Genomic DNA, 65893 nt, shown 5'->3' on the forward strand with positions numbered 1-65893 from the left:
TTATTCAACCAAGGTATCAGAAGATAACCGCTTCGAATATGTACCTGTGCTGGGGAAAATTTGCCGCATGGTGGCCATGTACGAGTAATATCACTAGTGTAACCATGGAGCTCACATCCTACATCCATCAGAACCAGGTCCCCATCTTGGATCTGTTAAAAGGTTACAATATTAATATAGAATTTACTTATGCATAAACATGCCAGGAAGCAAACTCACTCTCTGGTCATTCCGAGCATAATGTATGATGCTGCCATTTGAACCCCCACCAACCACAGGATTAAAGCTGTAAAAGATAAAATTATAAAGTTATACCAGAACACAATAAGTATGTAAAAAAAGAGCTTAAAGATATTCCAGAAAATTTGAAAGAATATGTGCAAACATCATTTTCCAGATGCAATATCTTCTATTGTGTCTCTAGTAATGGTCTGCCAATAGGCATCTTCAACAGGTAGTTCAAGAATATAGAACACTTACGCCATTCTTTGGGCACCTCTCATTCTGCACTCGTATTCAAACTTAGCTGAGAGCATTCCCTCATTAGGAAATATTTTGGAGTGCAGCATTGTCTGCAGGAGTGCCTATCCAATACATAACACGATATTAGAAAGAAAAAAAAAACACCTTAAAAAAGAGTTCAGGGGTTGGGGTGTGACAGACATGGTTTTGCACCCACTTTTAGGATGATTTGCATATCATTTCCTAGCTTATTCCGTGTTATAAGCAAGTTTGTCTATTAATGTTATTGTTTTTTGATGAATCACACTTGCATGGTAGTTTTCGTGAAATTTTATTAAGCCAAACTGCAAGGAACGAATACGATGACATCAAAGTTAGCTCAACGCAAATATCACGGGAGAAACAGATCGAGAATTGGAGCTAAAACAGCATTGAAGTAGCTTAAAAGATAGAGCCGCCCAGCCAAAGCAGCAGGCCTGCTACCGCAGACCACATGAAGAAGCCACGCTCAAGCCCACAGTTCTGCGGTTGGGGACAAGACTGCGGATCTATGAAAATGTGATCGCGGACATCCTGAAACTAGCAGGATTTTCCTATTTAATTTTTTTCTCTCGCATATTGACTTGTTTTATTTCATTCCAAGCCCATAACCCACCAAAAGTATAAATACCCTTGCAATGCTTTCATTTCGGAGCGTTTCATATGCCTCCACAATTTTTTCCCTCGTTACACTTTGGCAGACTTGGAGGATTTTGGAATGATTTTGAAGAGAAGCCATCATAATTCAATATTAGAGCTCAAGATTCAAAGATTTCTACTTTGGTTTATTGTCTTTTAGTTATGGGTTTGTAAGTTTTCCTATATTTTGTATTCATGAACATGAGTAACTAGTTTATTCTAGGGTTTGGAATTTGGATTAAGTGCCTTGTCATGGATGATTCTTTTTTGTTAATTAATTATGGCCTCTTTACTCTTCTTGTGCTCTTGGATCTGTTCGAAATATGAGACCAACAAAGGAAACAAATAATTACAGGAAAAGCTTAACGCATACTTAAAATACCAAGCAAGCTCTACTTGTGGAATATAATTTCAGTATCGCATCACATGCAATTGAATCAATTATCATCTTTTTCAAATTGCTATGAAATATTAATAATTTTATTTGCAGTAGTAACAACTTTTTTGGTAATTTCCAACAAGAAATATTTACTAAACACTACTAATTTTATTTCAGAGTTTTCATATACGATTAAGCATCGATATTAATCTCTTCAAGTTTGACTTTTCTTTTTCCACCCTCTCAAAACATAATGGTTGCTTGTGTTGGTTTGAATATATCACCGGGAGGGGAACACAGCCTGCTTCACCTAGTTAAAGACACTCCCACTATCCCATAGCTTACATATCCCATTCCAATGCACCTTAATCTTCTGCATGCAGATTTCTCTATTGTCTTGTTAGTGCACGAAGCAGAACTGGGCAAATTAAAGATTACTTGACGGTACAACCATATTTTAGGAGGGAAGATTGATGATGGTATCCAGATAAATGGAATATAGCATGTTTGTTGGTTGGCCCCATAAGCCATATCATACTTAAGCCTTAAGGTGCTACAACCTAGACTACTAAATAAAAATTGCGTAATTGCATTCCGTAAAAGTAGGCTACTTCACCACACACTCTTAAACGAAAATTTAATTACATACCTGAGAAGCTATAGATGCAGAATTTCTCATCAATTTAAGCTCAGCTTCTGATTTTATCCATCTTGCTTCATGAGTATGAACTGCGAAATCTTTCACTTTCCCATTGGAAACGGCTTTTTGGAAGCTTTCCAAGTTCACATAAGTAGAGTTAGCCGTATTCACATTATGGAACAATTGGAATGAGCACTCTATCCAACTTGATAGGATCTGCAACATAATTAAAAAAACTAAACATAAATACTTAAGCCAAAACCAAGTTTTCTTTGGCAAGTAATTTAACACAGTCTGAGGAACCCTATCAAGTATATCTAACCTTTATAACAACACACAGGAAAACAGCAAAAAGAGTTCAGTCCTTTTTTATATGTTAGACAGGCCTTCTTAATTCTTATGTTTCACAGGCACTCCCTGCTATTACAACAATGCAGTAGTACCAATAACGAATTAAAATTTTGTGCGAAGTCGTCAGTTTTTAATGAATCGATCCGATTGCAACTTCAAATATGGAATTCAAGGGATCAAATAGGAAAGGATACTTCTGAATCATAGAACTATTTTGAAAAAATACCTATGATAACATAAATTTTCGTTTACTTGAAAAATCAAAGCTCTTAAAAAAGATGGCCATAACATGTGCTCCAATTTAAATTGACAATTTAGAAAATTGCAAGTTCTCGATAATATCAAAAGACCCAACCAAAGAGGGGATTACACATCCACACAATTGGAGACATTTAAAGAAAATATAATATTACCACCTAAGCTTGAAAAACATGCTCTGATCCTAGTAAACATATCACGCATTATCCCATCAAGCCTAGCAAACAAGCACTAGACATATATAAAATAAACTTCATTCCAGAAATAAATATAAAAGTACATTTTCATAAGATATATAGTTCTCAGTTCTCAAATTAAGTTATGGAGGTTGGTAACTTGATGGTGGTGAACACATTAACTATTGGTTTATATTCAAGAGTATTAAGAGGCTAAGAATTATCTACTACAAGTTAAGACATAATATAGTGACCTTGGCAATCTTGAGACTTGAGAAGTTCAATAGCAAACAATTAAGTATATCATTTTTAACATTAAATGATACTCCTTTTTCTATAATACTAAGAAGCCAGTGCTGAAAGGTTTAACGAGATGAAGCAGCAACTACGCATATGAAACGAAACAGTAGCATCTATAATATAAAAAAAAAAGGCAACAGATAATTATAGCCTCATTCAAAGGTCTATTCAAGAGCACATTAGCAGAATATAAAACTATAAAGATAACAAGCGGAACTCAATACACCTTAACAAACATCAGAACAAGTTTAATTCACCTTATTCAATGCACTTATAGGGTATGCTTCATCAGCCTTGAATGCGCTTAGAGCTGCATCAACTCCAGCTGTTTCACCTTGCCATGTGACATCCTGAAACAGATTTCATGAACTACTAGTTAAGATTTGCTGTTGTTGCACAAAGCATATGACTACATGATAGTCTAGGAAGTCTAGAGTCAGAATTGGAGGATATTCCCAATAGTCAAAATAACTAGTAATTACAATTTACAACAAGAGAAGACATTTCTCAAGGCAGAAGAGCAGAGTGCTTGTTTCTAAAAATTTGCACATCCCTAAGCGTATGTGGGTTTTGATGTAAAGGAGAGGGCTAGGAGAAGAAAGAAGTATTCGATATACTAAGTTTAAGATAAAATATAATGAGTTAGTCACAAAATTAAAAACAAATAAAAAATTAGCAATGAGTAATGACTGAAAATCTGTTTAGAAATGTAAAGGAAAGTGGCTAATATATTATTATGTTTTGTTGACAGCACTGAAGAACCAACAACTTACTGAAGTTTTCTTCAGATTCCTAAGAATAGATCGGTTCTTAATGACAATATAAAACAATCCATTTGGAATGGGAGTTTCTCCAACGCAGGGACGGAGCCAGAAATTCTCTATAGTGATTTGAGAAGGGGCATTTATAAAGGTATTTCAAAAAAAAAAATTAAAATAGTGATCAAAATAGCACAAATAATTTTTTTTGAGGTGGGGCATTTGCCCCTTGTAGAGTGTATATAGATCCGTCCCTGTCTCCAAGCATTTAGTTTAAAAAGATACCAATTTTAAGAAGTTTTGGACATGGATATATAAATATTCTGATTTAGTTGTTATTAGTTGTCCTGCAAAAAAAGGTTCACAAATAAAAGGCTTATCTTGAACGAATAGATGATTGGTTAATTAATATTTGATGTTCATAGTTGCAAAGAATATTTTATATTACTCCAACCTATAGTTTGAAAGGGTGCTGTTTAGCGTGACTTTCCACATGAAGTAATTTCCATGTATCAGAGATTCAGAAAAAATATCCTCTCAATTGAAATTTTTCACACAATCTGTTAGATTCTTGAAATCCAGTATTCCATATGATATGAAACTACATTAACTTAGTTAGTCCGCAGGAAGGTAAAAATGATATTATAATATAGGGAACGGTTATGTGCAGATTTGGCTTACTTGTGGTGTTGTTTCTGGCATAAACATGCACAAACCACAGTTATGACCCAAAACTGCAATGCCGCCTGGCTGTTGGCATCCAGTAATATAGAGATAATCAGCATCTTGTCTAAAAGTATATGGCACGACATCGGTCATCATCTTAACCGGGGCTGATGCAAAAATTGCCAAAGCATTCTCTGGAAGTAGTTGCAACAACTTCTTCCTCCTCCATATGTATTCATCACTGCTTATTCCGGGAGTAATCTCCCCTTCCGTCAATATCTAGAAAATAGATGATAATGGGAAAGGTCAAGTTTCTTAATCCAAACAATTAATGATGGATGATAAAGAGAACACAAGACACGCATAGGACCTGCGGATGAGTGTTGGCTGTTGGCTGTCCCACATCGTGTACTATCCTACCAGAAAATCCCCTCGCTATCACCTATTCAATCAAAGGCACTTCAACATATGTTAAAGAAAGTACTTGAAAAAAACTAGAGAGGATCCGTGAATCAAATATGCGTAATACAAATGTAATAAAGGCTCAAAAGCTTATAAATATAATAATAATGTGTCGAAAAAGGATCTTCGGCAGGTAAAAAATGCCAATTAGGTTCATCAAATTGCAGTGTACACAATACCGAAGGCGATCAAAACTCTATTAATTACGCACACATAATCGCAGTATAACATTCAAATTGGAAATTGAACAACGAGTTCAATTTTCATCAAAAACAACAATTTATCCATAGTAATAGCAGAAAAATAGTTTAGATTTTCCAATCATATGTAGCGAATTAAGCAAGTGATATCAACCAATTCAAAACAAGAGTAGAAACAACCCTTAACAACTAAAAGTTTGCAATCGCAGGAGAAAGCTTAGAAAAATACGAACCTGGTTGTATAATTTGGGGGAGAATTTGCGCACTAGATTTCTACTGAGAACCTGCATACTGAGTGGCATTCAGTTCTACCGTCTACGGTCATATGCTTTTATTAGGGCTAATTATGGTTTATGTCCTAACTCTAACTCACATAAATATTTCCAATTGTAGTACTCACAACAGTTCTACAGTGTACGTCGTAGATTTTTTTTTTACAAAAATTACTGCTCCTCCCTTAAATATTGTTACATTTTGTTTAATAATAATGGAAAGTGATTTGAAAAAATTGATAGGGAATTCTACTTTTAAAGCATTAATTTTATAATAAAATGTGAGTCCGAATAAGTCAATAGAAAGTGGGGCCCACTATCAAAAATGGTAAAAATTAAAATGTGACAAATTTTATGGGACGGACGAAAATAGAAAAATGTAATAAAATTTCAGGGACGAATAGAAAAATATAACAAAATTTCAGGGACGGAGGGAGTAGATTTTAGTACTACGTTTTTCCCTAGTTTAAGCCCGGGCTATCTTGGTAATTCAATGAAATATTTGAAATTCTTTATAAAAACAATTTTAATTTAAATTAAATGTTGTTTTCATTGGTTTAAAAAAATTGAGAATAAAATAAGTGATCACACCTGATAGTAATAAGTTAGGTTTTGGATTCAAATTTCAATCAAGATTCATGCATTGCATTACTGTTTTAAATTTAAATTTTTAATCATTCAAAAATTCTCAAAGTCGCCTACATGATCTAATTAACTTTTGAATTATGACGACGAGCTCATGTGAAGAGTGATTGTTGCAAGTGTGAATCAGAAATTTAGGAAAAAGAGTAGGGTTGGTTGGTACGATATACCGTATTGAAAATGTTATATTGTATACCGTACTGAAAATATCGGTATGAAAAATTTTCATATTATTATCATATCGAAAGTTTCAGTATACTGAACATTCGGTATGGGTATTATCACTACCATTACCGTACCGATATTTCAGTATGCCGTACCAAACTTTGATATACCGTACAAGGTATACTGAACTTCAGTACACTATACTGTTATACCGTACCGTTTCGTATAACTTTATGCCAAATAATATATAAATAAATTTGTAATTAATTTATAAATTAATGGATATATTTATGGTTTTAATCCAAAATATTAAATTATACGTTTTATTATTTTAATCGGTATATATGGCATATCATCAATTCGATACGTATTGAGTTCAATATATATTTCAGACTTTTGGCATACTGATAGCGTTACTGTATTGAGAACTTACGGTATGCACCGTATCAAAAATTGCGGTATAATGAAAATTCGATATTTTTTTATACGTTAGGACCGATATTCCGTCTTTTCGGTATTTTAGCCTACTGCTAACTACTTGTATGCATTCAACTAAGCATGGGCCAACATTTCGAAGAACAAGATTGTGGGCGGAACTAGGAAGGCCCGTTTGGACAATTTAAAGAGGCTACTTCTTGTGTATTGTTTATAAGCTCAAACTTTGGTCCAACAATTAAATAGGAGCCACACTAACTAATTTAAATAGCAAAATAAATTAAAGAAATAGTGTATAAAACATGACAAGCGAAGAAATAATAACCCATGCACGAGCTAACCATCTCCATCATGATTTGCCACCCTACCTAAAAGAAAAGAAAAAAAAAAAAAACTCGCCCAAGGCTTGATGGCTTGACCTTCATTTTCTCTCACCCACAGTCCACATCCAGGAGACAACATCTCTCATTCTAACTACTAATAAACCTCACAATGTGGCTCATGCAAAATAATTTTAGAGTATGACCCAAAGCTATAGCAAGCGATAAGCACATGGTTGGATGGTGTCAGTCTTGCGTGGATATTCAATATGTTAGAATGGTCAATTAAACTTTCTCAACCAATATTTGTAAGTGGAGTTGCATAAATGTCTTTGTTGATGAGCTTAGTTACAAAATGGCCCACCCTTCAAAATTATTTGACTATTCGACATTAGAAAGATGAGGTCGACCACCAGAGTATAATTACATGAATATTCAGAACAAAATTAATGAAATTTTGTGAAAACTATCTTAATTTACATCTCTGTCTCTTTTTATTAATGCGTTTGCAATTGAAAGTTCAAAGTTGGTTCATGTTGATTTGTCTATAGGCCAAGGTGGTCGGTTCCAAAGCACGAGTCAATTATCAAGTAAATTGTACTTTCTTCGTCTGCCATTAGTTGTCACTAGTTGATCTAGCTCAAGTTTTAAAAAATATATATAAAGAAAATTGAATGGAAAAAAGTTTGTACAATGTATGTCCTACTTTTTTTATATATAGTTTTAATTAACATGAGTGAAATGAGCTAGTAGGATGTGAGGTCCATTACTAAAAATAGTAAATAATAAATGTGAGATATATATTGGTGGATGAATCAGAAAGGAAACTACTAACAAGCAATAGCGGACGGAGGAATATTACTCGATAATGTGTCACCCCATTTGAGTCGATGACTGCTCGAACAAATAGTGAGAAATCAATTAGCGGCTAATGTCGGCTACGTGCTCAGTAAAAGTGTAACACCAAGTAATATGCTTAACCAACCAACAACTTTTCTCTATTCAGCACGTGTTATTGTAATGATTATTGATAGTTTTAGCACATATTGTGAAAAAACCCACAAATTATAATCAAATTATTATCTGTCTAATAACTTTATAATCAATTGAAAAAATAATTAATTTTGAATTTGATGTTACACCAGGGATCTAATTGGTAAGAGAGGTGAATCCAAGTGCATAATGTTGACGTCTAGAATAATCAAATCGCAAGGAGTAATGTTCCAAAAATGTTTGGAGTTTTCATCTGATAAAAAAGAAGAAAAGTTAAAAAAGGATATGGCATTGCTGCTAACATTAATGATGATGGCCCAATGAGATTGTCGACTAAGGCTGACTCATCATTCATCACACTCACATGCATGCATGTGGGCAAAAATTGCATTAGATAAGGAGCCAAGATATATACTTGTTCGGTCCACCAAAAATGTGATGGAAACCCAAATAGTACTAGTGTTCAGAAAACCAATGAGAGTGGCATTTTAAACAAAAATAAGTCATATCATAACCTTAGTTTCTATGTACTATAATTTATTTTATTTTATACATTTAATTTATTATCTTAAAAGTTATTGTTGAGCGTATTAATTTTACTAGTGACATGAAAATCAAAGCAAAGTGTTTGAGGAGGGTATTTAATGAAGATACTAATTCTACTAATTTTTTTTATTAGAGTTTTATTTTATACATACTATATATGAAAATTTTGAGGGAGGGCATTCGCCCCTTCTGCTAAGTGCTAACACTCTAGCTCCGTCCATGATGCCCACTGATGATACTCGCAAACTGCAGAATACTTTTCTCCATCTATAATGATAATATTACATATTTTGATGTATATGACATGTGGAGTAAAATATACTACTAGTAATAAATCTTTGGGATCTATAGATTACATTAATGCAGTTTTAATGTTGATTCTAGATTATGAAAAAAAATTATCCAGATGAAACTTTACATATTCCTCTCTCTATGATTATATGTGTGTTTGATGTTCCTAGATGACCCTCAAAATATATAGTGAAGACAATGTGTGGTCCTGGATGCATCCAACTTTGCTCAAAACTTCATTAAATTTGTCTTAGCTAGCTCCAACCCTTATCCTTGATGGAGACCACACTCTCTCATTCACATCTCAATCCCAACAAATGACAATATTTGGGACTCTCACTTAATCACACGTACGTCTTGCTTCTTGCCTCCAAGATTAAACACTATTTTTACCAGACTAACTTTATTCCTTGTCTCTTCTCTAACCAATTATATGCTAGGCAAGACTAATAAGTTGGTTGAAGTAAAGTTAAAGAGAAAAACATTAGTTACTCAATAAGAAAGTGAAGTGCAAAATTTGGTTCAAATGGAGTATTTTACAATGATCGATGTATGGTTATCCAATATAAGCACTAAAATATATTTCATGAAAATAGAGGAGAGGGAGAGAGAATAAAATGGAGAGGGGTTTGAATGTTAATAGGATTATAGGAATGTCACATGTGGTATAAGTGGGGGTGGGGCTGTGCACAAGGTGACAGCCCTTTTTTTGTTGCAAAATTATGCTGTTCTTTTGGCGGAATTTGCCTTGCTTTCAAATATGTGGGGTTATCTCTGTTCTCAATAACAACAATTTATACTCCACACTTTATTTATTGTTGAAGAGGAGAAAAATATGAGCATGATTATCTAGGAGTTTATATTACTATTAAAAAATATTAGTCATTTTCCATTTTATTAACACGTTATACATACATATATATCAGATGGGTAGTGTTAAAATGTTAACTAATTTTCAATCCAGAATTTCAATTTTGTTTATGATAAAATTATCAACACACAAAACATAAAATGTTGATATACTTATGTTTTTTTGTTGACATTCAAATTTACAAGTTGTATTAATAAAATGATATTTTTGTGTTAATAATTTTAACACAGTAACATTAATATTCTAGGTTATGGATTGAGAATTAGTCAGCATTTAATACACTATATCTTGAATATTGACAAGAAAACAAATGAATTCGGCCGTCTTAACTTGCTTGTGTCACAGTTGGTAGCAATCACAATTTTAAGGCCCATTTCATTACTCGAGTACTATCCGAAATGATTATGACCACAATAAATATTAAGTCTAGTATTTAGAAATAAAGTTGATTACACATTATTTACTTTTATTTGTCCATTGAATAAGATTAAGACCACCAAACAAATAAGATAAAGAGTAGTAGATAATTAGAAGGAAATACATACAATAAAAAGTAGTAATACCGAATGCTAATAATTGAATAACTAGTGGGGAATCAAATGCAATACAGTGACAAAAATATGAGTTGGCATGTCACAACGCATAAAGCCTATGAATAAAAATAAATAATTCTAATTTGAAGTCAAACAAATACTATGAAGAAACAAAAATAAACAGATTGGGTAATATTGGCATATGGCAGGCAATTTACACAGATTTAAAAAAAATACATGAATATATGAAACCTTAATTATTAACAAAATTGAACCCCAAAAATAAATAAAGAAACAACTAAGACGGACTAACATTCTGGTCGGCGGCGGCACCGCCATTAAGTAGGGCCGTGAGGAAAGTCATAGCTCTGACTTGCATTTCCAAAGCCGCAATATAATCCGTGGTTTCTTCTAGAAGGTTCGGCAGCGACACCTTCCGGCAGCCGGGCACTAACCGGCTCAACACCTTCACTTTCTTCTGCACCGGCGCCAGTTTCTTCTTCGTGGAGCGGGATTTTCCGGCGGCGGGCTTGGGCTTGGGCGCCTTCTTGTGGATGTGAGCGAGGCGGAGGCTGAGGCGGTTTGTGAGGATGGCTCTGCTCCACCGCGTCTTGCCCCGGGCGGACACGGCGAGGACTCGGTCAGCGGCGGCGCGGACGGAGGCGGAATTGGGGCTGCGGAGGGCGTCGACGAGCTTGGACGAATAGGTGAGCTGCTCCGCCTGGGTCCGCCACCGGGTGGGACCCGTTTCCGAGGGGATTCGGGCGCGGGAATCCGGGTCGATTTTACGGCGCTTCCGCGACGATTCCGCCATTTTACTGCAAAAACCAATGGAATTTGGATTATATATTTTGTATCAAATCAAATCAATTCACTCCAAATCAGAATCAATACCTGATCAAAGGAGGAAAGGCCACTATGTGTAGCACGGAAAGGAGAGGAGAAATTGAATTGGAGAAAAGGGGAGTCGTGGAGCACTACTTGAGGGACGAGAGACGAAGAAACGACAATACACTCTCGTCTTTTGTCTATTCATTCATTTATTGCGCTGCCACTCTACTTTTCATGTGCTCCACCCAGCTTGCTACTATTAATAAAACATGGAATACTTATTTATCCGATCAATTATCTTATATGTTTTCATATTTCTATTGTATATTACAGAATTTAATTATTGCAATTGTCTTGTACGTTTTAATACATATACAAATTGAACCCGACTTAAATGTTTGATTAAATTAAGTATGAAATCTCAATGATTATTTATTTTTAAATTAATATAAGTAATTTTAAAATATATTTTGATTATAAGCTATTTTAATTTGTCAGCATATAATTCTACTACCAAGAGCATTTTCAATCCAATAATCATAACATCTGGACTAGTAGTGATCATTGTTACCTTATAAAATTTTGTCTCGACAAAGACGAAGATGTCATTGTCCCTCGGAGATGTTCTGATTAAGTTTTTATTGTACTGAAACCATGTTATTTAAAGTTTATTCCAGTACAATAAATAATATCTATAAACACTCTTAGAACTCTATGGGAAAGAAATTAATCATATTGAGCTAGCAGCAAATTCTATTAATTAATGAGCATATAATATCTTAAATACAAGAAATAGATTAAATTTAGAAAGGAACATTTATTTGATAATCAAGATTTAGGCAGTAAATCAAATATTAATCACGACAGTGATATTGATTAATAAAGTACTCCCTCCGTCCCCCATTACTTGACACAGTTTGCCATTTTGGTCCGTCCCCCATTACTTGACACACTTCACTTTTTCCATTTTTGGTAGTGAACCTCATATTCCACTAACTCATTCCTACTCACATTTATTATAAAACTAATACTTTAAAAGTAGGACCCTCATCCCACCAACTTTTTCAACACACTTTCCATTACATTTCTTAAAACCCGTGCCGGGTCAAACCGTGTCAAGTAATGGGGGACAGAGGGAGTATTTTTTATGAACTTTAACTTAATTGGATTTCCTTCAATCCTTGGTAAAGCCCATTAGAGCATCCTTAATCCTGTCTCGGATTTGGGCCGCAAGTCCCCTCCACGTCATCATTCCCTCAAATTAGGGGTTCCAGGCCACAACTCCATTGATAAGGCTAATTTCATGCATCGGTTAAGTGTGGAAAAGCACTGTATTTTACTGGGTCTAACACAGTTTTTAAGCCAGGTGTGTGACAGAATCGCTAGATCCAGGAGAAGCCGGAGGAAATGGACTAGACGAAGGAAATGAAGGAAAGTGAGCAGAAAAGGAGAAGAATGGCTAGAAGAAGGGGGAGTCAATAGCTGAGGGCAACAAAGACTATCTATACCTCGCTGGGCCCCACTTCAACGCCTATAAATAAGGAGCATGCAACACACGCCAAATATAAAAATTTTCGCTCTTAGCTCACACACAACACACACACTTGGGAAATGGGAGTTCTGGGGTAGTTTAGGGTTTTAAGGGTCTCATCTTCAGAGAAAGTCCGTCGTAACACCGTCCGCGTAAAGGGCGAAGATACAGTCTATTTACTTTCGGTTCTTTTGCACTTTATTTCGTTCGAACTTCACTTTTGGAAGTCGATTTGGTTGTTGTTGTAACTAATTATCTATGCATTCCTTTAGTTTCTGTTATATTGGTGTTATCTCGTGTTGATCGACGTTGATCTTGTTGTTTGAGGTTTTATTTCAGCAAGTTGCATGTTAATCTCTGTTTTTGTCACTTTGGTGCTTGATTTGGGGAATTTGGCTGTAGATATGTGGTGTTGTTGTTGATCGGAGGTTGTTTGGTGATTTTGTAGTTATGGAATGTTTTTTGCCGGAGTTTGTGTCGGATGCTTGGATCCGGAGTGGATTTAGCATTCAAGGTTGGATCTGAACAGGGGATTCAAGTTGTGCATGGATTTTTGAGTTTTCTACTTCCTTTCTGTTTTACTTCGTCTAGTAGCCGTAGATCTGTTTAGTTCATAATTGTTCTTCGCAAAATTGTTTAATTCCAGTCTACTCGTTTTTCGATTACGCTTCACGCCTGTTTCTGCTGAGTTTTGATGCAATTTGATTTGAAGAAGATGATGTCGCTGTTAGTTAGTATTTTAGTTAGTTGTTTCCCAGCTTTTCGTCCGTACTCTGCTTTTTTCAGTCATGGTCCCCATCGTCAGTTTGTTTCCCAGGTCTAGGTAATTTAGAATAGTTTCTTAGATCTAGTGTTTGTCTCGATCTCAATTTACATGCATGATTTTTGTTTTGCCTAGATCTAGCTGTTAGCGTAGCAAATTCAATTCCAAGTTTAGTCTATTTTCCTCAACCCAAAAAATGCGTGGCAGCAGCCAACCCCAAAAATAATTCCCATATCCTTGAGCATGTTCATTACGCATCCATCTCTTTGGGATCGATCCCTACTTCCCTGTGCTAAGTTTTAGTATAAGTGGTTGAGGGTTTTTGAAGAAGTATTCTGTGTGTCCGACGACCGAGATTTTCCCAACGACCAGTGAGTTCCTAGACCCTGTGATCTTGTTGATTTGCTGGACCTAGGAAACTTGTTATTCTTTTCTGTGCATACAGTCTAAACAGTCCTAGCACCGCAGGCCACAACTCGGGCCACAACTATTCATTTTACAACATATTTTAATCGTAAAATAGAATATGTTGAACAATTAAAACCGGGAAAATTCATTGTTCAGTCAGAAAATAGGAAAAGAAAATTACAAATCCTAGAAAAAAAAAATTACCAATACTAGAAAAAGAAAATTACCAAACCTAGGAAAAAGACAATTACAAATCCTAGAAAAAGAACTACTTTTTCTTCATTTGTGCGCGAAAGTATTCGATCATCTCACGGTGCAATTCGAGCTCGTACTCCGACATTCTCGAGGTATCCCTCAATGTCAACTCCATCAGTTGGCCCATCCGCAACGCAATACTCATATCCGACATAGAGTCTGATATCTTGTCCAAGGAAGGATTGGGTGGCGGCGGCGGCATAGCGGAGTAGCTCGCAGTTGCCTTCCCCTTTGCTTTCCTCATTGTCGCCTTTGTGCCCATCGGACGGCTTTCAGTACCAGGAGATGAGAGGAAGAAGTCATCGTCTGTCACGTTGAGGTCGATTGGCGGACCTCCTTCGCTCGAAGTGTAGTGTCCGGCGATGACTTTGGTTCTCTTCGCCGCCGCTTCAGCCCCACCAGTGTACTTCGGGCTCTTCTCGACAAGCTTCCAAACGTCGAAGTACTTGAAGTGCTTCTTCCCGTCAGCAAAGTAATCTGCCTTGGCCTTGTCCACAAGGTCCATCTCGTTGTGCCCGCTCGGCCACATCCGGACTACGTTAGTCCACTTGCCATTCCACTTGTTAATCTCCTTCTGCACCTGACCCCAATGCTTGCGTAGCTTCACGTAGGTACGCTCGAACGAGCCTTCGGGTCGACCAGCGTTGTACTTATCTGCAATCCGCTGCCAGAACACTTTGTCGCTTTGCTGGTTGCCGACCACAGCGTCCTCGGAGACGTCGACATAGTTCTTGGCCAGCCACATTGTCTCCTGCGGACTATACTTCTTCGGCCCATCCTCATCGGCAACCTTGCCCTTGCCCTTGCCCCTCCGTTGAACGGGCTCCATATCGCTGATATCGTACTCATCAGTGCTAACTGGCGATTCCATGTCCATATTGTTAGGCAGCCCGGGACTAGGCGTTGCATCTGGATCGGGTGTCGGCGGCACTTGCCAGTTCTGGGAGTTCACGAAATCGTCCATCTGGCGTTGGTCGCTGTTAAACCAATCCATAGAACTAAAAAAGTCTTGAAATGCTAGAGGATTGAGAGTGAGAGTTTGTGTGGAAGAGTATTAACAATGGAGCAAATATAGTGTATAAATAGAAAAACAAAAAAAAAAATTGAAAATGCGTGGGGACTTGCGGCCCGGCCTGAACGAAATTAACGCCAGGACGGGCCGCATGGGGTGCGGCACGGGCACGCATAACGTCGGCCGGGACGGGACTCGGGAGCGGCCCCGGGACGCAACTGCGTCCTCGGGACCGTCCCGGGCCAGGACGCAAGGAGCTCCAACGGTGAATTCGGGCCAGGACTCGCGAGTTGCGGCCCGGCTCGTCGGCGTTATTGATGCTCTTAGTAATCAATAAATAAGGGAATAGTTCAGATCATACGGACTCGCGCTAAGCGAAAATTTCGAAATCATTCATGTAGAAATTTTCTAGTATCCATCCATTTCCTCCCATCTTATGATATTTTCTCTTTCCTAAATTTAAGATTTTACTTGTGATTTATAAACTCGGTATAATTTTAACTTTTCTTGTTTTATTTCTTTAATAAGTGAACTGCATGAAAGGTCCCTAACTTTTGTACTTATAACACTAGTGACTCCTAACAAAAAAAAAAATAACATCAGAGGAGCCTAACGTTAAATATAATCACGAATAATGTTTTTTCGGACCAAAATACCCTTAGGCCCTAAAAGGGCATTTTTGTCGCTCCTTATATTGCTGACATGTGATTTCTGCCACATTTCTGTCAGCAACTTCTTATGTAATTTTCTAATAAATTTTTGTACTTCATACGTAATTAAAATTTTGTCATTATTTACACTTTATAATTTTTTTTATAATATACATATTTATCATTATCTGCATTAATTAATATGAACATAATAAAATGAGACCATTTCTTCCTTATAAAACTCATTTTTTGGTATTTTTCCGTGTTTTTATTTCCCATAATTTATTTTATTTACATTGATTTATGGATCAATATAATTTATTATGAAATTACCTAATTTTGCAGTATTAATTTATAAATTTATATTTTCTTATTTCAAATACTATTAATAAAAAAATCTTAAAGGATTAAATAGCTAATATCACATGCTTGAATTTTTTAAAAATACTACTCATGTTTCAATTTTATCATGAATAGCAAGAAACTATACAAATTTATATCTAAAGATTGAATGTTCATATGATGTTAAAAATTTCAGTTTGAGCTAAATTAAAATCACATCAATAAAATATCAATCATAAAAATCATCTTAAAGTTAGGCTTAGAGTAACAAATTAGTTCGATGATATATAATGAAATAATAATTTAAATGTCAATATTTTCAATAAAATAATTATTGTATCATTTAATTAAAGGTGAAATATTTTTTATTCTTAGTATTATTGATTCGGATTTTTTATTGCATAAATAACTTCACTTTTCCATATTTTTGTGTCTCAATGAATTTCCTACATGATATAAGTACTATATTGTTACCACTAACTAGAAATAGAGGGACATAAGAAATTTTTTTGGTACAAATATTGACAAAACTTTAAGCACGTACGAAGTACCAGAACTTATTAGGAAATCACTTAAGAAGTTGCTGACAGAAATGTGACAGAGTTCATATGTCAGCGAATTTAGGGATTGCCAAAAATGCCCTTCAAGCTATTTGGGTCTTTTCGTCCGAAAAATGGCTGAAAAAACATGATTCATGATTATATTTAACGTTAGGCTCCTCTGGTGCTATTTTTTTTTGTTAGGGGTCATTAATGTTACAAGTGCAAAAGTTAGGGACCTTTCAGGCAGCACTCTTCTTTAATTATTTTTTTTGTGTGAAGAAAATTCATTGGGTCATGCAATGTCCGAGATTGATTTTAGTTACTCCCTCCGTCCGCCAATAGGGGTCTCATTCCTAGACGACACGGATTTTAAGAAATGTTAAAAAAAAGTAGGTGAAAATAAGTTAGTGGAATAGAGGTCCTTAGAGCATCCACTATAGGTGGACACTTTTTGGTGGACAACTTTTTTTTTGTCCATAGCCCCATTTTATTTGTCCACAGCCACAAAAAAAAGTGTCCACAGCAATAGTGGACACTTTTTGGTGGACAAATTTCACTTTATTTTTTTTGTTATATATTTTAATTCAATTACAATTAAAATTATTGGATTAAAAATAATTAGAGAAAAACGGCTAGTGCAATAAAATTAAAATTGAAAACTAAATTTTCGTCGGATTAAAGTGAGGAGAAAATTACAACGAAAATTTGATCTACGGAAAATCACACATGTTCTTCACGCTACGCCGCCTCCCCTACGTGCCCAGACCTCTTCAATCAAATCGACCTGGAGTTGGTCATGTGCTGTGCTCGTGCGTATATCAGCGAAACGTTGGATCAGGTATTCATTACTGCGTGGTACACCCATCTGTATCGGCGCGGAGGCAACGCCGTGACTTGTACTTGCACCATCTTCCGGCGCCCAACGTTCTGCAGCAAATCCTTCATCTTCTATTATCATATTGTGCAATATGATACATGCTACCATAATATTCGCGACATCATCTTCGTGCCAAACTCGTGCCGGGCAGCGTAGAATGGCCCATCGCGCTTGGAGCACACCAAAAGCTCACTCAACATCTTTCCTAGCGGCCTCTTGTTTTCGCGCAAAATATTGTCTCTTCGCTCCAGCCGGTTGGCAAAGTGTCTTGACGAATACGGGCCAACGAGGGTATATTCCATCTGCCAAATAGTATCCCCTGCGATACTGCATGCCATTTGCTACAAAACTGATCTCTGGACCCTCTCCCCTGCACTCATCATTGAAGATAGGCGACGACTGCAGAACGTTGATGTCGTTGTTCGAACCTGCAACACCGAAATACGCATGCCAGATCCGCAAACGGTAGTCAGCAACGGCTTCGAGGATCATCGACGGATGTTTCTGCTTGAAACCGGTAGTGAACTGGCCTTTCCACGCCACCGGGCAGTTTTTCCACTCCCAATGCATGCAATCAATGCTGCCCATCATCCCGGGGAAACTGTGCACCGTACCGTGCATATCTAGCAGTCTCTGGCACTCATCAGGGGTTGGCTTTCGTAGGAACTCCGGACCAAAGACTTCCCGAATGCCCTTACAAAACTGTCGGAGCACATTTAGACTAGTCGTCTCACCCATCTGTAGGTATTCGTTGAACATATCAGCCGGGCCGGCATAGGCAAGCTGCCTAATTGCAGAGGTGCATTTCTGCAAAGTAGACAGTCCGATCCGGCCAGTGCAATCACTCCGGAGCGTGAAGCACTCGAACCGGTCCGCCAATGTCGTCGCTATATGGATGGGTAAAGAGCGGTCGCGACATTTTGAAACGCCGACGAAAAATCTCAGCCGGGTAACGAGGGTCAGCGCTGAAGTAGTCGGCCATAAGCCAATCAGCCGCTCCGACATGGTCTCGTGGGATTGTCCGACGATGACGAATCGCACGAGGGATCGCCGCCGCCGCCGCCTCCTCGTCAGCCTCCCTCTGCACCTCTTGAATCAAAGAATCCCATGCTTGATTCCACAAATCATCCATAATTGAAAAGCTTTTAGAGATAGAAAATTTGGATAGAAAGTGAAATGGGTGTGGAGAGAAGATGAAAATGGGAGGAATATTTATAAAAAAACCAACAAATTCGAAATTTAAAAAAAAAAAAATTCGGCGACCGCCGCGGCGGTTTCGCCGCGCAATAGATAGGCGCGGCGGCTGCCGCGCTTCTCTCTCATCCGACCCGTCCTCGCCGCAATCGCGGCGACTGGCCATCCGCCCCAACAAATTCGTCCGCCCCCGGGGCGGACGCCTACTCCACTATACGCCGCCGCGGCGTAGCCGGGAACGGGGCGGCCGGCGCGCCGCCCCTATACTGGATGCTCTTAGTTGAAGGTGGTGGGACCATATTACCATTTATGGTAAAAGTGAACCGGAACTCCTATTCGCGGACGGACTAAAATAGAAAAACGGGACTCCTATTCACGGACGGAGGGAGTATAATAAAATGTCGGTAACATGAATTAGTGAAATAAAAGATCTACTATAAAAAAACTCCCTCCGTCCCATAAATATAGAAACACTTTCCTTTTTCACCCGTCCCATGAAAATAACTCATTTTCATTTACGAAAAATTCTCTCCATTTCAATATCCATATACATTAGGGTCCACCATTAAACACTAATAATAATGTGGTTCAACTATCTACTAAGAGCATCCGCAATGGTCGGCTAGCGACCGGCTAGCCGATTCGTCGCGCTAGCCGGTCGGCTAGCCAAACCATTGCAATCGGCAAACGCGATTTCGGCGAGCGGATCGGCGTGGGCTGGCCGATTGCTTGTCGCTGGCCGAAGCGCTAGCCGATCGGCTAGCCGCCATTGTGGAGGCCCGATCGGCCAGCGCCGATTTTCGATTTTTTTTTTTTAAATCATATATAAACGCGATTTTCGTTTCATTTTCATTTGCACCGCTTGTTTTAACGAGTTTTCTCTCTCTCTAACTTTCTGTTCAAGAGCATCATCGAGTGATGGATCACAACAACGAGTCCAGTCCGGCGACGAGCGGCTCTCAGACTCCCACAGTACCCGTGGGATCTAGATGGGGGCAGATGGGCCCGGGATTTAACATCCCTTGGAATCAGATGATGGGGATGATGGTGCGCCGGGGGGGCGATGGGGGGGAACCAGGGGGGTATGCCGGGGGGGGTGCCATGGGGGATGCCGGGCGGCGGGCAGTCAGCGCCCGGGTGGGGGGGTATGCCCCAGATGCAGCAGCAGATGATGCTGCAGCAGATGATGGGGATGATGTGGCAGGGGGGGATGCCGCACGGTATGCATCCCGGGATGCCGGGGGGGGGGGGGGGGGGGTTGCAGGGGTCACCGGGAGGGGACGCGGTATATCGGCCCTCGCTTGATTTTTTGACGGCTTCGTCTCACACGTCGACCCCGGTGGAGACGCAGTTCTCTGGTGATGACCTTCTGTCATTGCATGATATGGGGATCGATCTCGGGGACGATGATACTCCCGTTCCAGCGACGCCGGCCGCGCCGAAGAAGAAGACGAGGGGGAAGGGGAAGGGCAAGGCGGTCGGCGAGTCATCGCAGCCTGCTGCCACTGGCCGGAGGAAGTGGACGGAGGATGAGTACGCCGCGGTGGCCAAGGGGTGGTTGGAGGTGTGCGACGATCCACTGGTTGCGAACAACCAGCGGGTCGTCAACATGTGGGCGAAGATCAGGGCTGCCTATAAGAGCCACTGCCCGCACGGGAAGGACTACAGCAACGAGGAGGTCCGGAAAGGGTGGGAGCGCACCAGGGCCGCGGTGGGCCGTTTTGCGAATTTGTACGCCAACGCCCTCCGTCAGCTCAGAAGTGGGCAGACTGAGGACGACGCCCGGAGGATCGCCGCGAGTCAGTTCCCCTTGGAGGGGAAGTATAAGGAGTTCACCTTCTGGGAGTGCTTCTTGTTGTTGAAGGACTCCGAGAAGTTCCGGGCGGGGTGCGACGCTGGGTGGCCGAAGAAGCAGCGACTCAACTATAGCGGCGACTACAGCGGCAGCAGCGGCGGATCCCACGACCTCCCCCCGGATGCTGAGCAGTTTCCATCCCCTCCTTCATTTACTGGTCGCCCCCGCCCGGTTGGACACAAGCGGGCGCAGCGGGCTGTGAGGGGCGGATCCCCCCTATCGCCCCGCGAGGTCCAGTCCTCCGCCCTCCCAGCCGCCCCACTCGAGTACACTCTCCATTCGCGTAACCAAACGCGGGCTCAGATGTTACAGGTCTTCCGAGAGTGGAAGAACGCCACTGACCCCACGGAGAAGAGGTTTCTTTACGAGATGCTCGAGAGCATGCGTGCTGATTTAGAGATCGCGAGGTCACGGCTGGGGGGTTCCGACGTGGGCTCAGATACCATGGGTGGCGGCAGCGGCGGCGGAGACGGCGGCGGCGACGACGAGGACGACGGCGACGGCGATGAAGAGTAGAGAGTGGCGGGGCTCGTGTGTTGAAGCCCTTTTTTTTAAAAAAAAAATCATGTACTTTTTTTTTTAAATCTTTGTACTTTTTTTTTAATGGAATGGATTATTTTTCCCGTATATGTGTCGTAAATTTAATTCCGTATATCGCAATTTTAATTCCGTAAATGTAGTATATTTTGAATTATTTTTATTGCGGCTGGCCTATGGCTGGCCTAAATCTGACGTGGCAGGTGGTTTTTTTAGTGTTGCTGACGTGGCAGAGGAGAGAATGGCTGGCCTAAGCACCATTGCGGATGCTCTAATACTATTTTAACTACCATTTTCTCCATCTCTCTTACTTTATTAGCTATGTATTAATTTTCGTGCCGTTTCAAATGTCTTTATTTTAATAGGACGAAAGGAGTAGTAAAAATGAAGGGAAACAATTAATAAAGAACGGACCAAAATGAAAAACTGTACAACATAATCAGTGTTAGAGGGAGTATGTTGTAAATTCATTCATAATAGGAAAATTATGTATTTTCCCCATATACTTAGAACTGGAAATAAAATACATTAACTTTCATAAATTTTCTAAAATTAATTTGAATTCACGTTCCACCAAATTCAAAATGGATATATGACACTAGAACCCTTTTTTATTATAAAATAGGAGTAGCTTTGAACATTTGGTTGCTAACTTAAAATTATGTATAATCAAATGTACGTACGTATAGAAGTCGAATACATAATGCTCAACTCCATATGGATCTACATCTGACTTTGGAATATCATTATGTGACTTTTGGGCATCCACAACTCATAGTTTAGCACCATCGTATATTAAATTTCAAAGTTCAAACTATCCTTTAACTTTATCGAGTTCCACATGTTAATAAAATGTTTAACGTGACATCATTTATTAAAATTTCGGTGTCAAAGTCAATTTTGAATTGTGCAACTTGATGAATTTGGGCAATTATGAAAATAATAAAAGTTTGTGTTAATAAATTCGGGACTTAACAAATTTAATGACTAACCGACTTATATAAACGTAAATTAATGTCGTTTGTACGATATTTTTAAAAAAAATCATTCTCCAAAGATAGAGGTAAATGAAGAGGTATTATACATTTATACCTCTTTCATTAAAAAACATTCTCCAAAGAGAGAGGTAAATGAAGAGGTATTATACATTTTCCCATTTTGAAGAGGTATCTTTACCTCTCTATTTCTCTCTCCATCAATGGAGAGGTAAAATTTTATAACTACCATATTTGCTTTCTTTTCATGAAAAAACAATCTCTAAGGGAGAATGTATTTGAAAAGGTATCACACTTTATATTTTTTAATGCATTTTGTACTATTATTTTACGTTTAAAAAATCATTTATTTTTCTATATACCTTTTTTCATTGGAGTATGTTTTATTTTGAAAGGGTATATTTCGAAGTATATAGATGATATGAGTACCTCTTTTATTTACCCCATCTTGTTGGAGATGCTCTTACAAAAATTGAGAAATCGAAACCTAGCGTTATGTAAACTTGTCGTGTCGCCAATCATCCCAATAATATAATTATTGAAGTTTCTAAATAGTACTTTAATAAATTGATGTAAGAAAATTTATAACAAAAACAAAAAAAGTAATGTAGTTTCGTGGTTCAGTTATTAGGTGGGGCCAATAGAATTTCTTTATGTAGTGAATGCAATGATTAGTGAGTCGTGTAAATACTAAAATAGAAATACCAAGCATGTGGTTGTTTTCATGGCTCTTTCAACCATCACAGTTTATTAATTCTTTCAACCATCAAAGTTGATCAACCTAATTTTTAATTGTTCTTATTGTTTGCAAACAAAGTCATTAGTCATATGTGGCTACCAATAATGTATCGTGGAAAATATCGGCGTCACGATTAATCTATAATGAAAATGAAGAAATTAATGGTGATCACTTTTGTCCCTATCAAAGATTAAACGTTTCTGCATCCCTCCCTGGGCGTGTAATAATTATCTTATTCTTATATAATGGTTCATTAAACAAAAACACAGGACTACATTAAAATACTTTATATACTGCATTGGACATATAAAATTATTTCATACACTTTTAATTTAACTATATTCAATATATAGTACGTAGTACTATAAAAACTTCATTGCCTTTGGATTCAAATCCATACTTACTAAGGAGATGTCTCCACCTTAGATCACCGTGATCTAATAATTAAAAATGGTTTTAACATTCTAACCATAAGAAATATTTCAATCTATATCCACAGATGTATAATTAATCTAGATTTTGAAAAGCGTCAAATGATTAGGACATAATTATTTGTTAACTAAGAAATTTGATTGGTGTCGAACATGCTTATCCAAACTAACTACTCTTTTACAAACCTAATTGCCGGAATTTGACAGGCAAACTGTCCGTTTGTCTCATCTCTCTCCCTCTCATAGTTGTTGAACCATTGACCTCATACTCGTAGTTTGGATCATCAAATACAGCCAATATTTTGGATTTTTGTGGTTGGAACATGTGCTCCATCATAACGATTAGTTCATTAAACTAAGAAAATACTTCGTAAACTAAATTCCGTTTCCTTTCTATAATTATTGATAGATCAAATTACAATACTAGAAACATAAATAGATCATGGTAGCGAGTATGTTGGGGGGTGCCGGACCGCTTGAAGGGATGCGGTTGGCAGCAACCCTGTTACATGGTCGGGTCTGGTGTCTCTGAGGTGTGACACACGGCATGGGGAAGGGTTCGGCACCTGGAGCAGTATGCATTGCGGGCCTTTGAGCATGACCTCAAGATATTTTTTTTAATTCAAAATTATATTCTAAATTTGTGATTTTAATAGTAGTTTTTTTTTCCTAATTATTTTAAGCCTCTTGAATGGGGGAAGTTCATTCTTTAAATTATTTAAACCGGAACATTTTATTGATTAAAATTTATAGCAATAGACTAATTAATCATGAAAAATTTGAAAATTTACTTAAATTAAGTCAAAGAGATGTAATTTTACAAATTGATAGATTTAAAGATTTAAATTAAATATAACTAATTGATAGATTAATTATTATGAAGAGATTTATTTATTCGACCCCAACCTTTTGCATTAATTTTAGGGATTTTAGTCCAACAGTTATATTAATTCCAAACCCAATTATTAAATCCGTCTAGCCCACTAGAATTAACAAATCTGTGCCCAATGCAAATTAATATGTAGCCCAAAAAGAAGAATTAAACAAGCTCAATCTCCAGAGAAGCCCATCATTCAACCCTATTATATAGTGGATGGCACCCCACTTCAACTTCATTCCACACCCTTAGTTTCGTTTCCTTTTTCTCTAATGAGTTTTGCTAACTCACCTCATTTCATAATATTATCTTTGATTTATTTTCTTATTATATGGAGTATTTTTTTTGAGATATGTTTCTTAGTGTAATTATAATTAGAGTTTTCTATTTTATTTTAAATGGAGTCATTTCTCTCATTATAAAAACATCTTGAATGGAGTATTATATAATGAAATCTCTAATTTGGCATCGAATTTAAACGTAGATCACATTGTATCAAACTGGCTACATAATTCATTGTGTTTATTTATTTTTTAGATATGTGATTATCCGTGTCTATTTCTCAACACCACCTATAAAAACCATGGCATCTAAATACTTTTGTCTTCTTGATGAAGTTGGATTCTATTTTTATTTCAAAATGAGGTATATATTAGAATTAGACTAAAGTTTAAAATGGGTCATTAAAAAAAACAAAATTGGGATCTAAGACCAAAATATATATGGACCAAATAAGTTTTTGTGTAGATGTGCAAGAGACTATAAAATGTGGTTCACCATTAATATTTAAGAAATTGTTAAATATAAACCAAAATAGGACTAAAAGATAACACACTTAATTCATGTGTAGGACCAAAATGTTTTTTTGGGCAAATGCAATGGAACCAATTGTGGAATTTAGTTTAGAATTTATCCATAATTATGAAAAGATTAGTAACGAAAGTGTGAAATCAAAGAAAAAAGAAAAGATAGTGATAATGGTAATACGTGAAGAGGGTAGTTTTAGATACAAATGATTGGAAGGAATTGAATGGTTACAAAGTTGAATCAGTGGCAGTGACGTCTTCCATGAGGGTGGATCTCATGTCGTGGGAGGGGCGCCAGTGGCGCTTCCTCTGGTTGATAAACCAGTTGTTGATCTGCTTCTGCTCCAGCCCCGTCATCTCCGACAGCCTCTTCTTCTCTTCTTCCTTTATATAGTTATATAGTTACATAGGAGTATAACACAACACAAGAGCTTCTCAATATAGGAGTATATGCAAAAGAGAAATGGATACGTACGGTAGGGTAAGGCCACCTATAGTGTGCGTTCCACCAGTCCAACAAAGCAGAAATAGCATCCTTTGGCAGTTTACCCTTTTTCCGCTTCTTCAACATCTCTTTCCTCAAATTGCTCACGTACCCGCTGTATTTCCGCATCAGCATCTCTTTCAACTCCCCATCGCCTCCTGATTCTAGCATGCTTCCACAACCTTCCACCACTTCTCCACAGCTTACATCCTCCTCTGATCTACACGCCCTCTCATCTGCTCATGCAATCAATTCACAATTAAATACTTCTACATTGTGAATTACTACTACAGGGAATGCCTATTTTTGTATATTCACTACTAAAAAAAGAATGATTAAGGACATTTTTAATGCAATTAAAGATTCTAATTTGTATTTATAAATATACCACCTATGCAAGTAAACAAACCATTCAACGCATGTAATACTTATTATTTCGCCATTTTTTAAACATCAATCATTTATATTCATGTTGTATATAGATTATCAACCATAGTACCAATTATAAAAAGGTCCATCGAATAATTTTTAAATTACTCCCTATAAGACTAGATCGTCTGAGCTAACGTGTGAAAGATCTATATTTCGATTGTTACCTGACAGTCACAGACAAAGTTCACATTAATCAATATTCAATAGTATCATGCATCAAAGATTGACATTATGCAATAATATATCCAGTCAATCTAAGCAAATTTACTTAAAATTTTAATAATGTACTTAGTATACTATGTATAACTTAACTAAACATTAAAGTGTCTTCGATACTTTGAAGTTTAGCATCTATTAGTAAAATCCAGTATTACAGTATATATTTATTATTACTAGTAGCTAAACTTTGAAGTTTTTTTAACCCATTTCAAGCTAAATTAGATACTCCATATTTTAAAAATAAACTGCTCTCTTATGGAGTAAAAGTTAAATTAATGAGATATCTTCCTATATTCCAAATACACTGTACGTCTACTCAGAGACACAATTCCAAAGGTTCTTCCATATGCGAGAAAGAAGACAAAAGATCCAAGTCACTACCCCCTCCACTCATTCTCTACTCGTACGTTATAAATTTGATTAGTACTCATTTCATAAACACAATAAATATAACCACACATGACAAGTCCTGACAGCAGGTGAGTTAATTATTCGAATAAATACAAAAATTCATAAATTTAACACGAGTACTGTTAAATAAGTATAATGAAGTTGTACTAGAAGCATTAATTAATGGCTTATTAATTCCACACATGTACACTTGAAATTAAAGATAGAGAAACGTACCATTAGAATGAATAGAAGTTGAAGGTAGGTTTTGGTTGCAGAGATGAGAGAGCTGAGATCCAATGCTGCTTAAGAAACTCCTCGCCTCATCGAATGGCTTCGATAACTCCTCCTTACATTTGCGTAGAGACTCGCAGTATGATCTCTTCATTCACACCATGCAAAATTGCAAATTGCAATGCATCATCACATATAAATATAAATATGCATAAATTAATTAATGAAACAAAGGTATTCTAATTAAAATTACCATGAAGGAATCGAGTTCAGGGTCTGTCCCAAAGTGATTTGTTACAAATATGGGATTGGTGTCTCTGCGGATTTCGTCAAGAAGAGAAGCCGTTTCTGGAGATGCACCTACCTTGGTGCAGTCGATGTAGGAAGAGAGCAAGGTGGGATAGAGTGGGTGATTAGCAATCCGAGCTTTGATTAGGTCTTGCTCCTGATGATGATGTTGAGTGGACATTCCATCTCCATCGAAATCAGTGTGGTATGTTGAATAATGGAAGGAGGTGTATAGCTGCTCATCATCCATCCCTATCAACAACAACACAATGCCTGCGTCTTCTGCTTGTATGTGTGTGTGTGTTGAAAATTTAAAGCCACATGTGGTCAGGCGAAGAAACAGTGATTCTTAGGTAATCCATGTTCACCACCAAAGGGAGTAGACAAAGGTTTGGGGAAAGAGGTGAAAGAGAGAGGGCAGGTTTTTGGAAATGGAAATTGAAGTAGGTATTTTATTCAGTGCCAAAAACGAAGAGTGGAAGGCTAAGGTGAATACTGATTAAAAACACCTGTTGAGCAGAGAGTTTAGATGTATATGTGATGTGCAGACAGTGGACAGCGATTGAGAGAGAGAGAGATGACATGACTTGTGGCTACTTTTCGATACGCGATTGGTCCAAAAATATGACCTCTATGTACTACTCTCTATTGTCTGGTCACATACATAATCTACGCCTACCTATAAACCCATTTTTGGTGCCAATGCCCAAAAAACCTACTCATTCACTCCTGCCTCTACACCTTACTTTTGCGAAAATCAAAATTCAAAACTCCCGTAGTGGCTAGTTGCACTTGCAATAGGGGCGATCAACGGTTTTATCGGCCCTATTGCAAGTGCCACTACCGATCTTTCACCGTTGTCAACGCTCATCAGATAGGGTGTGCACCAATCGGCGCCCTATAGGTGCTATTGCAGAAAAACCGCAAATCCCACCGACAAGCGGCGGTCGATTTTATTTTGTTTTGTTCTATTTTTGCACTCTATAAATACCTCATTTTTCCTATATCTCTTCACCAACTTTTCACTCTAATATCTGTCTCTCACCTAGTTTTTCTCTCTCTAGAAAGTGAAAAATGAATCCCGACGTTTGACCAGACCCGACAAATTCCGACATAACACCCATGTTCCACGGTGGTCAGTGGCAAACCATGACTCCCCCGGTCACAAACGCCTTCTACCAATTTTGTCAACATAAGGGGATTGACCCGCACTATGGCGAAGTCTATTGCCCACGCATGATTGATACTTCCTCCGTCCCAGATTTGTAGTAACATTTTGCCATAAAAGTCCGTTCCACATTTGGAGTAACATTTAGAATTTACCATATTTGCACATAAAATTTTATCTCATTATTCACTAAAATTACATCCAAATGCCATTATCTACATTAAAATAAATCAAAACAAAAATAACAAACCAAAAAGTCAAAAAGGGACCCACGAACTCACTTAATTTATTACACACTTCATCATCTCACTTCATTTATTACACACTCCATCATCTCACTCCACCAACTCACTTCATTTATTACACACTCCACCTCTCACTTCATTAATTACACACTCCACCAATTCCTTAAAACACGTGCTATAACTAAATGTTACTGCAAATGTGGGACGGAGGGAGTATTTTGTTTTATTTGATAACACAAAAATTAAAAATAGTGTTGGTATGGAAAATGAGAATGGATGGATTTATAGGACAAAATTTAGGAAACTATTGCAGATGCTAGAGTTAGAAGATTACCTGATGAAAATGGAAGGGCTGATTTATAGTCCACTATTGTGAATGCTCTAAGGCTCCGTTTGTTTGTCAGGAAAGTAAAGTTAACAAGGAAAATAATTCCTAGGAAAATGATTCCCTGAATATGATTCCTGATCACTTTACTTTCATATGTTTGGAACATGTCAGGATTTAGAATTCTATACTTAATTTAAACATTAAATTAAAATATATAATAATTAATTTATTATAAATATATGCTAAATATATATTATCAATATTATACTTCAATATATTTTACTAATATAACTTTATACAATGTATTATTAATTGGGTTTTAGTTTTCGTCATTTTATACAACGTGAATATTTATCTAGCAAAGTATGAGCTTGAAAAGGGGCTCAACTATACAAACTAGTGCAGTTGATTCAAGCAGTGTGAAAGATATCAAAAATTATCTTGGGAGATCAAAGAATTTGATCATATGTTAAAGTTGAAAGCAAATTCGTTTGCAAAGCCTAAACATGCTTCTCCGAAATGAAGATCAGGCAATCAACATTGTGATGGCTAATTCCAATTTGATCCCCACACAGATTCTTTATCATTCTTCCTAATTTAATTGGGAAATCACATATAATTTGTTTCAACCTCAGACGGCCAACTCCAAGAATTTCTATGGTCGGCTATTGTTTCAATTTTGCTACCCTTGTTCTCTTTTTTCGACTATATAAAACTACATATATAGCAAACCATAAATTTGTTGATGTTATTCAAGAATTTTAGTAGATAACCATGAATATGAAAGATCGAAAGGGAGAATAGAACTCGATAGAGGTGAGATACGGAGGAGAAATCGGTGACGGAGAGAAAAAAAATCGACAGAGATATGAAGGAGGAGGAAAAAAAATTCAGTAGAGATAAATAATGGAGAAGAGAAATCGATAAAATTAAAAAGAAGATATCATTTTCCGTATTGTTCAAAAGAGTAGTGATATGGGGCAAATGCCCCTTAAGTATATATGTAACGACCCGCCATTTTAGGGTATAATAATAATGGCGATCGCTATCTAGGAAGACTTAAATGCAACAAAGATCATAGGCTAGGGTCTCATTTAAAGGTAATTTACCAGAGCATTTAATGAACAATTAAGTAGGGGACGAATAATGCTTTAACAATGAAATCCAACAAAAAAAAAGGCTATCACAATAAATGCTCCAAAATGGCAAAGTTCCAAAATAATCTCATCTGTTTCATATCCAAAATACTCCTACGAAATAAAAGAATTCAACCCAACCAAAAGATCACAAGTTTTCATATTTTAGCGGAAGCGACCAAGAGAGAAGTGAAGCTATGTATGGAGACACAACGACACTTAAAGTTTCAACAGATCATGTTATTATTTCCTACTCAACATCGCCGCCCGCTCGTCACCGCTCAACCTGCACATAGGGAAAACACATGCAGGGCTGAGTACTATAATCATACTCAGTGGACTCATTGCCGAAAACAGTTTTATCACAAAAATAGTTGTCATGCCATTTTCAAGTGTCCATCGGGGTTTTATCTTTAGAAAGGCCCGAGGCACGACAATGTATATATCATTTATCCAAAATCACGGTCGCGCAACCATTTTTCTCAACGACGTTTACCATATCCTCATTCTACATGACAAGGAATGCGGCCGCAATCCAGGTCACTAGACCGGCCGACCCGTACGCCAGCACTCGTTCTAACATTGGTGTACACTAACCCAAGTAGAGTTTGCGGCTCTACGAGGATCCGAATTCGATTAAATCAATAGTGGCATAGCCACGAGGGATAGGCACGACAAAACAAATCAAGACATGATAACACATATTTCATTCTCATCAATATCAGTTTAGGACAATGTCCTTATTTTAAAAGAAAGCCCACCTCGTCGGCTTAGCTCGAAAGTATTCTCTTCTCCTCGTTTATCACGCTGTGAGCGCGAAGTATCACCTTTAAATTAGGCGTATCTCAAATCAGTTTCGAACATTGATTCAAAATCATGCATGTTCCTACGTTTCCCTTTTTCCCATCGATAAATCTTTAATATCATCATCCAAAATCAAGGTACGATTAGTATATCATTTTTATTCGAATAACAACTCCAGATTCACCATTAAATCGTGTCACGCATGAGTGTTCTACACACACCACCCACGCACACGAACACAACACTTGTGCACGCCTTCCGAGGCGTGCACGCACACACACACTCGGTCACACACACACACACTTATCACATGCATCCCAATTTCACCGATTAATTTCCCTTTCGCTCATTCTAAATGCATGTGGACTCAAGAACACCGATTGAACGGTAGAAGAAGAGAAGATCAAAATAAAAGTACCTTTTTCAAAAGAACAATCGATAGGAAACAAGTAGAATCTTGATTCTTCAACAAAATCTTGAATTGCAGCTTCAATTCTTCTCCAAAAGATGAAGAATCAATGGAGAAAGTAGGAGAAAAATTTGAGAAAGTGGGAGAGTGGGGAGAACAACGTGAGAGGGGGGGGGGGGCAATTTTTCTGTAGTGCTAGGTTTTAGTATTTCTCTCCTATTTATAGAGGTTAGGATATACTCCAACAATTAAATAATAAAAGATTTGGAGTAGATTTGTTTGTTGAAGAGGCCGAAAATTTGAAGAGGAATAATAGGAAATTTTGAAATCTTGGCTATTTAATTAGCCTAAGATTTAATTTGAATATTTCACGGAGTAGAATAAGATATCACGGAGCAAGAAAATAATAATAAATCTCCCCAAAATATAGTAGTAGGCGTGATTTTCAAATTCCTACTCCAAGGAATTAAAATCCTAATTTAATTAGGATATGGTAAGATCTTCTTAGATTTGGCAAGATATGCTAGGATATTTGAATTTATTTATGGAAGAGAATAAACAAGGGATCAAATGATATAATAAAATAATCCCTTCTCCCATATTATAAGGGATTTTCGAAAATCCCATTATTTGACAAGGGTTTCGAAAATTTCATCCACAAAACAAGGAATATTCGGACTTTGGATTTAATTTGGATAATTATCCCAAACAAATAATTAAATCCAGGAAAAATAGGATTTCTTCTCCAATAAATACTAGGAGGGATCGAAAATTCCACATACTTAAATAATGCTCCTATTAACTTCTCACTCATCCCTTAGGAAAATAATTCACCACAATTATATTACTCCGCATCAAATATTCACACCAAATCAATCATTTCTTCACTTTCACTTCATTTTCTCAACGCATTGACCTTTCAACGGCCACGTCATATTTTCCACATCTTTGACTATTCAATAGCCACGTCATATTTTCAACAAGTTGACTATTCAACTCAATCTCAACTCCCACACAATTAGGTCACAAAGACATCAAGTAATTAATCACTCATCAATTAATCCACATATCATAGCATTTAAGGCATTTAATGCAAAAATCTTATAACCCAAAAATTAGAGTTTGAAAAAGTGGGGCGTTACAATATACCTAGAGAACAAATCTCAGCCACAAGATAAAGAAATCAAGGGCTAAGATTACTTTTAGAATTCTAGCATTAAATTCAGGTTTTGAATTACTATATGAATAATTTTGTTCACTCGGGGGTATATTGGTCATTTTACTGAATTAAAATGAAAAGGGTCTTCTCTTTCCCTCATTTGAACATTTCATTTCCCACTGTCTATTCTCTATTCTCCCTCCGTCGAATATGTCGGGTTCCACCACTGTGACCTCCATTTGTCGTCATGTTTCCCCCGTTCCTCGTCGTCATCAACATTAGCAATGAAGAGAAGGGATTCCACCCAACTCATCTCCATGCAATCATCTTCGGTCAATCCCGGCTCGGGAAACTGCTCTTCCACTATAGGGAGGAGGTCGTGGACCCTACCAAGGTACAATGACGTGAATGAGGCGGCAACTGTTAGGTTTCCGATCGCTGGAGGGTTGGTAGGGTTTAGGAATAGTCTGAGGAGGAGATTCTCGACGACCTTGTCGGCGATGTGTTGCCATTTATCGACAAGCTCCGTTGCGTTTTCCTCCAGCGTTCATGTCACGTTGAAGACGGTGATTGAAAACTATTTTCAATCATTTTTTTTTATATTTGTGGTCGTTTCTAATCTTACTTTTATTTGATTTTCTATATGGTTAAGCATTTCGGTTTTGCTTAATCCAAATCGATTTGAAAATTCAAATTTTGAGATATGTATCTGGATCGATCCAAAATATTTTTAAAAATGAATGTGGAAATTCAGAACTTTTATAACCATGGTTAGAGTGATGCTTATTGTACACTGTTTTTTCATTTCAGTGAAGTAAAATGTGCTTAGAGTGAAGTATTATATGCTTAGAGTGAAGTGTTTGTGATCTCTGCTTATAGTGCACTGTTTTTTCGTTTCAGTGAAGTAAATGTGCTTAAAGTGAAGTATTTCATGGTTAGAGTGAAGTGTTTGTGATGCATGTTAACAGTGATATGTTTTTTCATCTCAATGAAGTAAAATGTGGTTAAAGTGAAGTATTCCATGGTTAGAGTGAAATGTTTGTGATCCATGCTTATAATGCACTGTTTTTTCATTCCAGTGAAGTAAAACGCGCTTAGAGTGAAGTATTCATGGTTAGAGTGAAGTGTTTGTGATGCATTTTATCAGTGATATGTTTTTTCATCTCAGTGAAGTAAAATATGCTTAAAGTGAAGTATCCATTCTTAGAGTGAAGTGTATGTGATCCATTCTTAAAGTGCATTGTTTTTTAATTCCAGTGAAGTAAAACGTGCGTAGAATGAAGTATTTCATGGTTAGAATGAAGTGTTTGTGATGCATGTTATCAGTGATATGTTTTTTCATCTCAGTGAAGTAAAATGTGCTTAAAGTGAAGTATTCCATGGTTAGAGTGAAGTGTTTTTGATCCATGCTTATAGTGCACTATTTTTCATTCCAGTGAAGTAAAACGCGCTTAGAGTGAAGTATTCCATGGTTAGAGTGAAGTGTTTGTGATGCATTTTATCAGTGATATGTTTTTTCATCTCAGTGAAGTCAAATGTGCTTAAATTGAAGTATTTCATTCTTAGAGTGAAGTGTATGTGATCCATTCTTAAAGTGCACTGTTTTTTAATTCCAGTGAAGTAAAACGCGCTTAGAGTGAAGTATTCCATGGTTAGAGTGATATGTTTGGAGATGCTTAAGTGAAGTATTTCAAGGTTAGAGTGAAGTGTTTGTGATTCATGCTTATAGTGCACTGTTTTTTTCGTTTCAGTGAAGTAAAACGCGTTTAGAGTGAAGTATTCCATGGTTACAGTGAATTATTTGTGATGCATGTTATCATTGATATGTTTTTTCATCTCAGTGAAGTAAAAACGTGCTTAGAGTGAAGTATTACATGGTTAGAGTGAAGTGTTTGTGATTAGTGCTTATAGTGATCTATTTTTTTTTTTCAGTGAAGTAAAATGTTCTAAAAGTGAAGTATTTCATTCTTAGAGTGAAGTGTCTGTGATCTATTCTTAAAGTGCACTGTTTTTTCATTTCAGTGAAGTAAAACGTGTTTAGAATGAAGTGTTTGTGATGCATGTTATCAGTGATATATTTTTTCATCTTAGTGAAGTAAAATGTGCTTAAAGTGAAGTATTCCATGGTTAGAGTGAAGTGTTTGTGATCCAGTCTTATAGTCCATTATTTTTTCATTTCAGTGATGTAAAACATGCTTAGAGTGAAGTATATAGAGATTACCTCATGTCCCATAATATCATCAGTCAGCTTGCAAATATTTTACCTTTTTTTTAATTTCGTGAAGTATATAGAGATTAAAGTGAACTAATAAATGCTAATAGTGAAGTATTTTACCTTTGCAGGGAATCAATTTATGTAGAGTGGAGTATATGATGTATGTCTAATAGTGTTATGTGTTTTGTGTTTTCTGATTTCAGTGAAGTGTATAGAGCTTAGAGTGAAGTATATGATGAATGTTACTATGGTGAGCGAGAACAAGATTGGAAATGTTAATTTCCTAAAAGAAGCATCAAGGGAATACTACAAAGGCTAAGAGCAAAGTATTGCAGTGCATTAATGTTGTCGAAAATAAACCACAAGTCGTTAAATAACTAGTCGACAACATCAAAGCATTATAAAAAATTTAGCAACAACATGGAGATAGATGTGAAAAATATGATTGTAAACTTTAAGCGTTCATGACCATTTGTATAAAATTTATATAGTTCACAATACGTGTTATTTAGTTCAATATAAAACTCATCCGTTTCAATTAAATTCAATATTCTGTTAACTATTTACTTCACTATAGAGTATATTTATTTCACTTTATAACATATTTGCTTCACTATAATTCACAAATACGACGATCATTCTGAAATTCAAAATTACGAAACACATGAAAAGAAAATAGAAATTCAGCTTTATTAATAAGCAAACATCTCACTTTATTACTCAGAAATGAATAAAATACAAAAAATATATCAATCATACCCAGCCAACCACAACAAATCGCTACTACTACTACTATGAATCATAAAAATCCATACATAAAAGGGGGAAAAATACAACAATTCTAGTTTCAGTGATTCAAATCACTCAATTCAATGCCTGAGCAGCGCGGCGGCAGATAGGAGAACTGACACGGCGACGACGGTTCCGAAGATCGACAACGACAATGAATCCCCGGAGACGGATTCTGGAGCCGGTGTTGGAGCCTGAGCTGAAGCGGTGACAGCGAATGCCGAGACCGCGACGGCGGCGTATGCTAGCATTGCGGCGGCCTTGTTGAAGCTAATTTGCGCCATCGGTGAGCGGTAGGTTAGCAGAATGATCGTATTTCAAAATTGAATTCATATAGCAATTCAGACTATTCACGAATGATAAGAACTCAGGAAATCACGAACGAGATGAACAAATCTGGAATCGTGATAAATCTGAAATCTGGAATTGGATCGTGATGAACAAATCCAGAGGATTAACGATCAGGAATCGTGAATTTTGGAAGAAATCATAAATTTGAAAGAAATTATGAATCATGAACGAGCTAAGCTAAATTTGGTGAAAATACACAAATATGGTAAAGGTGAAGAAATCATAAATTTGAATTAATAATATTGAATTCTTGAATTCCAAAAATGCCCTTCGGCTATATCTAAGCAATAGGATTATTTAAGCCATATGATTAATTTGAAGTATTAAAATGTGTGACTGAGATTTATTCTCTAGTTATACCCTTAAAATTAGTTAAACATTGATCACTCCTCTAAATGATCCTCAAATCAGGGAAAAAGAATAACAGTTTTGGGCTGAGGAATCAGAATCCTAGAATTTCCACTAACTTTCCCTAATTTTAGGAATCACATTACTTGTTTTCTTATTATTGAAATAAACACAAGATTTTAAAATTCCAGAAATCAGATTACTTTCCATGTAAGAATCCTGACAAACAAACGGGACCTAAGGGCATTTGCATTCAGAGTGCAATCCAAAAAATTCACTCTTATTAATCCTACCTATTTTTCAACTGCTGTATTAATTTTTTTGTTATTTCAATCCCAAAATATGCAATACAGCTAGTTCCACATTTGAATTTCACATCCATAAATTTTTTTAAAAGATAAACTGTGTAATATTACTTAAAAATATAAATTATAGTATTATTTTAAATCTAAAAACTACAATGATAAAACTGAAAAATCCATGATTTAAAAACTAAAATCCCAAAATTTTCTCGAGCTCCTCAATCATTTTGTTCCGGTGAATGCGCTCAACCTCGGACAAATGAGCATTGTCCATAGCAACGACCAACTGGTACATCTGCCACAACAATATTGCTTCCCCAACATATTTCGTGCTCAAGTCCAACTTAGCTTGATTTTGGGAAGGGGAAGGTGTAGCGGTGGTATTATTCTTACGCTTATCGGTTTTCTGGCCCATAAGACAACGTGAGACGCGACATGTGTGCCAAAACTCTCTTTGAAATGGAAGTTCAAGTTGAACGCCCAAAAATAGTCACATTGGTGGACAACATGAGTTTTAATGCAAACTTTATAAAATACATGAAAAAGAAGAGAAAGAGAAAGAGAAAAAGTGTATAAAGTATGAGAGAGAGAGAAAAATATGGATAAAGTAGAAGAAACAATACTTAAAAAGTGAGTTATAAATTATAAGTAATTTTCAATTTTTAATATGAGACTAATTTTGATAGATGGCGGAAAATGGAAAGACAAAACTATTTTTTTTTTGGACAGGAGTGAGTATATGAAATTAATGATTAACAAAAATGTTAAATTTAAAAATAGAAGTATTGGTAAAATTTTATGATTTGGGATGCCAACGAAACAAGAGAATAGTATTTGAAAATATATGGATGCGAACAAAAGACCCTTGAGCATAATATTAATAACCTAGAGATTGCATAATTAAAACACCTTGTCATTTTTAGATTTAGTCATTTTAGCAAGGATGACTAAAACAATTTAAAAAGGACATTAGCATTTTCTAAAATGAAATAAAAATGACCTATGTGTCACCTACGAATGATATTTCTGCATTCTATAATAAAATGTGATTCAATTTTTATTATAATCCTTTTCCCATATATTCATTTCTTAAAAAATCCTTGAGTAATTTAGAGATTAGCTGTCGGATTAAGGTCGAAATATCAAAGTTAGTACAATTACCCGAAAATTGGAAATAGTCCAACCATATATTTCATTGTCCAACTCCATTTCATGTAACCATCAAAATGACATGGATAGTGACTTACAAGAGTGTCTATACCCGCTGATAACGACAAAACATGTCTCTCTTTTATGTTCCAACCCTAAAAATAAAAGAAAATTCCAAAGAGTCGGTTCGTGGATGCCCACCTAGAGAAGGGGTAAATTGCACAATTTTGAAATTTGAAGTCAATAATAGATAGAGAATATTCTAACAATGAAGACTCATGATATTTGAACCATGAAGTTTGCCCCATCACCGAGATCGACTGTACACATCAACAAAATCTAACACAAATCAGTGTATTCGAATTTAATATAATGCGTTTACACAGGCTTGTATGCATTGGGATCACAATCACATCATTCAACTTCTGTCACATTCGTCATTCTACTCGAACGCGGTCAACGACAAAATGTGAACCAAGCCCCTTCTATAAGACAGGATGGACTTCAGCCATGAATTGGTGTAAAAAGCATATATGCTCATCACTGGCTTATGCCATATTTTGGGCGCAAATTACCAAGGATCTCCGCGTATTCTGCAGTTCCCTTACTGAAGACTTCGTTCCATATCTTCGAAAGATCTGTTTTCAAATAAACATGAGCCTGACAAATGTATTGTAGTAAGACCGCAACAAGCGCTACTTTACTAGTTTTCGTTAATTTATTAGTTCCATACAGCATCACGACGAAACAAATCTTGTAGTACTGTTTAAATGACAGTAACAGATACCATTGAAGATAAAAGATAAATGACATACCAGCCTTATCCGAGGGTGAAAGGCACATGATGATCATATTGAATCTTGGGACTTTGGAAAAACTTTGCAAGTATTCAATACCTAATGCCATCTCTTCCCTATAGCCAAAAAGTAAAACAATATCCATGTCGTCATTAAAAATAAAAGGAGAGCTTCCACCTTGTATTACTGAGAGGTTAGCATCTTACATATAAAAGGTGGCAATGCACCTAATGACGTCAATTAGTATTGGAGCTGACAATGCATGCTTAAACAACCCAGGCAATGCGGTTGGTGAAGTAACCTGATTAACAGGGTCGCAAGCTTAAGCTCAGGACTAAAAGAAAGATTTCGGAAGTAATGAAATGAAATTTCACACCTTCAATAAGCGAGCCTGTAACTCACGATCACCAGACAGTCCTCGCCAAGAAACCTCAAATTGATAAGCTGAAGTTGGTGCAGCAATGTTTTTTGCAGCTTCGGTCTTCGCCAGAGCAGCTGCTTTTGCAGCAAGCTCTTGCACAGATGCCCTCAGCTCCAGCTTGTTTTGGACTTTCCCCTGTGAAAAGTTTGAATAAAAAGCAGTGACTAAGAGTCATAGCAGGGTGCGTCATATTGACACTGCAACATTATACAAAGAGTTGAGCATGCCAAAACAAATGTATTTACTCAACAATTGCTGACCTCAAGATGAACAGCAACTAACAAATATTATCATGACAAGCTTTTCTTTTGTCTTGAATGTAGTACCATTATGTTGTAATGTTAAGTTTTAAGGCATAAAGACAGTTTTGAAACAAACACTTCCTTTCAGATATCGGACTGAGGTTATACAAAAACAGGGCTTCTCTAATTAGGCAACTGCCCTTTTTTCTGACAGTATTTTCTTACACCCACATTCCATTAAGAGTGGAATGAAGTATGCTCAAACCCGCACATCAATTAATGACGAAGGAAATATCAGAAAAAAAAAAAACTCCCGATTTTTGCAATATCAGGAGAAAAATAATTTGTCCTTTTCAGCCATTATTGTCCATTAGATTCCACCACATGCTAAAGGATACAGCAATGTTGTTCTCAATAACATGCAAATATTCAGCATAAAAATTTATGAATGAAAATCTCAAAGAATATGCAAAAACTTATTGCAAAAGATTGAAATTTTTGTGAAAGCAAGACCCCATCTTCAGACCTTAGCGCACTCTGAGACAGCACCAGCATGAGATCCGTTACTTAGAATACTGTTTTCTTTGTTCTCCGCAGATCCCCGACTTGAAACTTCTTTAATATTAGCCTGCCAAACAAGTTTCAGAGGAAAATACAGCTTCAGCAAACGTCTACTAACTACCAGGGTAGAATATCCAAATGTATTCTATCAATCCAAGTACAATATATACCACATCAGTATATTGTATACAATGACCTAAGCAGCTCGCTAAAACTTACATGAAATTTAGGTATCCTTTGCTCAGAATCTTTAAATATAGTATATTGATATGAAAACAAAATTGAAAATTATTACGGTTGAGTTCAAACCTTGGAATCATCTTCAACAAACTTAGGCACTCTTCTAGCAGGGGAACTTGTTGCAGATTTCTTCTTGTCAATCCCTACTTTCTCTTGGAGTGCTCCGTGCGATGTTCCTGCTACTAATGCCCCAGATGCCTTCTTCAGAATCTCCTAAAGTTGAAAACACAACAAAAATGTAAATAACCAAAAGAACAAGGAAAACAGAAAGTAGCGAGATGTATACTCCAGAAGTAAACTGATAATGTTAAAGTAACACATTTATATTTTCATATATGTATATGTGGCACTACAACATACACCTATTGATACCATTATTCTGATGGGCAGATTTTGCTTGATAATGGTTTAGATGAGTATCCTTCTCAATCATACTCAAACATTGACAAATAAAACAAAACAAAATTAACTGAAAGATAACACGAGGAACTACTAAGTACTTGTACAATTATTGACAAACTTTAGCATTGCGACTTCAAACCCCGGAAGACCATAAGTACATTATCACTCGAATGTCCAATAAGTGTTAACTGAAAAGGAAGAATAAACCTAGCTTGTTCTAAAATCTTTTGCTTCCATCAGTTTAGGACTATATTTTCTGACCTTGCTCTTATGGCTAGTACTCATGGACTCATGGTACACAAAGATCAGCCTATCACCTGCTGCATTGGCTTTTTACCAGATAACATAGCACCAAGTCTTGTTAATTTAATAGCCACTGTAGGCAATATTAACATGATTCATCGGGTACTGCTTAGAAATAACATCCGTACTTTATGCGAGTCTCAAAAGTGTGCTCATATATGACATAGCCAGCATCTGAGCAATATTACAAATTCTAGTCAGCAAAATAATAAATCTACCTTTTCAAGCAAAGCTTTGCATTCCGCATACTGTTTCTTGATCTCTTGGTTTTGTGGTTCCAACCTTAAAGCAAATTCAACATCTATGTTTCACTACAAAAGGGTCAGTTACATATAAGGGAGTAGATCATTAGATTAAAAAAATGAAGATTCTACCATCAATAGACTCCTTGAGTTTCCCGAGTTCTTTTCTAGCAGTTGCTCGCCGAGAGTATGCTTTTATGTAGCGATCATCTAAATTCAAAGCTTCAGTGCAATCATTTTCGGCATCCAAGAATCTATTGACAGATAAAAAGGCCACACTTTTAATGAGGGACTTCCTGATGTATAGCTAGTTATCTATGGACTTAACAAACTTCAACATAAACTAAAGTACCTCTTAACTTTGATGTATGACATTGCCCTGTTTGCATAAGCGACTGCAGTTGGTGATAGTGCAATGCTACGAGAGTAGCAGTCTATTGCTTCATTGAATTTCTTCTGCTTAAAAAAATCATTACCCTAACGACCACAATAGAAAGGAGCAAATAAATAACTCAAGAGCATAATGCGATTAATAAAAGTATGATGGATCAAGAGAAAGAGAAAGATCATACCAATTCTTTCTCAGAATTAGCATCAACAACACCCTCCTCAAATGAGACTCCGCTTGGTAGTCGACTAAGTGCCTCATATTTTTTTACATAATCATGCTGTCCCATGGTATCCTTATTGTCAGAAGAGGATGTTTTAACTCTTGTCTGTCTTCCGTTAACTCTAGTGTTATCAGAAAGTCGACTAGAATTATTTTGACTAGACTGACTTGGAGGATCACGATCCTTTTTAAAGATGCAAGAAAAGAAAATGAAAGATGGTCAGAGAGTATACTCAAGTAATGTGTGGTCAAGGACAATGTGAGTTGTGACATGAGATCAAATTTATTTAACTATAAAGTCCAGACATTTAGGTACATCTCTACGATAATTTCTAAACAAGTATATTCTTCTAACAAATTTGTCCAAGAGCTGCTGTGATAATTAAATCTTGAATATGTTACAAGAATACACATGCTCATCTCATTGATCTTGGACTCTTATTAGGATTAACAATCCTAGCAGCCAGATCCCAAACAAGCTAGGAGAACAAATGCCAAACAATAATTTAAGGTTATAAAAGAGGTTGTAGATCCATATATGATGATTGAGATTAAGAGTTATATAGTTCTCCATCATTATGAATCAATATCCTGATTAATCTAAAGATACCACCAGCAAATCAGAATCTCCAAGGCAAGTAATTAATCTTGGGCAATGTACTTACCAGCTTTCCCCTCCCAAAAGGATCCATTCTCAGTTTCTTATCTTTCTCCTTGAAAGACAATTCCCAGTCCTGTAAGTTATTCAAAAGCCCCTCGACGTCCTGCTGAGTAGGACATCCAAACAGAAAAGTTCAAGAACAAGAATATAATGAAAGCCAATAATTTCTTAGCCATGTGAGTCTGCGACAACAGCATCCAAGTTCAACCATTCAACAAGCTAATACAATAAATGATAAGTATAAGAAAATGTTCCAACCTTATAGTACAATCAAGAAAATGATCCAACCTTAAGAACATTCAAAAAAGAGACTTGAACTTTCAAGTTTTTTGTTTTTTACAATTCTTTCCTTTCTCAAGGAGATCCAGTAGAGAGATGGCATGTTCTAAAAGTTCATGGATATGCACACAAAACTCTGACTTTTATTAAAAAAAAAAAAAAAAGAGTAAGAAATTGATGGTCAGTTCATTCGGTTGGATCCGACTCCCATTTGTTACCCTAAAAAATCAAGCAGATAAAAATGAAGATGCAGAGGAAGCAGGCAAATGACGATGTAATACGTTTAATTCACTTTCTGTTCAAGTTTTCATGAACAAAGCAACACGCCAACACCACAGTTTTTCCACATACATGTATGCTCCAGATTCATTAATTTGTTTGTGCGTTTAGCTTTGTAGACCCTTGGTCATTAGTTATGCACTCTGAGTTGAAAATTGAACTCCATTCATATATCCTTTTTACAGCTACACATCTCTAAAGATAATTATATCTATCTCATCAAATTTCTGAAAACCAGAAAAAGGAGCCAATGATAGGAAAGTTGCAATCTTTATGACCATTTTTTGAACTCTGTAAAAGGAAACATGAAACACGAATTTTTGTTTCTTAATACTTCATGTAATAGGACTTAAACCGGAACATATCTGAGCAAATGGTGGAATAGCAAACGAGTAATCCTCACAAAAACAAAAGAATATAGCATCCCTTAATAAAAACTTGAAGCAATAAAAACAAAAATAGCTAAAATTTGAAGTGGAATGAATAGGGGAAATTGGTACCGGAGGCTGATCGCGAGAATGCTTAGAGGGGACTTTCGCCATGGTTGTACGGAAGCGGGATTCGCGAATTTTTGCTGTGGTTTTAGCTTTGCCTGCGTTTCATTTCAGTTTATGAAGTCTCCAGAAGTTTCTTAAACAAGATTTATGCTCTCTTTATAAAACCTCGGACTTTTGTTTTAAAGAGTTACTCATTTATTTATTTTATCAAATAATTTTGCACCGGTTATTAACTTGAATTTTATCCGGTTAAACATTTTCAACCTTAATTCAACTGACAAAGTATAAAATTTCCTCAATTCTTTTCCTATATCATTTCCTGCTCCATTCCTTACAAACCTAAATAATAGGCCCACTATCATATTTTATGTTTATGAGGAGTGGAGCAGAAAATAGTGTAGGAAAAGAATTAGGTGATCCTTCCCTCACAAACATAAGTAATGAGCCCACCATCATATTTCATGTTTGTGAAGAGTGGACCAGGAGGAAAATAATTAGGCGATCCTCACCGAAAATTTTCTCGGAGGAAAATAATTAGGCGATCCTCACCGAAAATTTTCTCTCATATGCCACTTCATATTGTTTTCTCATTTCCAAAAACATAACACCGTAAGTTTAAAGCAATTAAATTCAAATCCCTTCTTGTTTGAATTTCATACCTCTGCACCGATTTGAGGAAATGAGAAGCGGAGGTGGCGTGGAGTGTGAGTGTTTGAGAAAACAGATTGAAATATTTGAGAAATTGGGTTAATGGGTTTTTTTGTTAATTTGTAATTATTGTGAGGAATATAATAAAAAAAAATAAAGAAAATAAATATTAAAAGTAGAAAATTTAATTTGAGACTTATATTTCGAAATTTCAACCAATATTATTTGCCGAATACTAATAATATATAAACCAATAGTATTAAGTGTTATTATGATTTTTATCTTTGGTACTCCCGGGACATATCAAGCTTGAGTGATGGAATAGAATTTTGGAATTTGTTTGTCAAATTGAGTGAGAAAATTTTGAGTGAAGAAAATTTTGACATTCACTTCGCTCAAAGTGATGTGCGATTTAAATTGATTGACAACATCCCTGCATCAGCTACTAAACCAAAAACAATAGCAATAATATTCATGTCTGAATCATAAGAAAAAAACTTGTATACATCTTAATCTACTATTCTTTTATTTTCTATCCATGTATATACATACTATGATGTTCATGCGGGGGGAATTCAAATTTTTAGTACAAACCTATCCCATATTGGACATTTGAGGGAAGTTGGAAGGTGTATATAATTCCTGTCCAAATCCAATTAGTTTGAAGCCTTTTGGCAGTGATCCAAAAACAAATCCGTGCGGGCTTGACCCAAAACGGACAATATCAAACTAATGTTTGCCGATTTTTAACCAAACTTGTTATGAAAATGAAAACTGAACTGTATCAGTTAGGTTTTAGGCCATATGGAAGCTTTTTTGACTAAAATTTCCCCTGTTTTTCCCCTAAGCTTATTTTTAATGAAGAACAAGAAATAGTTAGCATACAAAACATTAATGCTCTATGCTTTATCACTTGGTGGGCATCAAAAGAATCAAACATAAAACTTATAACTTTAACTACAATTATATAGGTTTGGGTGGTTTTGCACTATAAAAAATGAAGAGAAACAAGAAAATTGAAACAAATTAATTCGGGTTAAAAGTTTAAGTATACCGTTGTCACATTTCATGGGCAACAAGCAGATAATCCATGACATTAAGCTTTACAGTTGACACTGTTCTAGTTTCGAATAAAAAATGAACTGGATTACAGTTGCTACCAAGATGATGGTCTCATAATAGTTACTACTTACTACTAGTTTTCTGATAATAATACATCACAGAAACAGTGTTATTGTCATTTCCTCACAGCGTAAAAGTCTTGCCTAATCCCAGGGTTGTTAAACAACTGTACATGTTGCATTACAAGATGTGAATCATGTGATGCATATCATATTCAGACGAGTTAGGAACTTGATGCCCTTTGGCATTGTGCTTTGTAAGTTCTGGCAAAGTAGTTGTCTGAAGCAAGTCTTATAGTCTTTCTTTAAGACAAATTTCAGAACTTCTAAAAACCAATGTGTTGCAGTTGGACCTATCCATGGAAAAAACTATACATAGGCAATTTATAAGTAATTTAGAAGGTCTATTTAATGAGTTAAGTATACTAATTTTTCTTTTTATGTATATGTGAGATAAATTTGAGGGAGGGCATTGTTTGCCCCCTTCGTCCCTGTGTCCAATTGTTATCATGTGTCGCAAAATGATCAATTACGGAAAATGGTGTGTCCAACTGTCACGTTACAACATGTTTGACTAGAATAAACCTAGCTTAACCAAATCAAATTTTTTTTAGAGAAAGCTATTGGAAAAGGATCAACTAGTGCTTAAATAAAGTTGGTAAAACAAATGTGATGACATTGTTATAGGCAGCCCCACTCATACTTGTCTTTATGCTATTCTATGCTTTTTCATCCTCGTCGATTAGCCGCATTACTTTTATTTGTTCTTCTATAGTATTATAAAGATCAATAATCATAGACTGTGAAATCTTGTAGGCTGAGGCAGTTTAACTAGTCATGTGAATTTAATTAGAATTAGCCTCTCTGATTTACTCATAATCTTATATCAATAATTCATGCATGATGTGTGAATTAAATCACGTATATATGTATACATGTTTATCATCTTGAGCATCACTCAAACTATAATTAAGTATAATTAATTTAAAACAAAATAGGAGGAATTGAAGATGTTATGATCCAATCATTGATGAGCACTAGCAAAAAAAGTGTGAAAGGGGATGATGTGTGATAAGAACCATTGAAATTGAAGAAATAAAGCACAGAGCATTGGACAAGTTGAAAATTGAAAAGATATACTACTATTTACTACCTATCCAGGACGTGAGATGTCAACGTATATATGTAACTAAATATGATAATGGCCATTCAATTTACTAGAGGCCAATATTTCTTAATTACTAATACATCAAAGGACTTTAAAGCCTTGCTCCATTATTAGTCCATTATATATGCATCTTTCCATAATTGTTAAATAGTCCAACATTTTGTTTTGGTTTGTTAATATGTGACTATTGGGTGTACCATCTGCCTCTATTAAAGAGATCCAACATTTTTCAGAATATAGGATTGTAATCAAATTATTTACACAACACCCTCAACTAAGTTTGTTTTCAAGACAATCGGGACAAATTCTAATGCATCCTGAATTAAGTCCACTTTAATTATTTATTATATCATTTTTATAAAATGAGTGCAGAAAAGACAACGGAACTCCTAAGAGCACTCCCAATGGTCTCCCTTATTTCTCCCTAACTCCTGCCACATCAGCGCCACATCAACACCAAAATTTATCCCCAGTTTTTAGCCAACTTTTAGCCAACTGCTCCAATGGTTTCTCCCTTATTTCTCCCTAACTCAACATTTCATTTTTACATCATCATTTTTAATATTATTTAATTTTCCCTACAAATGTGTTTAATAAATAGATTTATAAATGAACAATTCGTCGTTGTATTAATCATTGGAAAATATAATACAACGAGAAAAAAAAATTACAAATAAAAAACCATAAAAAACAAGGATTTAAAAAACTAAGAAGGAGGAGCGTCCGGCGAGAGGCCCATCTTGATCTTCATATTTTGGATGGTCGACCAGAGGGACTGCTTCTCTTCTGGGGTTCCGCCGCCGGTGAAGTACAGCGTGTAAAACTGCGCCAGAGTGGCGGCATTGGAAGAGAACGTGGCTTGTTGTAAGAACAGGGATTCCGACTGGGCATCCGACGATGCGCCCTTCCCCTTCCGCCTCCCCTTCGCCTTCTTCGCTCCCACAGGGCGCTCGTGCGGACCATCCCCAGTCAAGTCGATGGGGGTCGCGCTTCCCTCACTCTCCCCACCGCTAAGTCGCGAGCGCACCGATTTCCCGTGCAGCGCGCTGTGCATCTCCGTCCGGAATTTGGGGAGATCCTTCAGCCTATCATAGATTTTCCAATACTTGAAGCCCTTCGACAAGAACTGGCCACTATACATCCGGATGGCCTCATCTCGGACCATGTGCTCATTCTGGCCACTCGTCATGTTCGTCATCAAGTTAGAATATATACCGTTGAAATGGCCGCAGTCCCTCAGGAGGCGCTCCCAATGCCGGCGGATCGCCTCGCTGCCATGGTCCTTCATCGAGGCAGTCTTGTTGGTCGTGTACTTCTCCGTTACCTGCGCCCAGAACATGATCTCCGTCCGGTAGTTGCTGCGCACCGCGTCCTGCGTCGTGTCCGCCCAGCAGTTGGCTATCAGCTCGGACTCTTCGAGAGTGTAAGTAGTCCTTGCCCGCTTCGGCTTCTCATCGGAAGCCGTATTAGTCGTAGCCGTCGACGCCGGCGCCTTCCCCTTCCCGCTCCTGGAAGGCGGCTCGGCGGGCGTTTCTTCCACCTCGTAGTCGTCCGTGCTGAGTGTCGGATCCGTTGTGTACGTCGCGGCCTGAGATTCTTCGTCGCCTGGGGTTGATCCAGGGGTGTCGAACAACGATGTGACTATCTGGGGGCGATACACATCGTCGGCTGGAGAGGGCATGCTGAGGGCAGACTGGAAGTACGGAGAAAGTCTGCGTGGCGTAGGAGTCTGCAATGGGGACGGACCCGCGTATGGATATTGGCCGGGAGGAGAACCCATCGACAACAACGAGCTCATCCACTGCTCATTTGCTTCATCAGTGTTGGGAATTTGCGAACTCGACTCTTTGCCCTTACCCTTACTTTTTCGGGAATTTTTCCTATTTGAACTCATAATTTTGAAGATTGAATATAGAAGATTGAGAAAATGAAGATTGTGTGTGATGAATGGAGGAGGAGGAAGAATTATATATAGGAGAGTAAATAGCCGTTGGGTACTTTAAAAAAAAAAAAAAAATGCCGAAATAACGCCGAAACGCCTACAGTGGCCGGCGAATTTCCGGCGATTTCTTGGCGATAAATCGGGAACCGGCGTTAATTCGGTAGAATTAACGCCGGAAAAACGCCGAAAAGCCCCCAACGCCGGCGATAGCCGGCATTTTAACGCCGGTTTCTATCGCCGACAGCGTTGAGAGTGCTCTAATGTAAAACGGACTACGGAGGGAATATTAGATTGTTCATCTTATTCATTCACAGGAGAATATATTTCTAGATTATGGTATATATTTGTATCGGTAGAGATTAGAGTTTTGAGTTTAGCTAGTCAATTCTCCGACTTTTCAGAATTTGAATGAAACCATACTTTCCGGACTTTGTTTTTTGTTTGATTTTATGCAAAATAATTATTTCAATAACACTTTTGGAATAATCAACCAAATAATCATTACATCTTTTATCATGTTTTTTTTTCTAGTATATTTTTTAAACTGAATTATATAGTTGCTTAAATTAATTGCCATTTATTGCATAAACTTTTACCTATTTTTAACAATTTTTCAAATGCTGCAATTTTCATAAATATTACAAAAAAATTACCAGATTTTACTATGTTGCAAAATTTTCCAAATTTTTACAATGGCAATCAAACATATACACTCCGAAAATATAATACTCCATTCGTCCCCCGCTAAATGTCTAATTTTGCAATTTGGGGATGTTTAATATTACTATATGTTTCATTTTATTTTTTCTATTATATTTAATTCAGTATGTAGCATAGTCTACTGACTAGTTTTGACTCAATTTTTTTTATTATTTTCTCTGTTCTATAATAAGAGTCTCATTTCTTTATTATGAATAGTAAATATGTCTTAAATTCCATCAACTTTACTTAACTTGTATTTTATTATAAAATAAATATATATAAGTGAGATCTACGTTTCACTAACTTATTCAATTCACTTATCTTTACATTTCTTATACCATGTGTCCGAATTAAATAGGTCTCCTATTGTGGGACAGATAGAATATAAAATAGTAGTAATAATACAAAACTATAGTTGTATTGAATATTTCAATATCTTTTCCCATGCAAATTTCGATAAGGCTATGACATGATTTCGTTACATTCCAACTATTAAAAATAAAGTAGTAAAGGTTAAAACTGGTTTTAAACATATGACCATTTTACGTTTTTGGTCCTAAACATTACTCATTATTCCCTCCGTTTCACTATAGTTGAGGCGAAATTTTTCGGCACAGAGTTTTAGAAAGTAATGTTGGGTGTGTTAAATAAATAGATAAAAAAGTAAGGGAGAGGAAATGTATAGAGAATAAAGTATAAAGTGAATAAAGTAGAGAGAATAAAGTAAGAAAGGATAAAGTAAGAAAGAATAAAAAGTTACCATATAAGGAAATGACTCAACTATGAAGAAACTTTCCGAAATGGTAAAATGACTCAACTATAGTGAAACGGAGGGAGTATCTTTTGGATCTTTTGGTCTTGAACATATAGCCATTTTACGTTTTTGGTCTTAAACATGATCTTTTGGACTTTTTGGTCCTGAACATATGTTCATTTTACGTTTTTGGTCATAAACATTATCTTTTAGAGTTTTTGGTCCTGAACATATGGAAATTTGATCATTTTGGTCCTGGACTATCTGTTCCGTTAAAAACTAATGGTCAACGGGTTTAATCCCGATTTTGACCAAATTAAACTTTTAATTATGATTTTTTACTCCCTATTTATTTTTATATATATTCTTTTAAAATTAGAATTAAATAATATGTTTAGGTTTCTTATTTCTTCAGCATCGCGGTCGATTTCACTTCAGTTTCATCTTCTTCCTCCTTCCTCTCATCCTTCATCTTCACCAAAAAATTGTTATTGCTCCACAACAGGGTTTGAGAGGAAGAGAAAGGAAGCGAAGATGAAAGATGAGAGGAAGGAAGAAGATGAAATTGAAGTGAAATAGACCGCGATGCTGAAGAAATAAGAACCCTAAATATATTATTTAATTCTAATTTTAAAAGAATATTTATAAAAAATAATTAGGGAGTAAAAAATCCGAATTAAAAGTTTAATTTGGTCAAAATCGGGATTAAACCCAGTTGACCGTTAGTTTTTAACGGAACAGTTAGTTCAGGACCAAAATGATCAAATTTCCATATGTTTAGGACCAAAAAATTCAAAAGATAATGTTTAGGACCAAAAATGTAAAATGGTCATATGTTCAGGACCAAAAAAATCCAAAAGATAATGTTTAGGACCAAAAATGTAAAATGGTCATATGTTCAGGACTAAAAAATCCAAAAAATAATATTTAAGACCAAAAACGTAAAATGATCTTATGTGCAGAATCAATTTTGACCTTTACTCGAAATAAAATACCAAAAACAACAAATTAAAAGATGGTGACACTATTGTTGCGATTGGAGTATTATGTTTAATTTGTGAAATGTGAGAATGTTTGGAAATGGAATATTTCGATTCTCTTTCCCACCACACCATTTATGATCCCAATGTGATGTATTAATATTTAAATATTATAAAAACAGTCAAATTCAGTTACAGATGCAGTACTGTACTACTCAATTCATCGCCCGATTATAAAGTTTAATGTAGATGTCCATAGGATGTCAACATTCTAATGCTATCATACACTTTTTATTCCACCAAATTTTATGTACAAAATTGATAAGGTTACTCAATTAAATAATGGTTAATTATAAACTCTACGACCTTTTTCTTTTCCTTTTTTTAACCCAAAGTAGTTGCTGAGCTGGTTAGCGAATTATGTACTACTCCATTGAAGTAGTGATCAGCTGGTTAAACAAACACATGTAGGGTTTCCATATTTTCTATTTCAGTTTGGTTAGATTTTTAATCACAAAATGATATTCCATCTTATTGTTAGTTAGAAGATGTCATAATTATTTACTATATAAAACTGGCCGGGAAAAGTTATTTTCTTTCTTAATAAACTTAGATAGATAAATTTGTCATAATTTGTTCCGCCTAAGCTGATGACAATATCATGATTGAAATATAAGATTAAATTTGACAAATGATCTCCGTTTACTTGTTTTTTTCTCGTTGCTTAAAATTTCTAAAAATACATACTATATGTTTTCAAATTTTATTTGTTTCATAATTAGAATTAATGTTTAGCTTGTTGATAAAAATCACATGTTTTGAAACAAACATCATCATCTTGTAGTTGAGCTTGTTGGTAGTTTGCAGTTGTGTAGATACTTAGTTTACTACTCCCTCCGTCCCGGCTAAGATGACACATTGCTTAGCCGGCACGGGGTTTTAGGAGTTATTGGTTAAAGTGTTTAATTGAAGAGAGAGAAGGTGAGTGTAAGTATTAAAGTAGAGAGATAAAGAAAGATGTATATTTTAATAGGAGTGAGAAAAGTGGTTGAGTGTATTAATTGGAGAAAGCAAGTTACCAAAAAAGGAAATGTGTCATCTTAGTTGGGACAAACTAAAAAGGAAAACGTGTCATCTTAAGCGGGACGGAGGGAGTATAAGCTAATTACATATAAGTAGCGTTTGTGAATTAATTAGTTAAATTAAATTAATTATAAATAGATAATGGAGTAGTATAAAGTAGCTAACTAACTAGCTACTCCTACTTTATAAAACTAAATGGTGATCTAACACTATGCTATTTCACACAAGCAATCTTACTAACGAGTTTAGGCTTACGACGTGTGACACAATTAACTCTCTTAAGGGTTTGAGAGTTAGGAGTAAAGACAGAAAGAGAAAAGAGACTGTTGGAGAACCTATAAGAAGAGGATTACTTTCTTTTTCATTTTTAATATGTTCAATTACATAACTAAGACATCAACCTCTAAAGAGTTTAAGGCAGGTAGAGTCTCATGTAGAAAGTAACATGACTTGAATTGACTTCTGATTTTTGGAAGCACGGAAATCAAGACTGTGATGGATACATATAAGCCAAAATTATAAACGGAACAATATTGTACTACAAAATTCTTCTAATTGGATGATTCTAGAAGGTACATTTAATTCGTTGTATACTTAACACTGCATTGGTATTATGTTGCTAGATTATGATGAACATGTGAGTTAGCATATTACCTTGGTAGCAGAAAATATAATTCACTAGTTGTTCTATTCACCAACAGCTTAGTTTGAAAATTAACATGATATTATATGTGATGGGTGTGGGATTGGAATATGAATACCAGAAGAAGCACTATTTAAAATAGAAGAACTCTAACTATGACAGTATAGTAATTTGAAATGATATGTATATTAATTAAGCTCTAATTCTCCCTTAAACCTCACTTTCCTTATTCTACCATCAGATTAACTTTTGTATTTTCAAGCTAACGCTCACAGTAGTTCCAATTCCGAAATTTTAAATGGACTCATATTGTAAACTATATATATGCCGCATCGAATTTGACCTTAATTAATCAATTAATTAATTAATATAACTGATAAAGTTTTACATACAAACCTAAATTAATTACTTCTTATTAAAATAGTAGTGGTGGCCAAGCACAAGTGCTCCAACTGCCAAACCCTAACCAAGGGGAAAGTAGAGATAATTTCTTCCATCTTACTGATCAACTACGGTTCCCTTAATTTCTTGATTGCTAATCAGATTTAGCTCAGAGTCAATTAATGCTAAATTAATCCTTTAGGTTTGATGTAAGTTGTCTTTCCAATTGAACTATGGCATGATTATTGAATTGGCTGATTAATCCCTAACAATTTAACTGGTAACTTCGGCGAATATAATTTCACTGAATCCAAATGATTTGATGAGGACAGCAGCATTGCTTCAACATGTGTGGACATAAATATGGCAGCAATGAAATTCCCATCTTGTTTGTTTCAATCCTTGTTGAATTCAGCAATAATTCAATTAAAAAATCCTATGCTATAAGCATATCCATCGAACATCTCGAGAAGATTGAGCAAAACAATTAACAACCAAAATATTGGAGTTAAAGCACCAGTTATTAATCAATGTTATTCCTTCCCAAAACAACACAAGACGCACACATTAATTCGATTCGCAACACTACTAAAACTAATCACAATCACAATCATGAAAATCACAATGAGATAGATAGATAGATATAAAGAAAGAAATGATAGAGAACCCAATGCCAATTGGCTCAGCAGTGATGATCTTCCTCAATGAGAGAGAGAGGGTTGAAAGGCTGAAGCTCGGAGCACTTGGCGCAGAGCACGTGGGGGCCGAGGGGGGCCGGGTGCGGCCTCGGGCACCTCCTGGCCACCACAACAGAGTTGATGACGTCATCCGTGGGGTGGTAGAGCGACAGCAGCTCGAAGCCCCGCAGATGGCGCGGGTCGACCACGGGGTAGAGGAAGGCCCTCGCCCCGTGCGCGCTCCGCAGCATCAGGATCGCCCCCGCCGCCATGTTCTCCGCCAGATGCTCCACCACGTGCATCTTCTCCTCCGCATCCATCCCCACCAGCGCCGCCAGGAACACCACGTCGTACTCCCGGAGCACCTCCCCGGGAACGTCCATGATGTCGGCCGTGTGGAACTCCATCCGCCCCGATATCTCCGGGTGCGGGCCCACCAGCTTTCCCGCCATGGCGTTGGCGGACGCGTCGATGTCGAAGTTGTGGAACACGGCGGACTTGAGGTGGTTGGCCGCCAGGACGATGGAGGTCAGCGGGAGGGGCCCGGACCCCACGAAGGCCACACGGGCCGGGGTGGTCGGAGTGTGCTTGGAGAGGAGGTCGAACTCGAGGCGGCTGAGCTTGAGGTAGTTGGAGTGGTAAGGGAAGAGGGAGAGGTGGTCGAGGGGGCGGTCGAACGAGGCCAGGAGGGTGGTGAAGTGCTTCTCCATGAGGCCCTCTGCGCGGCCGCAGAGGGAGATAAGCTTCCCCCGCATCTCCTGGATCTCAGGGCAGAGCTTCGTGGGGTCGATGGGATGCGGGGGAATGCAGAGGTGGACGAGCTCTATGAAGAGCGCGTCCACCTCTTTGGAAGGGCTCAGGTCCTCCAGCTTCGAGATGCTCTCGTATAGCCGCAGGACTTTGAGAACAAGAGGGTCGCTTTGGCAAACCATCTTGCTTTGATTTAGGTTTTGATTACTAATGTGATTGTGGAGATTTGATGCCACCAAGGGGGCTATTTAATGGCAATTGTGGGGCCATCTCATGAGGGGGTGGGCAGCACCATTCATATACAATAATACAATATATATCTTGTTTTATTGTTTTGGTAGTGTGATTGAAATTTGTTATGGGATTATTTTTCATTGGCGTGTAAGTACTGTTTGCTTGTGCTAGATTATGCTCAAATTCAATTTGGTTGCGAAGATATTTTTGAGCAAAACATTAATATGTTTTGCACTAGTATGATGAGTTTAAAATCTATTAAGATTGTGATTGTGATAAAGATATGAGTTTTCATGAGTTACTAGTTATTGGTGGAATCTATGTTTTGTGTATATGTAAATTTTACATGTATGTAGAATATGAATGGAATAAAAAACGGCATAGGTCTTAGTACCCACCTAGCTATACATTAATTTAAATATAGATAATATCAAGTCACCAACTGACCCAGGCATATATGTAGTGACAAAACAAATTATTTGGTGGTCATGCTTACTAATTTTGTTTTTTCACAACAAATGAATGCGACCAAAGACTAATTCTCGAAATTCGGGAAACTATATATACTTGTATTCACTATATCAAAATCGAGTCTCATCTGAAAATCCTTTACACTTGAAAAAAACTTGGCATTTCATATTCACTCACTTAAATAGTAAAATATGTAAATTTCGACCTCAAATGGCAAAATACATTTTTCGGACACTCTCAATTTTAACATCAATCCCGTCCTTAAATATCAACATTATGTGACTATCAATTTCGGAGTGTCCTCTGATTTTACAGTGATTAATTTTATTTTATATGACAAAATTAAGACATTGCAAAATTCTCCTTAGCTAAAGATCATGGGTTCAATCTCACTTTCCTACAGTCTTCTGCATATATACAACATATAATTCTAAAAACATTTTTAATTCTATGCTAATACACAATACTATTACTATTAAACTTTGTGCTTGTGACAAACATATACTACAAGACATTAGTCTATGCGACTATGTTCATGCAAACATATATAGTAAACTAATAATTAAGTCTATGCATATGTAAATATATTTAAGTCATTGCTTGTGACACACACATATACTACTACTATTATATAATACTACGAATTTAGAGAAGGAAAGAGAGGCACAAAGCATGCAATAAGAATCTATCAACCAGGGGCCAACTTTGCAACGGGTTCACACGGACAATAATATAAATTTTAACATGAAATTATATATTAAAACAGTTTAATTGATACTTATTTGATTTGATACTTACAAATTTGAGATGATTTTAATTAGAGTGAACTACATAAATGGAACCTGATCTTTCACTTTCGCACGTAAATGGTACCTGATCTTTATTTTATATCGTTTTTGGTACCTATAAATCACATTTTTGGTACCTGATACAATTTTCTTCCCAAAATGCCCTTTAAACAAATATATTTTCCCATTTATGTCATAAAGGGTATTTTGGGCATATATAAAATTTGTACCAAAAGTGATATTATAATATCTTCTCTCATTCTCCTAATTCTTTATACTATTATTATTAATCAATATTAATATTATTATTTTGATGTTATAAATTAATAATTAATTCATTTTTAATATCATTCAAATATACTTAAATATAATTATAGTTATAATTATATTTGATTATTATTGTTATAAAACTAAAAATTGATAGTAATTAATAAATAATTGTAGTATAGTTATATAAATTATGAATCACATAATATTATGTACTCCCTCCGTCCAGCAATAGCAGTCCCATTTCTAAAGGGCACGGGTTTTAAGAAAATTTTGGAATTTGTAATAAATGGTGTATGATAGTAGAATTTTGGATCCACTTAAAATATTTAATTTATAAATTCATCTTTTATGGTGCAATAATTTTTTTATTTTAGTTTTTTTTATCACTGTTTTTATTCCAAATTATCCCACAATCAAAGTAAACAAAACTCACTAATTGCAGTCACAATACAAGATTTAAACACCAAGAACGGAGCCAAACCAAACCAAACCAGCTCAAGGCAATACACGCAGCAAAAACCACACTTTAAATCAAACCCAATCTGAATCGATTTCAAAAGATGAGATTAATGAATCAAATCTAGCACCAAACTTAAATCAAAGATCAAAAACCGTATAGAGGCAACAGGAACAGATTTTTCAAGAACAAATTTTTTTGAAATTAATACTCCAATACAACAATGTATTGGATCTTTGTCCAAATCAGGCACAGAACCAGTGGAAAAAACCTAATTACACTTAACACAACAATTAATTTTAAGAAGAGGAAGGGGATTAGGGTTCGCCGAGAGAGAGAGATAAGGAACAATTTTTGGACTGTATTGCAGAGAGAAGGAGATGACCGATTATGGTTTGATATAGGGTGGAGGAGGCAGCGCGGTGGAGGCGGTAGGCGATGAGGAGACGGTGGAGGCGGCGTGGTACGGCGGCGTGGTAGAGGCGGCGTGGTAGAGGCAGCGTGGTGGAGGCGACGGACGATAAGGAGACGATGGCGATGGCGATGGAGATGGCGGCGGCGCGGTGGAGGCAGCGTGGTGGAGGCGGCGGTGGAGGCGGTGGAGGATTAGGTTTTCCGAGAGAGAATGCGAGAATGAGAGAGAGAGAATGGAAATTAGGGAATCAATTTGGGGGGTTTTTGGATGGCATTTTTGAAATTTAAGTGAATGAGTAGGGTAATTAGATTGTCCAAATATGGTAAGTAGAACCGGGACTCCTATTCTCGGACGTCCCAAAACGGAAAAACGGGACTTCTATTGTTGGACGGAGGGAGTAATAGTTATAATTATTATTTTACATTAAATTAATAACTAATCAATATAGATTATTATTGTTATTATACTAAAAACTGATAGTAATTAATAAATAATTATAGTATAATTATATAAATTATGAATCGCATAATATTATGTAATAAATATTATTATTTTACATTAAATTAGTAACTAATCAATATAGCCTTAATAAAAATTTAACATTGTGAATTGTATTCATAATGATATAAAAAGTTGAATATTTTTAGTTAGGTGTTTCAACCTTAAAATGAATATAAAATAATTTAATAAAAAATATTCAATTGATTTAATTACTTTAAATAATTAATTTAATTAGATATTTTTATTTTTTATTTATATTATGAATGCAATTAGATGTATGTATATAACACTAAAAAGAAAGAAGAAAGAAGAAGAAAGAAGAAACATAAACTAAGGAGAAAAAAGATAGTAAAAGAAAGGAAGATAAAATACTAAAAAGAAAGAAGAAAATGAAGAAAAAAGAAAGAAGAAGAAAAAGAGAAATAAGAAAGGAAGAAAAATAATCACATATTTGGTACTCCCTCCGTTCCAGAGAAGATGTCACACTTGGGAAATGACACGAGATTTTAGGAGATGTTATTTTGTGTGTTAAGTGGTGAGAGAAAATATAATTTTATAATTGATGTGAGAAGGAACTTTTTCCAAAAGAGGAAATGTGACATCTTTTGTGGGACAAACTAAAAAGGAAAGTGTGACATCTTTTGTGGGACGGAGGGAGTACTATTTAATGGAAATTTCCAAAAATATCCTTCATGAAAAAAAAATCACATATTTGGTACCTATGATTATTTTTGTCACTGGGTACCAAAAACGATATAAAATAAAGATCAGATACTGTTTATGTGCGAAAGTGAAAAATCAGGTACGATTTACGTAGTTCACTCTTTTAATTAATACGTGCAACAAATATATTACTAATTCCAAAGTTCTTTTAATTAATACGTGCAAGAAATATATTACTAATTCCAAAGTTATAAGGAATCATTGAATTCACACTTGTTTCTTTAATTAGTAACGATTCCACAAGTACTTTCTTAAAGTGCCGTTGATAGTGTTCAAAGGATATTACATTGGACACTACAAAAAATTTCGCTGATTAGCAGCAAATTTAGCAGCGGATGGAAGTCTGTTACTAATAGTGACAGAATTGTAACAGAATGTCCGTTGGAAAAAAATAGTAACGGAGTTTGCAGCGGATATTCATTATATGTTCGCGGTATAATAGCGTGCCATAACTAGTGGTGGAATTAGTAGCAGATTGGTACCAGCTACGATTTAGCAACGGAAACATCCACTATTAATTATTTTTTTATTAAAAAAATTCAAAATTGGAGAAATTAATGCCTTGGCAACGGATTATTTGTCGTTACTAAATAGCAGCGGAGAATGGCCGTTGCAAACCTGCGTAGGACCGAATCGCTGCAAACCGTGACTAGGATTTAATTAGGTTTTAAACTTAGTCAAATTTTACCACGCCTCACGTTTACACTTAATTAAACACAACCCCAACCACCCCTCTACACGCCTCACGCCGCCGATCTGCAATCAACCGCCGCTGGTGCCGCTCTACCGTCCACATACACCTCCGCTGCTCTCCTCCAAACGCTGCTGCTGCTTTTCTCAGCTTACGTCGCCGCCGCAGCTGCTCTGCTCTAAACGTTGCTGCTCCGCACTCCACCGCCACCGCCACCGCCGCTACTCTGCTCTGAACGCCGCCGCCGCCGGTTCTTTCTCCTTCCTTCTATCTATGTATATTATGTTGTTAATTTTTTTTAGGGATTTTTTAGGCTTGAATTCAACTTTTAATCGACACAATTTCTTCACATTTTGAAGTAATATTGTCAACACAATTTCACTTCTTCACTATTTTAGGCGTGAGCTTTCCCGAATTTTCACTGCTAATATTTATTATGTATACATAATTATATATGTTTAGGATTAAGGAATGAAAAGTGGTGTGCTATCAATAATTGAATAACATGGAGTATTTTATATGATTTGTTTCTTGTTGATTCTGCATTTCAATAAGCAAGACAATTTATATATGTTTATGGAATTAGGGAATGAAAAAGGGATGTAAGTTTATTAATAAAAGATGTGCTTGAAAGGAACTTTTAATCAACATAACTTCTTCACATTTTTAGGCGTGAGATTTCATTGATTTTTTGTTTGAAGTGAATGGCTCCCTCAGCTGCATTCCAGTTACTTTGGATACATATTTGTACATGTATAGGAATTAGGGAATGAAAATTAGGTTGTTAGTTTTCTAATAGAAGGAGTGTATTTATTTGATTTGGACCCCTATGTCTTCTGCTGGTTCTGCATTTCTCCCATCCATGAGCAAGGCAAAATTTATATATGTATAAGGATTAGGGGAATCTTTTACTAAGTAACATGTTGTCTAACTTGGGGGATTTTTGTATATAAGATTGAAGCCATTGATGCATATTATTCTTGTCTACACTGATTTATTCAAACTAGCTATGAGGATTTGATTCATGATGATTGAATATTACTCCAATTTTTGTTCTATTGTATTTGAGTATTGATTGCTTCCCCATAGCTTCGTAATTAACATAAAGCAACTGATTAGCAAGAAAGAAAGCAAATGACTAACAAGTGAAGATGTTTTAAATTGTAAATAGTTATAGCAAATGAGCAATATGAAGTATAATTAGTGCATTTTCTTATTGTAGATGTTTTGTGTACTTATGTTTTGTGTACTTATAAAAGCATTAGTAGTATTGATGAATTAGGACTCAATTTTATCACATGTATTGACATTCTGTTTTCTTGTAGTTTCTTTCCATAGAGAGATACATCACATGCTTTTGTTGTCCTAGAAGAGCTTGTCAAGGTCAGTATTTACTATTTGCATCATTGTATGTGTTTACTATTGCATCACTGTTATACATCTAAATGGTTTTCCCCTTTAATATAAATGGAACTAATTATTTGCATTATATGATTGATTATGCATGAATGCATATGCTGGCTCTTCACTTTAATTAATTGTCATGTTTGTGATTAGATAATTTAGATTGTTAGGTTTCCATAAATTTCTATTCTTAATAATATTTCAGGTCTACACTTTAGCATTGTTGCTAAAGAAAAAAGAATAAGCTAAAGATACGTTAAGAGAAGAGTTTATTACAAAGGTTAGCATCTTTATCTTTTTTCTTTATGTTTTTTGGTACCATGACCCAAATAGTGGTAATAGCACTCAGTATATTGTTTATAGGAGAATTTTAGGGTGTGGATAGTGGTTAGGTTTGAGGTGGAGTCTTGTCGGCTTCACCGACCCAATTTGCTGTGAAGTGAGGGTGATTTTGTGCTTTGATTGTGAATGCTAATTAGTTAAGAGTTTGTACTGCAGTAAGAATTTTGGAGGGTCGTCAGCAAGTGGACCGCAAACTTGAAGAGATGAAGAAAATTTCAATGATGAGCGCGAGAAGAGAATGGAATTAGAGGAAGATATGACGATTCTAAATGAGAAGATGGACCAGTTGATGTACCATAGTCCTATAACTCCCGTTGTTCAGTCTCGTAGTCATGATTCTGAAGAATTATGAGTTTGACCACTATTTTGTAATTCACTATCAACTATATTCCAAAGTCATGACAATATCGAACTTCATGTAATTTGCAAAATATTTATTAGTATATTTATTATATTATTCTTTGCTACAAAGAATTGTTATTTATTTGTTGAGATGTTGGTTTGTTGTAAATAGGTTGTCGTAACTAGGTAAGCAATAAAAAATTGATTAGTAAAATAAATTTAAAATTAGCAACGGAATAGCAACATAATAGTAATATCTAAAGTAAAAATAAAAAACTCCAGTAGCAGAATATATCCCCTGCTATTCTACTGGTAATAAACTTTTGCTACTAATCCGCCAGTATTAGCAACGGATATATCCGCTGCTAAATTTGATTCATTTCGTTTCCAATCTGATTTCAATTTAGTAGCGTATATAGTCTGTTGGAAATCCGTTGCTAATTATTAGTAGCGGATTATTCATTAACTCATTACACTCATATTCAATTATTAAATCAATATATAAAAGTGAGATTCACATTTCACTGAACTTATTTAGCAAGTTTTTTTAATAAAGTCAAACAATTTCTTAAAACCTGTGACGAAACTATAAATGACAGAGGGAGCCAGTAATAGTAATATTAACATTTATAACCAGTAATATTGACATTTACAATCAATCGGGTCATGTCCTTTGGTTTTTAGTCTTTGCTTATCTACATTTTTTAATCTAAAACAGTGCCTTCATACCTTAAAAATGATTGCCAAATAAAATGCGAGAACTAATGCTTGGTTACAGATATTCAATAAATTATTACCATCATTTTCGATTTCCAATTTTTTGGTCTCCAAGATAACAAGATAATGTTGTTTAGCAAATTTAAACACTTAATATCGCGATCGTTTATCATCTAGTCGTCTGTTAGGACACAAGTCCTTGTAGTTTGAAGTTGAACCATGTCATTTGTAAAATAAAAATAGAAATTGCACACTGAATAACCATTGTTTAATTAATACCTCATGAAATAAAAATAGAAAAGAAATAAAAATAGAAAACTATTTATTATAATAAAATAATACTCCATTTGTCCGCGATTAATTGACACCAATTTTTTTTTTGTCGATTCACTATTAATTGATATTTTTTTACTATTTTTGGCAATAACTCTTACTCCCTCCGACCCAGTTTTGGAGTCATATTTTGTCATAAAAGTCTGCCTCAGTTTTAGAGTCACATTTAGAATTTTCAATATTTGGTCATACAATTTTATCCATTGTTCATCAAAATTACATCAAGATGTCATTATCTACGTTACAATAAACCAAAATAAAAATAAAAAACTAAAAAGTCAAAAAGGGACCAACCTTCAACCATCTCACTTCATTTATCACACACTCCACTAATTCCTTAAAACTCATGCCATAATTAAACGTGACTCTAAATGTGAGACGTAAGGAGTACTTTCTAAAACCTTTCCAATCTATTTTTTATTATATTTCTTAAAATTAGTATTTATTATTCGTAGACGGAGAGTAAGTGCAACTATTAGTGTCATTTTGAAAATCACCTATAAATGCACTTTTCATACAAAAACCAAAGATAATTTAAATTTTCAAATATTTATTTTCAGAAGAATAAAATAAAGAGTGGTGTGACACCTTGCAGGGGCAATTGAGTGACAAATAGCGTCTTTACTTTTTCTTCCACACACAGATTCACATTCACTACCAGAGTTGAGTCATCCCTCATCGATGCTTCTTTCCAATTTTCTTTTGGTGCTGTTGTTTTCTGATTGTTTTCAGGTAGTTATTCTTCTATCTTCATTTTGATGCTTAGCTTCTTCTTTTTTTTTTAATCTTTTCTTTGCATTTTTTTTTCTGATTGTATTCTTGTTTTGTTTGAGGCAGAAACAGAAGATAAACTGCCAATTTTGAAATAGTTGTTATGAAATTTTTGTTTTCCTGGTAATTTATTTGTTCATAGATGGAATGATTGCTATGCTCTTGCTTTGGGAGAACTTAGTTGAAATTGATGAGGGCGTTTTATCATCTGATGCTTGTTCATTTCTTCAGCAATCTTGTTTTTATTAACATATACGTCTGTGGCTTTCATAATTATAATTTATATGTGTGAAAGCCAACTAGTTGTAGGTTTAAGATGGATTTGGTGAATTTTGCTGTAGTTATGAGGCTTAAATTAAATATGTCTGTCTATATCTGAAAAAATTCTGTCCGAATTTGGTCATATACGCTAGCCCCAAAACGAATGTCATAAGCCGTATATCAGTATTCCCACTGTCCCATTAAAAATGAAATGTTTCCTAAAATGGAACCAACACCATCTCTACTTTTTCGTCTCTTCATGTTTATGGGACGGAGGGAGTATATCACAGTGTGTCTTTGATGTAAATTGGTTCCTCTACTACGCCAATGGAGCTCTTTTCGTGTTCCATTTTTGAGTATATCTTCTTAGCTGAGGGGGAAGTAAGAACTTTGTCTCCACGAGCTATTCGTATTTGTTTCTCCTCCGAATTTAAAACATTTCAACTCTTCAATACATATATTTTATCGCACTTAACTTATTAATAGTATTATGTTTCTTTCTTTCCTGCTTCAGCCTTCAGGCCTCTCGGAGAAACATACAGTACCATTTTTGCTTATATGTAATATTTAAGTGTTATATGTTTTGATTATCAAGGCAAAGCAGATAAGTGCGAATATGCATTTGCAAATGCAAAATTTAATATATGCTTGATTAAGTAGTAACTCAGAAAAGGAACTTTTAGTATTCTATAGCTATATTAAACTTTCCCAATATTTGTTTTTCATTTTGGAAACTTCAGTTTTGACGCTTATGTGTGACTGATGAACAATCGGATTTCTGTTTCTTTTGTTAGGATTTTTATTAGCAAGAGAAAGAAGTTGAATAAGCTTCTTCTTGAATTGTTTTTACGCAATGGATAGCCATGGCGATTCTGGGAGCAATACAACACGCAGAACTTCGAGGAGAAGGAGGAGTAATTTCAATCATCGTCCTTCAAATGAATCAGAATCCCCCCAAGAAAATAGAGATTCTATCTCATTATCATCAACTCCATCAGACCACGTGAGTGATGCACCAAGTGTGGGCAAGGAGTCCTCAACACCATCACTAAACCTTTGTGATGCTGCTGACGAAGAAAACACATTGGAGGAATCCACTGACCTTAAAAGTTGTGTTGATGATAACCCTGCTGCAGCTAGCTTGAACAGTAGGCAAATGAAGGACAATAAAATGAGCGAACAAGCGACTGGGGATTACCATTCTGAGCCACTAGGAGCAGCATCTGATGGAACTGGAAACAAAGTCAATAAGGTAAAACTAAAGGTTGGAGGTGTAACACACACCATTCACACTAGATCTAGTTCTGGCAGTTCTTCAGTAGCTGGAACGTTTGCTACAAAGCCTTCGTCAGATGAAAATTATCCTCCCCCTAAGGTATTTTTCTCTGGATTGAAGGCTTTTCAGTTATTTTGATCCTGTAACTCAGTGGGCTGTATTTCCAAATGGAAATTCTATTCAACTGATGCATTGTATGCATCACCATATTTTGAAGTACTAGTTGCTAAAAACAGTTGTAATATTTGCATATGAGAAAGAAATTGCAGATGCTGAATGTAATATTATTAAAAAAAGATCCTCTTCTAACCTGATTAAAGTTCTGCCTATTTCCTGTTTTAAACACTTCTTTTTGGTCAGAATTCAGATGATTAAACTTCATCTTGCGACTTGCAAGCAGATTCATAACTTATTTTTCCTTGTAATGTTATTAGCTGCTTTCCCTTTGTTTTTGGATATATTGCCTTTTTATTGGCCAAGTACTTGACAGCTTTGGGGACCTTACAATGTCGTTGTCTTTTAACAGGAAAATTTGAATCTCCGTGATAAAAATGAGAAGGGTGACCTTCGAGGTGTGCCATGGAAAGATTTTTCGAGGACTGGTTTTGCCTTTGGAAAAGTGGATTCTTGTAACGAGGATACACCTGAGGAGTCTGTCAAGCAAGCTGTGAAGCATAACAGGCCATCTAAAAAAAAGTCCATAAGCAAGAAGTATTCTGATGATGAAATATATGATGAGGATGATGATGAGATTCGGTACCTTCAAAAGCTCAAAACTTCAAGAATCACGTCTTATGATAATACAGAGTATGAAGATGGTACCTTCAGGGGCAGGAAACTACGGAAGATCTCTAGGGTAATGGATAGAGATATTGAAGATTCTTCTTTGGCTATTGGAGATTATGGCTCTTCAAGGTCAACCAAAGAGCGTAAGAAATCCAAATCGGCAAGAGCACCTGAAGATACTGAATATACAGAGGAGGAAGAATCATTATCTGACGGTGAGGTTGAACACAAGAATAAGAAACAGAGAAAGTCATCAATTGACGTCCCTAAGAACTCCAAAGAAAGCTCCATTACTACCCGGCGTAGAGCTACTTTATCTGGAAGAGAGCCTTCACCTGGTTTGGGTGCTAAATCAATCCAATTCCCAGATGGGTTACCACCTGCCCCACCAAGAAGTGAGTATTTCTTATCGTTGTACTAGTGAATGGATTTTTCTTTTGTTACTTCGTGGTAAATTGACTGCTTATTATCGTGTTACTTTTGGCAGAGACAAAGGAACAGCTATCAGAAGTGGAGCAACAACTGAAAAGAGCTGAGGCTGCCCAAAGGCGAAGGATACAAAATGAAAAGGCTTCTCGTGAATCTGAGGTTTGTTTGATTTTTATGCTCAGTCATTGTGTTCCCATGTATCGATTCTTGTTCACTACAGTGTGATTACATATCAATGTTTTACATCAACTTGTGCCTGAGTTATGTTTTTCCTTATTATTAGGCCGAGGCAATCAGGAAAATCTTGGGTCAAGATTCCAGCAGGAAAAGGCGAGAGGACAAGATTAAAAAACGGCAACAGGAGCTAGTGCAGGTAAAAGTTGTTCGAAGAGAGCAATCTTGTTTCCAAAAGACTTCTATATGTTTACCCTAGTTATGCATGAGGATGCAGGAGAGGAATGCAAATGGTGCTACAGTTGCACCAGATGCTGTTAGATGGGTCATGGGACCTTCGGGGACAGTTGTAACATTTCCTGCTGAAGTTGGCCTTCCAAGTATCTTCGAACCCAAGTCTTGCAGGTATTTTGATGCAGATAGGCTGAGGCGATGTAGCCAAAACATGTCAACTAAATCTCAAGTTATAAATCAAGCTCGAATTTGTGTCTTTGTTCTCCCTTGTTTCATATTTTTCACATGGATTTTCAGGTCTTTGTTCTCCCTTGTTTCATATTTTTCACATGGATTTTCAGGTATCCTCCTCCACGCGAGAAATGTGCCGGCCCATTGTGTACAAATGCATACAAGTA

At 36.2% G+C, this 65893-nt stretch overlaps 6 protein-coding genes, 1 long non-coding RNA gene and 1 pseudogene across 12 annotated transcripts in view; 2 read left to right on the top strand and 6 right to left on the bottom strand.

The window, feature by feature from the left end:
* LOC125196433 (Metallopeptidase M24 family protein) overlaps positions 1–5663 on the bottom strand; it is a 10223-nt gene extending 4560 nt beyond the window's left edge. For both annotated transcript variants that reach the window (XR_007171889.2, XM_048094948.2), the window contains exons 1-8: positions 5564–5663; positions 5039–5110; positions 4684–4947; positions 3502–3594; positions 2169–2375; positions 481–584; positions 220–286; positions 45–152 (exon numbers count right to left, since the gene is read on the bottom strand). Coding sequence is in view for 1 of the 2 variants with exons in the window: in XM_048094948.2 (XP_047950905.1) it covers positions 45–152; positions 220–286; positions 481–584; positions 2169–2375; positions 3502–3594; positions 4684–4947; positions 5039–5110; positions 5564–5632 (984 nt within the window). In the remaining variant the exon portion in view is untranslated. The remainder of the gene's footprint in view (positions 1–44; positions 153–219; positions 287–480; positions 585–2168; positions 2376–3501; positions 3595–4683; positions 4948–5038; positions 5111–5563) is intronic.
* A 4898-nt stretch (positions 5664–10561) lies between these two features.
* On the bottom strand, positions 10562–11468 carry LOC125192491 (transcription factor bHLH149 pseudogene; annotated as a pseudogene). The gene is made up of 2 exons (XR_016128858.1): positions 11293–11468; positions 10562–11216 (listed from the first exon to the last, which is right to left on the bottom strand). The product of XR_016128858.1 is annotated as a transcription factor bHLH149 pseudogene (transcript).
* A 2731-nt stretch (positions 11469–14199) lies between these two features.
* Positions 14200–15180, bottom strand: LOC148927447 (glutathione S-transferase T3-like). The gene has a single exon (XM_089056599.1). It carries the CDS (start codon positions 15178–15180, stop codon positions 14200–14202), a length of 981 nt encoding a protein of 326 aa, XP_088912725.1.
* Positions 15181–25182: 10002 nt separating this feature from the next.
* LOC125197196 (homeobox protein knotted-1-like 1) lies at positions 25183–27573 on the bottom strand. Of its 2 annotated transcripts, none has more exons than XM_048095910.2 (4): positions 27056–27573; positions 26806–26950; positions 25535–25763; positions 25183–25427 (listed from the first exon to the last, which is right to left on the bottom strand). In XM_048095910.2, the coding sequence occupies exons 1-4, from the start codon at positions 27338–27340 to the stop codon at positions 25397–25399; spliced, it is 690 nt and encodes a 229-aa protein (XP_047951867.1). In that variant the 5' UTR covers positions 27341–27573; the 3' UTR covers positions 25183–25396. The 2 variants fall into 2 exon arrangements, with proteins under 2 accessions (XP_047951867.1, XP_047951866.1); XM_048095909.2 differs by having other exon boundaries at positions 25519–25763.
* Positions 27574–37753: 10180 nt separating this feature from the next.
* TPR5 (Tetratricopeptide repeat (TPR)-like superfamily protein) lies at positions 37754–43175 on the bottom strand. Of its 2 annotated transcripts, none has more exons than XM_048095043.2 (12): positions 43031–43175; positions 41977–42075; positions 41274–41495; positions 41054–41178; positions 40834–40955; positions 40678–40760; positions 39824–39967; positions 39480–39581; positions 38667–38846; positions 38497–38591; positions 38309–38406; positions 37754–38131 (listed from the first exon to the last, which is right to left on the bottom strand). In XM_048095043.2, exons 1-12 carry the CDS (start codon positions 43070–43072, stop codon positions 38034–38036), a joined length of 1410 nt encoding a protein of 469 aa, XP_047951000.1. In that variant the 5' UTR covers positions 43073–43175; the 3' UTR covers positions 37754–38033. The 2 variants fall into 2 exon arrangements, with proteins under 2 accessions (XP_047951000.1, XP_047950999.1); XM_048095042.2 differs by having other exon boundaries at positions 41977–42078.
* A 9774-nt stretch (positions 43176–52949) lies between these two features.
* NAS4 (nicotianamine synthase 4) lies at positions 52950–54096 on the bottom strand. The gene has a single exon (XM_048091526.2). The coding sequence runs from the start codon at positions 54056–54058 to the stop codon at positions 53132–53134; it is 927 nt and encodes a 308-aa protein (XP_047947483.1). The 5' UTR covers positions 54059–54096; the 3' UTR covers positions 52950–53131.
* Positions 54097–58411: 4315 nt separating this feature from the next.
* LOC125196636 (uncharacterized) lies at positions 58412–60646 on the top strand. Its single transcript, XR_007171914.2, has 4 exons — positions 58412–58676; positions 59752–59809; positions 60036–60110; positions 60329–60646. It is a non-coding gene; the product is annotated as an uncharacterized LOC125196636 (long non-coding RNA).
* Positions 60647–62147: 1501 nt separating this feature from the next.
* The window catches only part of LOC125196082 (uncharacterized), a 4058-nt gene continuing 312 nt past the window's right edge, over positions 62148–65893 (top strand). Inside the window, exons 1-7 of one of the 2 annotated variants that reach the window (XM_048094444.2) lie at positions 62148–62296; positions 63391–63971; positions 64399–65053; positions 65146–65246; positions 65371–65460; positions 65539–65666; positions 65837–65893. The exon at positions 65837–65893 is cut by the window's right edge and continues 312 nt beyond it. In XM_048094444.2, the coding sequence (XP_047950401.1) occupies positions 63450–63971; positions 64399–65053; positions 65146–65246; positions 65371–65460; positions 65539–65666; positions 65837–65893 (1553 nt within the window). In that variant the 5' untranslated portion in view covers positions 62148–62296; positions 63391–63449. Of the gene's footprint in view, positions 62297–62343; positions 62459–63390; positions 63972–64398; positions 65054–65145; positions 65247–65370; positions 65461–65538; positions 65667–65836 lie in introns of those variants that run through there. The other variant, XM_089057584.1, reaches the window with a different exon arrangement.

The sequence above is a fragment of the Salvia hispanica genome, chromosome 4 (assembly GCF_029641045.1).
Source record: "Salvia hispanica isolate PSC_SH4W2 chromosome 4, Shi_PSC_v1, whole genome shotgun sequence".
NCBI lineage: Eukaryota > Viridiplantae > Streptophyta > Magnoliopsida > Lamiales > Lamiaceae > Salvia > Salvia hispanica.

Bases quoted from the DNA above. Each gene is read 5' to 3' on its own strand.
- TPR5 (XM_048095042.2), bottom strand. From the start codon at position 43,072: ATGGCGAAAGTCCCCTCTAAGCATTCTCGCGATCAGCCTCCG. The intron at 38,847-39,479 runs GTCTGAAGATGG...AACTTTTCACAG, and splicing joins CTGTCTCAGAGTGCGCTAAG to GGGAAAGTCCAAAACAAGCT. The intron at 38,407-38,496 runs GTAAGATGCTAA...TTTTGGCTATAG, and splicing joins TGCATTGCCACCTTTTATAT to GGAAGAGATGGCATTAGGTA.
- NAS4 (XM_048091526.2), bottom strand. From the start codon at position 54,058: ATGGTTTGCCAAAGCGACCCTCTTGTTCTCAAAGTCCTGCGGCTATAC.
- LOC125197196 (XM_048095909.2), bottom strand. From the start codon at position 27,340: ATGGATGATGAGCAGCTATACACCTCCTTCCATTATTCAACATACCAC. The intron at 26,951-27,055 runs GTAATTTTAATT...GTGTGAATGAAG, and splicing joins CTGAACTCGATTCCTTCATG to AGATCATACTGCGAGTCTCT. The intron at 25,428-25,518 runs GTACGTATCCAT...AACTATATAAAG, and splicing joins ATAGGTGGCCTTACCCTACC to GAAGAAGAGAAGAAGAGGCT.
- LOC148927447 (XM_089056599.1), bottom strand. From the start codon at position 15,180: ATGGATTGGTTTAACAGCGACCAACGCCAGATGGACGATTTCGTGAAC.